This window comes from Mus caroli, unplaced genomic scaffold (genome assembly GCF_978045245.1).
Source record: "Mus caroli unplaced genomic scaffold, Mus_caroli_1 scaffold_13, whole genome shotgun sequence".
Lineage (NCBI taxonomy): Eukaryota > Metazoa > Chordata > Mammalia > Rodentia > Muridae > Mus > Mus caroli.
The window spans coordinates 26,745,759-26,812,366 of NW_028227268.1; the positions used below are offsets into that span (position 1 = coordinate 26,745,759).

At 50.5% G+C, this 66,608-nt stretch overlaps 1 protein-coding gene across 1 annotated transcript; it reads left to right on the forward strand.

Annotated features, from left to right (window-relative positions):
- The first annotated feature begins 39,281 nt into the window (after positions 1 to 39,281).
- Positions 39,282 to 58,217, forward strand: Ngfr (nerve growth factor receptor). Its single transcript, XM_021177000.3, has 6 exons — positions 39,282 to 39,475; positions 45,905 to 46,046; positions 48,668 to 49,027; positions 52,574 to 52,826; positions 54,871 to 55,031; positions 55,923 to 58,217. The coding sequence occupies exons 1-6, from the start codon at positions 39,404 to 39,406 to the stop codon at positions 56,213 to 56,215; spliced, it is 1,281 nt and encodes a 426-aa protein (XP_021032659.1). The 5' UTR covers positions 39,282 to 39,403; the 3' UTR covers positions 56,216 to 58,217.
- The last annotated feature ends 8,391 nt before the right edge of the window (positions 58,218 to 66,608 follow it).

Consider the following 66,608-nt stretch of genomic DNA (forward strand, 5'->3'; position numbering starts at 1 on the left):
AGCAACCACATGGTAGCTCACAACCATCCATAATGAGACCTGATGCCCTGTTCTGCTGTGTCTGAAGACAGCTACAGTGTACTTACATATGATAATAAATAAATCTTTGGGCCGGAGTGAGTGGGGCCAGAGTGAAGAAAGGTCCTGAGTTCAATTCCCAGCAACCACATTATGGCTCACAACCATCTATACAGCTATAGTATACTCATATACATAAAATAAATGAATAAATCTTTTTTTTTAAGAATTAGACACGAGCCAAGCTTAGCGGCTCATGCCTTTAATCTTAGCACTAAGGCAGAGGCAGATGGATCTCTGTGAGTTTGAGGTCTACATAGTAAGTTTCAGGATAGCCAGAGCTACACACTGAGGTCGTGTCTGGAGAACAAAACAAACACAAAACAAGTTATTGAGGGAAGCTAAAACTAATTGTTACAAGTGCGGTGAAACTCAGTTTCTCAGGTGAGTTCACAGGTCAGAAGTCTATGATAAATGAGAAGTGGATAGAGAGACTATTGCTTGACTTGCTTGACTGGAGTTTGCCTGCCCGCTTTGGCTCAGGACCCCTTTGACACATCAGTCCCAGGTCAGCTTCTGTGACTTCCAGCCTTACCTCTTTCTTTTCCTGGCTGGGATACTAATGGTTGTTGTATGGCATCCATGGGTGTCTCAGGCCAAGGTCCTAGGCTCAAGACCCTTAACTTTATCACGGTTCCCATATCCGATCACAGTTTCTAGGCACCAGGATGTGGGCATTTCAAGGAATCCTTATTCTGCACATCGTAACTCTGGATACTGAGAATAGAAGCATTTTGGAAAAAGGAAGTCAGTCCTCTTTGCCTGTTCACAGTTTCTTCATCTGTCCATTGTCAGGAAGAGAGAAAATTGCAAGAATCCTGAAGTCCCCCCACCCTGGGGACAGTCTGTGATTCCAAGATCTACTCCTGAAGCGGTAGGGAATGGGGTCAGACCACAGGACAATCTCCTTTTGTTGTGGGTGACACCTGCTTACTCCACTCTCGCTGTTAACCCAAACTGTCCTGGAAGTCTCGTCAGTCCTCTGCAGTCCTCTCTATAACCAGAGACTGAGGCTTCTTCATGAGAACAGGACAAAGTGTTCTGGCTACCCCAGGACCATGACAGTATGGCTCACTAGGGACAGTATGGCTCACTAGGGTTACAGGGACCCCTCAAGTCTTCATGGGGTGCCTTAGTAAAGATGAGGGATAAGCACTCAAAGAGGTGTGGCAAGTTAGCTAGGCATGGTGGATCAGGCCTTTGATTAGCTGGAGAGATTGCTCAGTGGTTAAGAGCACTGACTGCTCTCCCAAAGGTCCTGAGTTCAAATCCCAGCAACCACATGGTTGAAACTGTGAACAGGCATGAACAGTACTCAAGGGGCAGAGGCAGGCAGATCTTTTGAGTTCAAGACCAACCTGGTCTACAAAGCACGTTCCAGGACAGCCAGGCCTCACAGAGAAACCCTGTCTCAAAAACCAAAAACCAAAAGGAAAAGAAGTATAGCAGTTTGACCAGAGAGAAGATGCCTTCGTGCAGAAACGACACAGGGTGTTCCGGCGGAGGACAGAACTTGGCTAGAATTTTGGAAACAAGGCTGGAGAATCCATTGCAGGGCAGCCAGTGAAAGAAGCCGGGAGGAAGCGGAGGTTCATCCTGGAGGCCCAGCAGGGGCCACCGGAGGGGCTGAGAAGGAAAGCAGGTGTGTTTCAGGGCAGCTGGAAGACAGCAACAGACCTCAGTGTCCAGCAAGGCCTTGGGGAGAGCTTTCGGAAGATGCACCTTGCTCTTTTCATCCGTCTCTGTTCCCCCCTGCCCTCCACTGCTCTACCTCCCCATCCCCCCAGAGCCTGGTGGGGACTTCTTACAAGAGAGGCAGATGTTTCTGGATACAGCTGGATACTGAGGTCCAGGGAAGGGGCTGGCCCCTTTGGAAGACTCTCAGAGAGGAAGACAGTACAAGACATGAGAGCAAAGGCAGCGTGAAATCTAACTAACTTCATGTACTGGCTGATCCTAGGGAAGTAAGTGTTGGCCCATTGTACAGGCAAACCAATTGAGGCTCAGGGGTGGCATCATTTCTGCTTGTGAGATGGCCTGCTTCCTCACCTCCATCCCATGCTTGGTCCACTTCCCTCCCTCCTTTTCCTTAGATCCTCTGTCCTCTCCTTGCCTCTTCCAGGAAGCCCACTGAGGTCACTCATTCAAGACCCTTTGGCTCTTTAGACCAATGGCTCTCAACCTGTGGGTCATGACCCTTTCAGGGGTCGAATGACCCTTTTACAGGGGTTGCATATCGGATATCCTGCATAACAGATATTTATATTACAATTCATTAACAGCGGCAAATTGCAGTTATGAAGTAGCAACAAAATAATGTTATGGTTGGGCGTCACCATAACATGGGGAACTGTACTAAAGAGTCGCAGCGTTAAGAAGGTTGAACATCACTGCTTTAGATTGTTGGCCAAAAGTACCCTACCTGCTTGTCTCCACCTAGGAGCACATGAGAACAGAGACTGGCTGGTCCATTGGATCGCTTACCAGGCCTGAAGTTGTTGGCCCGTGGAAAAGAGCCACAGGTCCCCAGTACAGGCGCCGGGCATGGTGAGAAGACCAAAGGCAGCCGCCAGGGAGCCTCAGATGAGGTGAGAGGCTTGGCTCAACCCCAGCTCATAAAGAAGGATGTTAACAGCCTCCTAGGGAGCTGGCCAGGGACGATCAAAGGGGTGGGCCAGACAATAGTGCCTTCCAGCTCCCAGTCAGCACTGGCACCTCCAGCCCCAGGAGCAGCTCCTGCTGGAGAGTAATGGTGTGTTTTACCTCCTTCTTCCTCCTCTCCCCAACCCCCACCTCAGGACCCCTTCAGACCCCACACAGGGTCTGTCTCTCTTCCCTCCTCAGGACCCCCAGTGTCTGTTGTTTTCCTCCTGTGGGATGGGTGTGGGTTCGGGTGGCGTCACTGGGTGATGAGGAAGGAGAAAGGGTGGGAGGTCTGGCCTGGCCTCCCACAGTCTGCTCCCACCACCCTGAGTTGCCAAACCGGGACTTTGAGAGAGGCTGGAGGACTGCACTGTGGGAAGCCGTGGAGCAGAGAGGCAGGGGGCACATGGAGGGGAAAAGCTGAGGAGAGCTGGCACGGAAGGAACTGGGGCCTGGAAGTAGAGGGGTTAGAAATAAACTTGCCTCGACACGGGGTTACTGAAGGGATGCCTGTGCGCCCTGCGACGCCCGAGATGTTCAAGGTCAAGGCAGCATTTCACAGGTGGAGAAGAGCTTAAAGGTAGGGAGGGAATTACTCAGCCCACAGCACGCTTGAGTCAGAGGCAGAACTTCAGCCTGGGCTTGGGAGGGAGGGGATGTCTTAAGAACCACGACTTGACTTGTCCAGCTAAACACAGACAATGGGATGCTCTTGAATTTGCATACACATATATTTTCATTGAGCCCAAAAGTCTCCTTGCCCTTCTTCCCAAGATTCTAATGCCCTTACTTTGCATTTCTCTCTCCCCCCACCCCCACTCCCGGCTGAGCCCTGATGAAGGATGCCGAAAAGATACTGTACCCCGCCCCACTTCATTTCCTGGGAGTCTAGTCCCCCAGGCTTTTCCTCGGTCTCCTGCCTCCGGCCACGCCATTGATTTTCACAATTACTGACTCTGAAAGAGTCCCCCCCTCCTAGTGTGTCGACCCTGACCCCCTCCCCAAGTCATCCCTCATTCTCTGGGGAGACACTTCCTGGGAGAGCTCCTGTCTGCCTTGAACAGTCTTCACTTACACTCAGTGGAGGCTCCACAGTGCCAGCCCCAGTCACAAAATCCCCAAGCCATAATATGCTTGTAAGCCCCAGAGCTCCGGGAGGGAATCTCTGAAGGGCTTGTCACTCCATTTAACAGGTAAACATAAGCAAACAGGCCCATGGAACAGCAGGAACTCATCTATAGTTCCCCCCACTTCAGTCCAGAGTCTGATCCCCTGACTCTACTCAGTCACCCATGTGACAGTCCATCTGACGTCCAGATCAGACAGATGTGAGCCCAGAGGCCACAGAGATCACAGCCAACTTCCGGAAGAGCTTAGTGAGCGGCCTGTCTCTGGTGGTTTCAACTGGGGAGGCTAGTTCTCCTAAGTCCTTTGCTGAACATAAATGTGTCAGGTCACAGAAGTAGAGGTCAGCATGTCCTGGACCCTGTCCCAGGCCTCTTAGCAAAAGTGCTGGATGGGCCAGCTGCTAACTGCTGGGAAGTGTGAAAATGCTAGGCTAGCAGTCTGAGCCCAGGGCTGGACGGTGTCATCCATCCTGCCGGGGAGGGCTGGACCAGCTTCCCAGAGGAGATGCCATTTAACTGATCTTAGCTGATCATGGAAAGACAAGATGGTTTGCTAGGTGGGTGGGAGTGGGGTGGGGTGCGGTGGGGTGGGGAGGATGTCGGGGCTGACAGCAAGGCGAGGAATCCCATGAGGTCGGTAGCTCACTGGACTCTGACAGGGAGGAGCTAGATTCTAGAAACCTAGGCCTACCTTGAGGGTCTTTTAATCTTTTACTTTGAAGGTAGTAAGGGTCAACCTGCTTAAGATAGGAAGCAAAGGATGCAGGAAGTGACGAGGCCCCAGACCTGGTAGGAGACTGTAGGAGTCTTCTAAGCAAGTGAGGTTCAGAGCTCAGGCCAACACATGGCGAGACAGTGGGAGGCCAGTGAGGGCCCAGTTTATGACAAAATCACACACTCACAACGTCCCTGGTCCACAAGGGGTGGGGAGAAGAGCTGGAGATGGCCGATCCCCATGTTGCCGGCTTGGGCAGCCTTCAGCTAACTCTTTGCAGAGGAGCCAGCTGGGAGCACGGGGTAACCAACTCAGATTTCAACACCTTGTTAGAGGTCCCTTGGGACAGCTGGTTAGAATGCCGAGTCCGTGGCTGGAAGAATGAGGCTGAGTTCAGGAGGGGATGAGGGCTGCATGGCTCAGAACTCACCCACCCAAGAGCTCAACTCAGACCGTGTCTGAGTCGTGACCTCGGACAAGTCCCTCAGCCTCTGCTCATCTCATCTATGAAACGGGAGGAGTGGGGAGTCACAGGGAGATGAGGCAGTCTTTGGAAAACATTTGTCACAGAAGATCTCAGGTACTTCCTTCCCAGCCCGTGCTGGCCTGAGTCTTGGCCTTGGGCCTTGTCTGAAGCCCCACTCAGGATTCATGGTGATCTAAGGAGCCAAGCCTAGCTCTCCACCTGGAAGACTGAAACAAGTACTCCCGGGTCTGCTCTAGGCATGGCTAAGGGGACCTCTGAATCATGCTTTCTCCAGTTGAACCAGTACTCTGCCAAGGTGAGTCCACACGAAAGGTGGGAGCTTCCACATCAAGGAGTGTCCAGGGCTCATGTCCCATGCAAATCATATACAAATTATATGCAAATGAACCAGCATGCTGTTCTTGCCGCTGCAGCTCGATCTGCAAGAGGAGGGTCTTCTCAGCAGTTCAGAGCAGGAGGGGCTCTGGAGTGGAGAGTCCATCCAGAGAGAAGCTGCACCCCTCACCAGGGCCAGGACCCCACTTTGAGAGAGGGTACGAGCCAGGGAACTAATGGGCCTATGATTCATTGCCCAGCTCTTGTCTATACTAATTGGTTCTGCTGGCCTACTGATTCATGGCAAGGAGCCGGGCTCTGGGGGACCCCTGTGTCCCTCCCCCCACTCCTCCCAGCCTCCTGTCCAGGACGGCTGCTGCATGAGGCTTTTAGATCCAGGATCCATTCCAAGGGACCACTGCCCAGCATCCATCACTGCTGACAGACTGGAGCTCCAGGGTGGGGGCAGGGATGGGCAGTTCAGGGCTGCCATCTGATGCTGTGGACCTCACCTAGGTACCTAAGCCAGTGTGGGGAGGGGTGTCTAGAGGTAGCTGGAGCCTTGGCTGGGTGCTGTGAAGGTTCCCAGGGAACAAGGTAGGCATAAGTGATGATTTTAATGGCAGTTGGGTTGCAGGTGAAAATACAGGAGGGGCCTTGGGAGCGGGAGACGGTTTGGGTAAAGACTTAGATACAGCAGACGCTCACGGGCTGGGAGAGGTAAGATGATTCTGGGGACTGAGAGTTACCTCGTGGTACTCTGCCATGAATCTGTCAGATGGCAGCGCCATCTCCTATTGCTGGTAAGAGACTTAAGGTTTTGTTTGAGTCACTGTTTGCTGTGTGACCTTGCTTAAGTCGCTTGTTCAGTCTGAGCCTCCCAAGCACGGCATTTGCAGAAGACAACCAGTCCCAGGCACAAGCACTCCTGGTAGCCATCTTTCGACACTGCCTAAGTCCTCTGTGTTGTCTGTCATTCCTTACAGCCCACAATGACTAAAGATGTCCCCTGGCACCACTTCCCCCTGCCCCCCTCCCAGGTACAGGGATGGGTAGGATCTGCATTCTTTTCCAGACCTCCTCAGCACACATTGACTTTCAAGCCCCTCAAGCCCCCAGTGTCTCCCTTCACGTTGGAATTCGCATATGAGGCCATGCCCACCCCACTGGAGCCAGGTAAGTAGGTGGGCTTTCCACTCCTCTTTCAGAAATCCGCCCGCCAGGACAAAGGGCTGGCCAGGATACACCAAGGCTTGCAAGGGGCGGGGCTGAAGCTCGAGAAATACATTCTACTGGAATCCATGAATGAACGAGTATCCTGCAGCCTTGACAGAGGCTTGTGGTGGCAGTTGATGAATGGAGAGCTCGCAGCTTCTTGGCAGCGCCACCAAGGCTCGGCTGTCATTTCCACGCCTCTTTCACCCTCAGCCTTATGCAGTTTGCCCGAGTTGCTTGCCAGCTTGAATTCGAAACCAAATCCAGAATCCAGGTCTCTGCTCAGCTGCCACCAGCACTGGTAGCTGGGCACTATGGCCATTCGAGCTGATTACCCCTTCCAGCACCATTGAACTCTTACAGCCCGCTCTCCACTCAGCAGTAGGCCATTTGGAGACATAAATCAGGGCTCTTTATGCCTCTATTCAAAAGTGCTCTACAGCTTTAAATCCCATTGTTAGCCGCACATCTAACTCCCTTGCTTTCCATGAGCCACCTCCAGTCCATCTCCTGTCTCTCTGCTCCCGTTCTAAATCTCCCAGCAAACGTTTCAGGGTCTGATTCAAGGCTGTGCATCTGTAACCCTCTCTTCCCAGAATGCTTTAACCCCCTATTCTGTACCTAGGCAAATTCTTCTTGGACTTCACGTGTCACCTCATGAGATATGTCCTTCCTGTCCTCACAGACACAGCCCCAGCACCTAGCATACCAACCTGTTTTATTGTCTGCAAGCCCTTCAAACTATATGGTAATTCTCATTCATTTCGATGCTATTGTTGCTTTAAGATGAGGTCTCACGACATAGTCTGGGCTGCTCTCAGATTTTACTATGTAGCACAGGATTGCCTCAAATTTGCAGTAACCCTTTCACCTCAGGCTCTTGGGTGCCAAGATCATAGGTGTGTCCCACATGACTGACTCTGAATTCTTATTTAAACATCTGACTCCATCTTCTCATGGTCCTGTCTCCGAAGCCTCCCTGTGAACAAGCAGCTGTTTTGGAGGTATCTAAGCTTTTGCCAGCATCTAAGAATTGACATTGCCCTAATGGGCTCCATTTCTCTTTTGCAGGGAAATTCTGTCTACTCTATGCTCTTCTTGTAATTATAGGATGAGCCTCCTGGCTGTGTCAGAGCACAGGGCCTTCCACAGGCTCTGACCCAGGAAGGAGTAGCCAGAGGACCACACCAGGAGAGAGGATTTTCTTCTAGCGACTCCATAGGCACCCCTCCCTGACAGGCCAGGAAGCCCCTCTCACCCACCATCCATCCACTCAGCTGCCATCTGAGCTCTCAAGTGACCTCGGTGACCCTAAGTCCCTCATAGGATTTATTTCTCTTGCTGCTTCCCCACCACAGAGGAAGCTTGGAGGTCAGATGTTGGGGGGTAGGGGGAGGAGGCCAAGTTCATGTTCTGGATTCTCCAAGGCCAGGGTCTGCAGGAAAAGACTCTGAGCTACAACTCGCAGCGGGGGTCGGGGGAAGTGCAGAGTGAAGGACGGATTTCATGTTCTGGGAGGCAAACTCAAAACCTGGAGAGAAGGCCATCTGTGCAAAGGCACCAGGAGACTGGGTTCCCCACCCCAGAGATCCAGCTTCCTTGGTGACTTCTGCAGAGTCCCCCACATGGGGATCCTGAGGCACCCCAAACTCCCTCTACTCTCCCATTTCCTCCTCCATCCTGGATGGTGGCTTTGTCAGAAGGCCACATGTGGGGACAGCAGCTCACTTCCGTAGCCATTGTTTCCTCTCTGAGATTCAGTTTCCCCATTTGAATAATGAGCCAAGGGTCCCTGTTAGTTTTGAGCTTTTTGTTCTGTAATAACCATTTAGCTGGAAATGGCACACACACGTGGTTAGTGTGTGTGTGTCCAAGGTGGAAGCAAACTGAAGGTTGAGGCCCATGCCAGGATCTGACCCTTTATCACTGTGATTGTCCTTAGTTTGCATCAAGGTTCTCTAGAGGGACAAACCTGCAGGATATATAGACACCCCCCCACACACACACACACCATACCCACACACCACACATACTCACACAAACATATGCACATGCACACACACATGCACACACATATACCACACGCACACACACTCAACACACACATACACCACACACATGCACACTCAACATACTTCCGGTAGTCACTCAGCTCAGGAGGCCAGGCCGAACAGGCGGGTAATCTTCCATCTGCCGTGTACCCATTTTTATCAGGGCTGCATCAGAGAGCACTGCCCATTCTTCCCAGTCATTTAAAGCAATGGGAGGACTCTCCTAGTCAGGCATTCTAGTTTGTGGCAAGTTGAGATTACAACCAACAGTCACTCTTGCCTTCCCTTTCCCCAGACCTTTTAACTGAAAAAAAGAAACCCCGGGGCTGTAGAGGAGTGAGAGGATTCATTGCCTTCTTCAGCCCAACTCCCCAAGCCGGATGAAAGAGGTGTGGCCATTCTCTCTCTCCCCAGTGGTCTCAGAGGGAACCCAGTTAAGTAGAGGATGCTGTTTGCCTTATCTTCAGACCCTGTTGAAATCAGGTCTCCCAAACTTAAGGCTACCTTTTCCCAGAGTCAACCAACATTAGCAGCGTTTACCAGCCCCTGGAGACTTGGCCGTGGCCCCCCAGCTCCTAGGGTGCAGAGAGGGTGATCCAGGGGCTGGGACCACCCTGGGAGTGGGCTAAGGTTTGTGGTGGGCACTGCGAGCCTGTTCTCAGGGACACCAGAGAAGAGGTTTGAAACCCAGCAGGTTGAATTTCCAAAAACTGTACTGGGATCAGGCATATTTTCTCAGCCATCTGATTGTGGTTTTAAATGGGAAACACAAGCCGGTGAGGGCGGGGCCTGCTCTGGATGCCCCTTCCCTCCCCCAGCCCAGAGCTCACCACAGTGCTTGCTTTCTGAAAGGCAAACATGTGATTATACTTATTTCACAGGCCTGGGAGGCCTGATTGACATCGGCACCCCCCTCCCCTCCCCGCTGGGGTCACACAGGACTGGGGTTTCTATCAGTGTTTCCCCACCCCTCCCAGGAGTTGGGGGTAGTGGGGACTTGCAGAATTGGGGTAGAGAGAGATCAGAGTTTTAGAATGGGCTTTGGGTTACCAGGGCTAACTAGGGTGCCTCAGTTGTTCTATCTGTAAGACGGAGGTGACCAGACCTTTTGTGGCAAACAGCCACCAACAGTCTGTGACCAGCCTTGGTTCCCATGCCCTGTGTCCCCATTATAGAGTATTAATGCGCATAACTAATAATCCTATGTAACAGAAATGATATGTGACGTCTGAGGTCTGACGTCTGAGGTCCGGATGAGATGGCTTCTTCCTTGTTGTTCCATCCGAGGCCATGTCTTCTGGGGGAGCCCAGCTGGCATGCTGTAAGGATGTTCACGTGGCTGGCCTCTGGGCTGAGGGACTGAGACCTCCAACCCAGTGGATCTCAACTTGTGGGTCGTGACCCTTTGGGGATCATCCAATGACTTTGTCACAGGGGTTGCCTAAGACCATCCTGCATATCAGATATCTACATCACGATTCACAACAGTGCCAAAATTACAGTTATGAAATAGCAACAAAAATAATTGTCTGCTTGGGGGGGGGGGTCACCACAACATAAGAATTATATTAAAGGGTCAAAACATTAAGAAGGTTGAGAACCACTAATCTAGTCACAGCCAGGATCCAGGACCCTCTCCTACCTCACCCACAGATGACAACAGCCCAGGGCGACATGTCTCAGCAACCTTTTTTTTCAGTACTGGAACTGAACTCAGGCCCTCGTGAACACTCTACCACAGATGAGCACTCTACCCCTGTGCTGCAGCCCCGCTCCCTTAGTTGCTTACTTATTTTAGAGTCAGGATCTCATCCCGTAGCCTTGGCTACCCTGAACTCCCGTGTACAGCAGAGCTACCCGCTTCTGCTTTAATCCCAGAGCTCTGGGATGAAAGGTGTGAACCAGCATGCTCTGACTACACTTTATTTAGACACACAGTCTCACTAAGCAGTTGCCATTAGCTTCAAATTCACCATGGAGCCAAGGCTGGCCTTAGATTTCCAGTCCAATCTTAACTTCCTGATTAGCTGGGATTACAGGCCAGAGCCACTGGGCTCAGTTTCCCTGAAATCTCTTCCCTGATCTCCCACCAGCTCAGCCTGGCTAAGCTGTTCCTGGCCCCATAGAAGCAATGCCAGGGGTGGGGGTGTGGATGGTTAAAATTCTTTAGGCCTCTAAATCTGGGTGCAATTTGTTCTCCAGTAAGAGGTAACTAATAGACCCCAACAGTCCCTAATCCCTCTGGCTTGGACCACCTCAGCAGCTGTCCTCCTTAATATGGGCCTTGCCCCACCCCCACATCATTTTGTCACCCCTCCGCTCTAGAACCATCTCTCCTTCGCTTTTCTCACCTGTCAGAGCTCCTCATATTTGCCTTAACTCACTTACACCCTTGTATGCCCCTAGAGAGTCTGAGCTGCCCAGCCTGTCTCATGAAACCTGATTCTGGAAAACTTTAGCTTCTGCAGAAATTCTTCCAAAGTCTCGCAAGCACACAGTAGTCAGTAAATGTTTATAAGCATTCAGGGTCAGGGGTGCAGCTCAGTGGGCAGAGTGTGCATCCAGCACTCACAAAACCCTGGGTTTGACCCCCAGGTTTGCTGGCACATGCTTGTAAGCCCAGCTGCTAGGACATGGAGGAAGGAGGACTAGAAATTGAAGGTCACCCTCTGCTACGTAGTGAGTTCAAGACCAGTCTGGTGTACATGAGAATCTATCTCAAAATAAATAAATAAGGGCCAGAGAGAGAGAGAGAGAGAGAGAGTCAACAGCCTGAAGATACCTGCCACCAAGTCTGACAACCCAACTTTGATCCCTGGGACCCACATGGTAGAAGGAGAGAACTGATTCCTGTGTTATGTCCTCTGAACGCCATGTGTACACGCACACACACAATAAATCAGATGTAAAAACAAAACAAAACTGTTTTATTTGATTTTTTCAAGACTAGGTTTTTCTCTGTATCCCTAGCTGTCTTGGAACTCTCTCTATAGACCAGGCTGGCCTTGAACTCACAGAGATCCATCTGTCTCTGCCTCCCAAGTGTGGAGATTAAAGGCATGTACCACCAATGCCTGGCTGGAAAAAGAGTTTAATAAACAAGCAATTTGTATGTCTCCAAAGCTGTTTCTACTTTTACTAAGGTCTTGTGAGATAATGTATAGTGAAGTGGAGCCTGGAAGCCCGCCCCTTCCCACCATAGAGTACACACTGGCCTGTTTTCCACACCTCATCCTTGTAAACCTACCATGGCTGTCTAACGAGTGCTGCCCAGGACTGGATTGGGAGTCTCTCCCTCAGCTCTGTTGCCTCCAGCTCACCCCACCATTGCTCACTTTTGTTCCTTGAGCCTGGCAGATGTTCAGTGCAGCCAATCCCTTTGCCAGCCTTCAGAGGTTCAAAGTTATCCTTGGCTAGAAAAGGAGTTGGAGGCCAGCCTGGGCTACGTGAGATTCTGTCTCAAACCTAGCAAAAAACTCAGCCTGGTTTGTGACAAGGACTCAGCGAGACTGTGGCTTTGCAAAGCAGCTGACCAATGGTGACATTCTGTACAAGCAGATACAGTGTTAGCTGACAGGCACTTCTCACGGCTGCTCCCTCCTCCACCACATACATGTCCTTGCTGTTGCAGAGGTTACAGTAGCTCCCCACAAATACTCTGCGACCTTGTTTGTGCTGCCTGGCCTTACCTAGAAGGCCCTTCCCTTTCCTTTCTGCCTGACTTGCTCCTATTCATCCGTCATAGCACACTTTAAGGGTCACCTCCTCCATGAAGCTCTAAACGCCTTCTTCCAGCGGAATACCTTCTGCTTTCTGCATGGATGCCCTTCCCACCAGCTCACTCTCCTATACAACACCTGCCTCCCGTGGCAGGCTGTCTTATCCATCTCTGTATGCTTGTATATAGCAGGCACTCAATGCACTTGACTTTCCCTCCTCTATATTCTCATCCTTGACAATTAGCGGATTCTCCTCGTTATCCCCAAGCAGGTCACACTTGGAGATTCATTCCCTACTCCCTCCCCTACTAAAAAAACAAAACAAAACAAAACAAAATCTCTCCATCAATACCTGCCCTCTGCAAAAAAAAAAAAAAAAGAATCAAAATGAGGCATGACTGTGGTCTGGCACTCTGCCCCTCTCCCAGGGTCTGGGAAAGACAAGAAAGGCGTAGGGAGGGATGCAGGCAGGGGAGAGGCTCCAGCACCCTGCCCCACCCCCACCCCCCAGGAAATTGGCTTTGGCTCCACCGTGGTGATGGTGGGGGTGTCGGTGTTCCGGGGTTTTCTGGCATTTCATTTATGCCTTGAAAGTTGGCTAGGGCTGTCAGGGGATCTAGGGAAAGGCCTGGCTGGTGGCAGGGAGTGTCTCTGACATCTCCCTTCGCCCAGGGCAAGATCAAACATCAAAAACACAAGCTGGTGCCTGGGTTGATAGAGCCTGGCAAGCCTCTTCCAGATGTGTACAGCTGTTTCAGTTCCCATCCAGAGGCTTGGATTTAGAGACCTCGGTCAGCCATCCTGTGGGTCTCAGACATCCAGGTTTGGGACTAAGGGGGTTGGCATCCTTTTGTTCCCATCCACAGCCACAGCTCTCTGCTGATGGAGACCCTAACCTCTTCTCAGCCTCTCCTTTGTCCAAGGTTTCTTTTAAGACACCATCAGCAGGGAAATCCTTCTTGCTGTGCGTTCTACATCCTCCCTGATGTGAGATAGTAGTTCTCCTGAGACTATAGGAAGGTAGAAGAGAGACTCTCAGGCAGAGAGGAAAGGAAAAGAAATGCTTGGGGAATGTGGGAAGATAATGAAATACACGGTGCTCCAGTTAAACTGAGAACGAGAGCATCCACTTCCGGGCACAGGGCTGGCAGAGCTCTCCGCCTCTCAGCCGCCGGAGTCCCTCTTCCCAAATGCTATAAGCTCCTAATAAGGATGTAATATAGTTGAATGTATTACAAATTTGATTGTTTATAGAAATTTACCCAGCTGCAGACGAGGACTGGAAAGACTGACCCCGTGGGAAGACAGGAGCGCAGGAGATTGAGGGGGGTGAAGAGGGGAGGGACGCCAGGATGGGAAAGAGGAAGGAAGGTGTTTGGAAGAGGGGGTGGTGAGAAGGAGCGAGGGTAGGGACAGAATGGAAGGGGAGAGGGGAGGACTGCAGGGTGGTGGGTGGAGGAAGGAAGCTCTCGAAGGGGGTGGGACTGTACTGCCCGTAGAGTGACCAGACACAGGACGCAGGCTCTGTGGCTCTGAGGAGTTGGGACCAGAGTTCTGTTGGGATTAACTGGGATTATTACCATGAGGTGGGGGTGTGGTGTAGGGAGGGAAGAAGGCTGGCTGCGGCCATGCAAGGAAGTGTATGGCTCTCTTGCATACCTTGGATTTATAACTTTGTGGGCTGCATCCTGCATGGTGAAGTAGGAAGTATGGCTCTGTCCTCCTGTTTCCCCGGGGCACGGTGAGAGCTGGAACTGGGGCCAGCCCTCAACAGCTCTCAGTCTACGGATGAGAACTGGGCTCGGATGAGAATTGGGCTCAGGAAGGAGGACGTAGATGGTGCTGCTAGGGCCACCATCACAGGGTGGCAAGGGTGGCATAGGAACTGGTATCCTCCTCCTCCTCGCCACACCGTTGGAGGCTCCGGATTTTTATGCTTATCTCTAAGATGGCAGAACTCTCCCAGGCCTAGCTCTTTTTTTTTTTAAAGATTTATTTATTTATTTTATGTATATGAGTACACTGTAAAGATGGTTGCAGACCATCATGTGGTTGATGGGAATTGAACTTAGGACCTCTCCTTGCTCCAGCCTTGCTCACTCTGGCCCAAAGATTTATTATTATATGTAAATACACTGTAGCTGTCTTTAGACACACCAGAAGAGGGCGTGAGATCTCATTATGGATGGTTGTGAGCCACCATGTGGTTGCTGGGATTTGAACTCAGGACCTTTAGAAGAGCAGTCAGTGCTTTTACCTGCTGAGCCATCTCACCAGCCCCCAGGCCTAGCTCTTAATCCATGAGTCCTCCTCTTTCCCCAAGAGCCCTACTCCTCAAGTTGGAGAGAGAGAGAGAGAGAGAGAGAGAGAGAGAGAGAGAGAGAGAGAGAGAGAGAGAGAGAAACTGTATGAAGAAAGGCTCATTAGTCCCCAAAGTGGGAGGTGACACATTGACATCTGTCTGACACATGGAGCTTGGAGAAGGGCAGGACTCAAGGGGAATCTCTGGGGATGAGCAGAGACAGCCATACCTGCTAAGCTAACCCAAGAAATGATCTCCAGAAAGGCTCATTGAATTGATTGGAACAATGGTCTGGTTTTGCTGGTAGAGCTCTAGCAGGCTCTACAACCTTCTGGGACCCTCTTTTCAACTATAAGTTCTACATCATATTATCCTTCTTTTCGGATGTCTACACCCTTAGTCCAGCATGTGCAAACATACACACAAACACATTCATTCATTCATTCATTCATTCATTCATTCAACAAACACCAGAAATTGGCACATGCCAGCCACTAGCCTAATCAGAGACTCACCAACATGGTGCCCTGTGGTGAGCCTTTTGGGGTGTCCCTTGGCAGAAATCTGACATTGGCCAAGGACAAGGAAATGGACAGCGGAATCTGACATTGGAGCATGACAAAGAAGTAAGTTCAAACAGGGACCTGACATTGGCCAAGGACAAGGAAGTAAGAATTAGGCTTTAGGGTAGAACAAAGAAGTAGGCTCAGATATCTTGATCATCCTTAGAAACATCCTTAGATCATCAGAATGTGGACTTTGTGTTTATTGTCTTGCTTGTTCCTCATTGTCCTACTCGCCCTTAATACCTGCATGTAATTAAAATGGTATAAAAGCAGATTGGGAAAATTAAATTTGCCTTCAGTCTCAAAATTGACTGGGGTCAGGCTGCAACATTGTCTAATCGTCTCTTTCTTTGTAATCCTCACTCCTGCACTGGAGAACCTGCTGACTGACTGAGCGGGCTTGGTTTGGTGGCACCCCAACACTGAACTCCGGTAAGTGGGATACAGCAAAGGACACCTCATGCAGAGAAAAATTTGGGCCAGCAGTGAGTAAACCCCATAAAAATGGGGCAAAGAAATAGTATATTTTTTGTATATTTGCTTAAAAGTATGCTAATGGCCAGAAGGGCAAAAATAAGTAAAAAACAGATTACCCAGTTTCTGATTTTTATAGGAGAAGTCTGTCCTTGGTTTCCAAGAGGGTATGATAAATGTACAGATGTGAGAAAAAGTGGGAGAAGGGATAAAAGAGTACTATACAACACATGGTCCTGAAAAAATTCCCAGAGATACTTTTAGCCTTTGGACCCTAGTTAGAGATACTTTAGATCCTAGATATGAAAGTATTTAAAATTAGTTAAGGAGATGCAGATAGTGATAGCAAGAAGAAAGATGAAACCATTCCTTCTGCACCTCCTATTTCTGAAATTTTGGACAAGGCAGGAAAGAGTGGCGAGCCTCTTGATCCCAGAGACAAAATTGAATTGGTGAAAGAGGCTGCTAAGTACTGTAATGAAGGCTGGCCTCCTTCTCGGGATGCTCTTAAGGTTTTTTTGTTTTTTTGTTTTTTTGGTTTTTTTTTTTTTTGAGAAGGAACAGGCAAAGATAGCCCAGAGACAGAAGAAGATGAAAGAAAAAGAATTAGCTCAGCTTGTTGAAAGATTTGAGCAAGTTCTTGGAGAACCAAAGAGTAGCGAAAGTTCAGATTCTGAGGAGGATGCCAAAAATGAAGATTTTTACCTCCCTCAGTGACTTTGAAAGGAAACAGGGATGAGGGGAGTCCTTTTATTGTAAATCCTAGTGTTACTCTGTTATCACCCCTTCAGGCAGGACTGAAATGACTGCAGAACGAGGGGAAGACATACAAGGATATGCTTTGCAGTGCCCTGTGTTTGAAGTACAAGATCAAGAAGGGAACACAGTTAGATAGCATACTGCCATTCCTTTTAAACAACTAAAGGAATTAAAAACTGCCTGTGCTCAGAATGGACCTACTGCTCCATTCAGCATGTTAGATGGCCTGTCTATTGAAGCTCTTCTGCCTGCAGATTAGAGACAATTAACTCCTGCTTGCTTAGGGGGAGGAGATTATCTGCTATGAAAAACGGAATGTCTTAAAAGATGTCAGCAAGCAGCAGAGTTAGTTAAACGCTGGAGCTAACAATCTAGTTACTTACGATAATGTTAACAGGAGAAGGTCAATATCGAGATATACAAAATCAGTTACGATTTAATCCTGGTACTTATGCTCAAATTGGTGCTGCTGCTCGAAGGGCCTGGAATACCTTGCCTAATAAAGGGGATTTGTGTCAAGATATTTCAAAAATAAGGCAGAGACCTGATGAGCCTTTTCAGGAGTTTGTCCATATGCTGATTAAAACAGCTGGGAGAGTGTTTAGAGATGTTAATGCTGAAATGCTTTTAAAAAAACAATTGGCTTATGAGAATGCAAACAGCCTGCCAGGCTGCCATAAAACCATATAAAAGGACTGGAACAATTACTGACTATATTAGATTATGCTCCGACACTGGTCCCTCTTATGTGCAGGGTGTGGACATAGCTGTTGCACTAAAAGGAAAAACCATGCAACAGATTTTATCTCCAAGGACTGGAAAAGGAAAGAGAAGGGCTAGTGGGCCTCCTGGAAGTTGTTTTGGGTGTAGACAGATAGGGCATCTAGTAAAAAAATGGCCAAATAAAACAACAACAAAAAAAATTAGTGAAACAAAAACCAGAAGTCTGTCCTAGATGCAACAGAGGGACACATTGGGCTAATGAGTGCAGGTCTGAGAGAGATAAGCTAGGAAATCCTCTCCTTCAGGGAGACGAGAGGGGGCCAACCCCAGGCCCCCAATCAATGTTATGGGGCCATACAGTTCATTCCTTAACAAAGCAATCCTTTCAAGATCTCTTCCTAGCCACCCCAGGCAGCACAGGACTGAACCTCAGTTCCTCTGCCTACACAGTATTAACTCCAGAAATGGGGGTACAGGTGCTTCCTACTGGAATATATGGCCCACTATTGCCAGGAACTGTAGGATTGTTACTGGGTGGAAGCAGCGCCACTGTGGCAGGATTGATGATAGGAGTTATAGATACAGGAGTTATAGATACAGATTGTACCGGAGAAATTAAAATTATGACTTCTTCACCTACCCATATTTCTGTCATTCAACCTGGACAGAAAATCGCTCAGTTACTCCTTACACCATGGGTTCTGACAAAAAAAATAAGGTTAAAGCTAATGTTCGAAGGCCAAAAGGATTTGGTTCTTCAGATGCTCATTGGGTCCAGGTGATAAAAGCTGAAAGACCTGAACTAATCTTAAGAATAAATAGAAAAAAATGTACATGTACAGGGCTGCTAGATACAGGAGCAGATGTATCTGTAATAACCTCTGTTCATTGGCCTGGATCTTGGCCTAAAACAACTACCATTACTCAATGACAAGGGACAGGGCAGAGCCAGAGTCCTGAGCAAAGCAGTGAGCTCTTACATTGGGAAGATGAAGAAGGTCACCAAAAGATATTTTCAACCTTACATTGTTTCAAATTTGCCATTTAATTTGTGGGAGAGAGACATAATGAAGGACACGAGAGTCCTTTTACACAGTCCAAATAATAAAGTTACACAACAAATGTTTGATTGTAATTATTTACCTAATCAAGGGGTAGGAAAGCAAAATCTGAGAAAATTAGAGCCCATTATAGTTAGCCCTAAAAAAAGAAAAACAGGCCTAGGGTATTTAAAAAAAACAACAACAGATTTTATTTATGTGTATGACTACACACATTTTAAAAAAAGATTTATTTTATGTAAGTACACATCAGCTGTACAGATGGTTATGAGCCTTCATGTGGTTGTTGGAAATTGAATTTTTAGGACCTCTGCTTGCTCAGGTCAACCCTGCTTGCTCAGTCCCTGCGCACTCTGGCTTAAAGATTTATTATTATACATAAGTACACTGTAGCTGACTTCAGACACACCAGAAGAGGGCGTCAGATCTCATTACAGGTGGTGGTGAGCTGTGGAGAGCCGTGCCGTGAGCAATCGCCATTATAAGATGGCGCTGGCTTCCGCTGTGCCTAACTAGTAAACAAGCCTTGTGCGCAAGTGCCAGAGTGAACTCACGCCTAGTCACTGCCCATCTCGGGGCGTAGTAATGAGGTGATGGGCGAGCAACAAATCAGGAGCTGACACACCACATCAGGTGCTGAAATGCCACGCTGAGGGCTGTATAAGCAGCACCATTTTCTGGGGTCTGGGTCTTCCCTCCTTAAGAAGCAATAAAACTTGCCGCAGAAGAATCCGGTTGTCCGAGTGTGTTCTTGCCAGCAAGAACGATAGCTCGGGACAGTGAGCCACCATGTGATTGCTGGGATTTGAGCTCAGGACCTTCGGAAGAGCAGTCAGTGCTCTCACCTGCTGAGCCATCTCTCCAGTCCCCCGAGGGTATTTTTAATAAAGACTATTGACAAGCCTGCATTCCATGCAAATAAAATCACTTGGAAAAGTGATGTACCTGTATGGGATGATTAGTGGTCTCTTACTTCAGAAAAAAATCCTGGCCGCTCAACAGCTAGTGCAGGAACAATTGCAAGCTGGCCACATTGAACCTTCTGGTTCCCCCTGGAACTTACTGATATTTGTAATTAAGTAAAAATTAGGCAAGTAGAGATAATTGCAAGATTTATTATGAAAGGTTAATGAAGCTATGAAAGGAGCTTATGAGGCCATTACAACCTGGTCTACCAACCCCAGCTGCCATTCCAAAAAATATACACATAAAATTATCATAATTTTAAAAGATTGGTTTTTGTTTGTTTGGTTGGTTTGGTTTTCTGAGACAGGGTTTCTCTGTGTAGCCCTGGCTGTCCTGGAACTCACTCTGTAGACTAGGCTGGCCTTGAAGTCAGAAATCCGCCTGCCTCTGCATCCCAAGGCATGTGCCACCACTGCCCAGCTAAAAGATTGTTTTTATACTATGCCTTTGCATCCTGATGACTGCAAAAGGTTTACATTTAGTGTCCCTGTTTGTAATTTTAAAGAACTCATGAAGCGATATCATTGGAAAGTTTTACCTCAAGAAATGACTAATAGCCCTACTTTATGTCAAAAATTTGTTGCTGCTTCGATACAAGACCTTGTATCCTTTGATATATATTGTTCATTATGTAGATGATATTTTATTAGCTGATTCCTCTGGGGGGGGGTGTTACTACAAGCCTTTACTCTTATACAACAAGCTTTAAAATCTTGGAGATTAGTTGTTGCTCCAAAAAAGATTCAGAGGCAGTATTTTTTTCAATATTTGGGGCCTTAGTTATATCGTAGACAAATTGTGACACGGAAAATTCGAGAAAGAAAAGGTAATTTGCTTACTTCGAAATTATTCTTAAAAGCTTCTAAGAGATGTCAATTGGCTAAGACCCCATCTTAAGCTTACTACAGAAGAATTTAAATCTCGACTTGATACCCTCAAGGGAGATGCAAATCCTAATTTCCCTCGACAATTAACTAATGAGGGACGAATAGCTTTACAAAAAAAAAAAAAAACTATTAGTCAATAACAGACACACTATATATATATTGATCAATTGTTGGCTGTTTGCATCATTGCTACAACTCATGCCCTGACAACAGTCCCTTGGTAAAAGGGACCAGTAATGTAGATTCATCTTTCTTCGGCTCCAAAAAAAGTTTTAACACCTCATTATAAAGCTGTTGCTGTGTTAGTACAGAACTGTAAGATAAAATCACAGAAATAGTTTGGGAAAGAACCTGATGAAATATTTATTCCTTATTCCAAACAGCAGTTAAATTGATTATCACAAAATTTTGGTATTTGGCCTATTACATGTGCAAACTTTTTAGGCAAAATTGATAATCATTATCCAAAAGAAAAGTTGTTACAATTTGCCTCTATACATGCTTTTGTGTTCTTCGTAAATTTACGCATACAGCCCATAGAAAATGTGTTCACTGTATTTACAGATGGGCCATCTAATAAAAAGGCAATATATGTGATTAGATCACATGTTCATTCTCTTGAGTTTCCCCCTGCTTCAGCACAAATAATTGAACTACGTGTGCTGTAGCTGCCATTTTTTAAATGCTGAAAAATCAAGCTTTTGATTTGTATACTGATAGCCAATATATAGCTCATGGTTTACAACTTGAAACTGTTCCCTTTTTAGATACTGCTAATTCTCAAATTTTACAATTATTTATGCAAATACAACTCAATTTAAGAGAACTCACAGTTCCTTATTTTGTAGGTCATTTAAGAGCTCACACTAGATTGTCCTTAGTGAGGGCAATGTCACAGCAGATTTGTATACCAGAAAGGTTATAGGCCTTACACAGAAGCAATTAGCCAAACAATCTCATTCTTTGCATCATCAAAATAGTAATAGTTTGAGACAATTTGATATTTCTAAAGAATGTACATGTCAAATTGTAAAGACTTGTCCTAAATGTCTTCAGTTTCTACCTGTACCACATAATGGTGTTAATCCTCAAGGACTTATACCTATCAATTATGACAAATGGATGTTACTCATATTTCTGATTTTAAAACATTAAAATATGTACATGTGACTATTGACACCTTTTCAGGCTTTCTAGTTGCAACTGCTTTAACAACAACAACAACAACAACAAAAGCAACTAAAAATGTAATTAATCATTTTCTACATTATTTTTCTATACCGGGTGTTCCCAGTCAGATTAAAAAAGATAATGGAACTGACTATTACAGTCGAGCATTTGAGACTTTCTGTCTACAGTTTAACATTACCCAAAGTACTGGGATGTCTCATCCTCAAAGACAAAGCATTGTGAAACAGGCCCATGGAACTTTAAAACAATATCTTCATAAAATAAAAAGGGGGAGTTATACCCACCCCCTGTAAACCACAAAACTATTTAAATCACGATATTTTTATTTTAAATGTTTTAAATTTGGACTTCGTGGATGTTCAGCAGCAGCTGAACGTTTTTTGGCACCCTCACACTTCCTCTATGTATGCTCCAGTGAAGTGGAAGGATCCTATGACAGGCCAATGGCATGAACCTAACCCTGTACTCATATGGGGATGAGGTCATGTTTGTGTTTTTTTCACAGGAAGAAAATGGGGCTCTGTGGTTGCCAGCGTGATTGGTGAGACATGCTGATGCTGGGACAAAGAATGATGCTGACATGAGCTTTCAGAGTGCCCTGACAATAGTGACAGGAAAGCTGCTTGGACCTATGTTCCTGATTCACCTTTGCTTGCCTATATATCCCAAGCTGCCTTGCTTCAAGCTTTTAGACCTTGTGGGAAAGAGAATGTGGAGACTGAAAACCACCTTCAAAAACTTAATCAAAAAAGAGAAGTTATGATGACTCTTCTATTTCTTTCCTTTAATTTCCAGTTATTCTGACTCAATCATGGACTGGTCTAGAAATCAATCCAGTACTGGAAATAACAGTCCTCATTTAGAAGGCTGGTTCTGGACCTTTTTCAGAGACATGTTTGAAAGTTAGCTGCAGTTCTCTATGATGTTATGTTAGCAGTAGATACATTTGGGACAAGATGTGGACTTCAAATAAGTGTTAGTACATGTGTGAAGGCTCTCAATCTTTTATTAATTGGTTGTGTTAAAATTACTTTTGGCGGGCTGGTGAGATGGCTCAGTCGGTAAGAGCACCCGACTGCTCTTCCGAAGGTCCGGAGTTCAAATCCCAGCAACCACATGGTGGCTCACAACCATCCATAACGAGATCTGGACACTCTTTTGGTGTGTCTGAAGATAGCTACAGTGTACTTACATATAATAAATAAATCTTAAAAAAAATTACTTTTGGCCAGGCAATGGTGGTACACACCTTTAATCCCAGCACTTGGGAGGCAGAGGCAGGCAGATTTTTTATTTTGAGGCCAGCCTGGTCTATAGTATGAGTTCCAGGACAGCCAGGACTGCACAGAGAAACCCTGTCTCAGAAAAAAAATTACTTTTGTTCTACAATATTTAATGTAAGTTGTATTGATTGTACACTTTCTAATTGTGTTAGTGTGTTGAAACCTGGTATGTCTGTTGTGGTGGTCTATCAACCAGCTTTTGTTTTATTGCCTGTGAATATTACAAGACCTTGGTATTCTGAAAAGAGCTTGCAAGTACTAGAACAGGTGAGTCAGACTTTAAGTAGAAGCAAGAGGGCAGTAGGCTTGATTATTGCTGGTATAACAGCTTTAATTGCATTGATAGCTAGCACCACTGCCTCTACAATTGCTTTGACACAAGAAGTTAAGACAGCTAGTTTTGTTAATCATTTAAAAAAATGTTACTAATGTTCTGAGTATTCAAGAAGATTTAGATAGGCGTCTAGAACAACAAATGATGCTCTTTATAATACTAGTCAAATTATTGGAGAAAAGGTTCAGAGTCTATAAGTAAGATGCCATCTTAAGTGCCATGCCAAATACCAATAGATTTGTGTCACTTCTAGAATTTACAATGACAGTCACTATAGTTGGAAAAAAGTTCAAAGACACTTACAGGGTATTTGGCATAATTCCAACACCTCTCTAGATATTTTAGCTTTGCATACTGAGATTATAATTTTTTTAAAAAAATGCTGCTCCACTGAGCTTTGATGCTGCTGATATTGCTGGTAAAATTATCCATGGCCTAAAGTCAGTATTTCCATCTTGGTCAAGCTTCAAAAATGGCATATATGGCTTGATCATGCTAGCCCTTCTTGTCCTGAGAATACTTTTATTCCTGGCCATCGTGTTAAAGCTTGCCTTTAACAACATCAACATGTTGGCGGCCAAAGTAGATGGCTTGAAACTAAAAACAAACCCCTAGACAGGGGGTTTACCAGGCTGGCAAGCCAGGGACGGGTAAGATTCTGCACAGGGCCTTACCAAGACAGAGACATGTACCCAAAGGCCATGTTTGTTTATAACAAACACTAAAAGGCCGCGTTTGTTCATATAACACAAACAAGCTGCGCGTGTCTTAAAGACAGGTAAGAGAGACATTCTGGTCATAACAACCTAAGACAGGCTCGGCCTTGTGTATAAATTAAAAAGAGAGAGAGATGTGCAGAGCATTTTGGGGTGCCACTTGACCGAAATCTGACATTGACCAAGGACAAGGAAATGGACCGCTTGGCAGGAATCTGACATTAGGGCATGAAAAAGAAGTAAGTTCAAGGGCTGGTGAGATGGCTCAGTGGGTAAGAGCACCCGACTGCTCTTCCAAAGGTCCAGAGTTCAAATCCCAGCAACCACATGGTGGCTCACAACCATCCGTAATGAGATCTGGCGCCCTCTTCTTCTGGAGTGTCTGAAGACAGCTACAGTGTACTTACATATAATAAATAAATCTTAAAAAAAAAAAAAAAAAGAAGTAAGTTCAAGCAGGGACCTGACATTGACCAAGGACAAGGAAGTAAGAATCTGGCTTTAGGGTAGAACAAAAACGTAGGCTCAGATATCTTGATCATCCTTGGAAACATCGATCATCAGAGTGATCGTGGGGCTTTGCGTTTATTGCCTTGCTTGTTCCTTGACTATTGTCTTGCTTGATTCCTCATTGTACTACTTGTCCTTAATATCTGCATGTAATTAAAATGGTATAAAAGCAGATTGGGAAAATTAAATTTGCCTTCAGTCTCAAAACTGACTTGGGTCATGCTGCAATATTGTCTAATAGTCTCTTTCTTTTCAATTCTCACTCCTGTGCTGGAGAACCTGTTAACTGACTGAGCTGGCTTGGTCAGTTCTTATCCCCAGAGAGCCAGTGGTCTAAGGGCAGAAGCAGGCAGAGTCTATAAAAATGGGAGCAGCCATCAAGCCTGGCATGTAGTTGATAGTCAGGTCATCTATCAAATGAATAGTGTGAACAGAGTTCTGGGGGCAGATGGGGGTTTCAGAGGGAGTCTCGCCCAGAGGACAAGGCTAAGGAACCTGAGTTCTGTTAGGGCATAGATGTTCCTCTGCAGACCTTGGAACCCTGTGGTATGGTCAGTTAATCCTGTGGCAATTAAGAGCTATGGACTGTCAGTAGCAGAAAGGCAGAGAGAGAGAGAGAGAGAGAGAGAGAGAGAGAGAGAGAGAGAGAGAGAGAGAGAGAGAGACTGACTTTATGGTTCAATGTAACTGAAGTTTCCTGGGGCAGAGCTAAGGCCATGGTCGAGGCAAAGCTAAAGTACAGATGATAAATCCCAGTGAGCATCTCTTGGCTATCCATCATGCTATCCCTAAGGGAGGCTTACAACATCCCAGCACTGCATCCTCAGCAAGAGGAAAGCCCAGAGGACTCCAGATGGGTGGGCCTACCTCCAGATAGCAATGCTTTGGTCACATGGCTACTCCTGGGGTGGACAGAAAGATGAAGATAGTAAGTATATGGTCTCCACAAAAAAGTTAGGTTTCCCATATGGCAGTGTGGTACCAGGCAACAGATTATATAAATGACTGGTTACCCAAATTGGACCTTGAAAGGTGCATAGGAGTTCATATTATGGCACGTGCGAGCACAGACAGACAGACACACACACACACACACACACACAGAGCCTAATTTTACACTGTTTTATTGTCATTCCTGGCTCCTCATGCATGGCTGTCCTCATCTGTGTGTCTGGATCCACTTGGAAAGCCCAGAGGGCAGGAATAATGTCTGCCACCCTCCATCTGGGCACTACCCAGGCCTGTCTATTTAGACATTAATGAAGGTTCTTTGGGCTCTGTGACTGCCCTCTCCTGTAAGTTTTCCTAGCAGCATCCCAGGTCACTGCAGTCTTAGAGGCAAGTGGAGTGGAGAGGAGCTGGGAGCCTGAGGAGGAGGTAATAAGGGACCCCACCCACCACCTCTTCCATTCATCCTAGATGTCTCCCCTCCCCTTACTGGCATGAAGAAAGCCCTTTAAAGTCACTTGTCAACTGTAAACATCACTATCTAACCTTAAAAGAAGACAACCTCTCCCTCCTGGTCCTAAAACCCATGCATGAGACGTTTAGAAAGTTCGCAACCCCACTTTTCCAGCTTATTTCTATCCCTGGCTTCCTAGTGGTGTTTTGTGATGGCTTTATAGAGGGCCTCCTTCTTTTCTGCCCCCACCCTCTCCCAGAGGCCAGTTAAGCTGTTCCCAGTATAGTCCTTCTCCGTATCACTGAGCAGTTGGTACCAGGCAGGAAAAACATTCTAAAGAACAGATGCAGCCAGGAGTGGTGGCACACGCCTTTAATCCCAGCACTCGGGAGGCAGAGGCAGGCGGATTTCTGAGTTCGAGGCCAGCTTGGTCTACAAAGTGAGTGCCAGGACAGCCAGGGCTATACAGAGAAACTCTGTCTCAAAAAAAAAAAAAAAAAAAAACCAAAAAACAAAAAAACAAAAAAAAACAAAAGAAAAAAAAAAGAACAGATGCAGGGACTCCTGCACCAAGCAGAGAAGGCTGGAACCATGTCAGCACAGGTTCCAGGACTGGAGCAAGATGGACTTCCTGGAGGAAGGTGACACTTCTGTGGTGTGGTGAGGGGCAGATGGGAGGGAGGAGGAAGTCGGGAAGAGGGGCATGGCAAATGGTGAGTCTGGAGTGTGGACTCTGTGGACAGAGTCTTATTTCCTTCCACTTACTTCCTGAGCTGAGTTCTTCAGTTTCACCCAGCCCTGGCTTCATTCATTCCTATGTTCGACGGCTACCACGGCCCATTCATTCCTGTCTGGTGCCCTCAGTACAAAGTACAAAGCTGGATGCTGCAAAGCCCCCAAAGGGCTCTTCAGAGAGCACAGAGAGGGGGGCAACCATCAGCCCTTCCTCACAGATCTCAGAGGATAAAGAAGGGGACCCCAAGAATGATGGGGTGAGAGACGAAGGGTTGTTTTTGTTTAGTTAGAGAAGCTTTCCCCAAGACTGAATTGGGCTGAATTGGGTGCACACTATCAGCCCCAGTGTTTGGTGGCTTCATACGACCATTGCTGGCCTACTGGAGGAGGCAGGGGGTCTCCAAGGAAGCCAGGTATTGGACAAGGTCCTCAAGAGAAGAAGAAGGAGAGAAAAGCTGGGGGAAGTGATTTGTTTCTGAAGATGCTTGGTTGCAGTAGGAGAGGAGGATTAATGGAGATTAGATTGCCCAGGGGCTGGCTCCAGGCAGCCCCCTGCCTCAGCCCAGTCATGCTGAACCACTCACAACCAAGTCCAAGAAAGGACACGCATGGGAAACTCCCCGCCTGGATCATCTGAAGCTGGGATGAAGGAGGGACAAGACAGGCTGGAGGCTAGGGTCAGAGTTGGCTTCTCAGGCCCCGGGGTCCACGGATGTTCTCTTAGCCCCTTAGAAATCTGTCTCATGTAGGGGATACTGTGGTCTGAGAAGGGTTCGAGTGGCTATTCACTGACACCAGCCCAAGAGGGATTCCCCACTTGATGGACACCTGTCCGCAGGGACCAAACCTTGTTTTGGGAAAGCTCCTAGCTACTGACCTACCCAGGTGACCAAACTAAGGCTCTCCTGACTCCCACTGGGAGCACAATATGAGGGGTGTGACAGAGGAGACAGTGTGCTTTCCAGAGGGGCACGGCTGTGGCTCAGCCCTGCTCCTGATGAGAGTGATAGCAATCTCTCTGTGTGTGTTTCTCTGTGTGTGTGTGTTTGCGTGATGCAGGCATGTATTCATGTTCACGTGTGCGTATGTGTGTTCACATGTGGGCATATGCATGTGAAGTCCTGAAGTTGACATCAGACATCAGATGCCTGATGCTCTCCACTTTATTGACTGAGCCAGAGTCTTTCACCAGTTCCAGCTAGTCTAGCCAGCCAGCCTGGCTGGGGATCCCTTGTCTCTGTCTCTTGAGGGCAGCTGCCATCGGTTCTGCTTTTGCCAGTTTGGGGGATATGAACCCCAGTCCTCATGCTTATAGGACCAAGTGCTTTATCTACTGAGCCTTATCCCCAGATCTCCTCCTCTCCCTCCTTCTCTTCCTTCTCCTCCTCTTTATTTCAGAATGGTCCTGAACTCACTCTGTAAACCCCTAGTCTGGCCTTATATCCACAGCTAGTCTCTCAAAGGTCACCCAAAACCTATGGAGGTCCTCCAAGGGAAACAACTGGTTATAAGTCAGGATAGGCCGCCTGGTAAGGTGAGATCAGAAACACCCCTCCCCTTCTCTGAAACTCTTCCTTCCTTGATGTCCCCCCTCCCTCCCTCCCTCCCTCCACTCCGCTCCCCTCCCCCACATTTATCCTAGAGCTTGCTTAATCTACCCCCACTCCTCTATCGATCAGTCTCCCCAAGCTCTAGCCAGCACGAAGGCCTTGGACGGTACTCACAGTCTTGCTTTAAAATTTATTGCCCAGTAAACGAGGCGGCAGATGGAAGTCTCAGCCACCCCACCCCCCCACCCCCCACGTCTCCTCATCCCAGCAAAAGCCAATCTCCATGAGAATGTCGTCCATCAAACGCACCAATATGTGGTTATTTATAGGCGCCCCCCTTCCAAGAAAGCAGGCTGATTTTTCCTCCCCTCTCTTGCTTCTCTGGGCTCTTGGCTCTCAGGCGCGGGGAGGGGGACGGCTTATCGGGGGTCGATATTTTAAAAAGCTGCACAATGAGGTTCCCGTCCCTCGGATGCTAGGGTAGGGGGGCGTAGTGTCTTGATTGGAATGAATTAATTAGAAGCGAGGCACTTCGAGTCTCTGAGTTGGGTTATTTATAGTGTTCGGTTAATTTTGATAATTAACACTGGGGAGGAATAGCGAGTTCCGGGCACCACGGTGCCCGCCAACAGAGACCCACTTCCCGCTTCACCGCTACTGTGCCAGGCACTGCTCTATGTGGATCCTGGCAAAATAGGCTGCTGCCTGCTGAGGAGTCCCGGGGTTCTCTAAAAGTGGAACAACGGAATGAGGGAAGGGCAGGGAGGCCTCTCAGGAGTCCTTGTCTCAGGTGACCGGTCCACCCAATACCAGGCCACTGCAGGGACAGGGCTAGGGAAGCTTCGCCCCAGATCCAAACACAGCATTCCCTTCCCCTCCACCAAAGCAGAGAGCTGGAATGATGTAGGTGAGGGAAGCATAAGGCTTTGACTCGGTCAGAAAGGGTCTTCCAGGGGGAGAGGACTTCTCATCACCTGCAAGGAACAGGAATTTAAGAGTCTGTCCCCAGTGTGTCTGACTGACTCTATCTCTTTCTATTGCTCCTTCATCCTCGGGCTGTCCCTAAACCGATCCAATCTGTCACATGTCTAGATGGGGTTCCTGTCTCTGTATCCCCTGTTCCTTGTTAAAGCTTCAAATGGTCTCCCACCTCCGAGAAATCCACGCTCCCTCCCAGCAGAGGGTCCAGCTACCCCTCTTGGTGGCCCCTAAGTTTGGCCGGTGGAATCTTCAAATGTTATCAGTCCAAGATGGATGTGAAAAGTCCCCAAGCACGGAGGCTCGGATTCCCCCCACTCTCCCACCTCACCCTACCCACCACCCCAGCAGAGTGTGGCCCCTTCCACTGTTTTCCTGCCTGCGAGCTAGGGTCATGATGAGTGGACAGGAACACCATTGTGGGTCACCAAGACAGCGTTGATAAGGACAGGCTCCCATCCCAAGAGGGGGCAGGTGGGACCACCCGGTACAAGACCAGGAAACGGTGGGAGTTCTTGGGAGTTCTTCATCCTGCACAGCGCAGGGGCGATCAGAACATAGGAACAACTTCAAACGCTATCATTCTGTCTTCTACTCTCAGAGGGAAACTCCACTCCAGGCCCTGCCAAGGACTGAAGCCAGACCGGAAACAGGATCTGTGTGACCAAGGGCCACAGGCTTCACTGTTCCTGAAGCCTGTGCCAGCTCCCTGCCCCCGCCTTCCCTCCTCCCCTGCAGATGGTCTCAGGTATCCCCACAAATCCCTTCCCACCTCTCCCTCTCCCCCCTTCTCTTGGGGCTGCAGAGAATGGGGAAGAAGACAATGGGGGAGGTCTCATCCCCCTACTGGATTCTGCCAGCTTCCTGCCACCCAGCCCATTAACAAAACCCCTGTGGCTGCACACCAAACCCTTGCCCATAGCCTCACCCACCTGGCTAGCAGGGACCCCTCCCAAGCACCTGCCTTTTCCACACAAGCATCCCAGTTCTCCTGAGGGTCGCTGCCTCCCGCTGCTTCTCCAGACACTGTGTGCTTTCAGGCCGCCTGTACAGTGGCTTACTGGGCCACCCCTGTGCTTGTGGGGAGTTAATTAGTCATCCGCTTTCTTTACTGAATTTTCTGTCAGACTCCAGTGTCTGGTCCCCTTCCCCACACTGGCAACCCCTTGGTACTGCAGGTCTATAAATGTCTGCTGATCCCCACACCAGCTTACACTGGTTCCAGAGTGTGTTACGCCAGTGTCTCCTGTCCAGTGACCTCCAGGCTGGCCTCTCTTTGCAGAGCCTGTGGACATGTGACAGCTGTGGGCTAGTACCCTGACCCTCATGGCACTAAAGGCCAACCTCAGACACCTGAGTGTTTTGCCTTCACTTTTCAGCCCAGTGGCCTTTGGGGAGCCGCTCCTTCGCCTCCAGCTTCCTCAGAACCGAGTGCACATTTTTAATTAAAGTGGAAAAAGAGCTGAAAATCTGTTCGCATTTAATCATCCTGACGACCTTTTTTGCTTAAGAGTTTCCAGCTGAGTAGGGGAGCTCCCGGGGATGGGCTGTGAAGGCATTTCTGAGCTCAGCCTGGGTCTTCAGGGGGAGGGCTAGGGATGAATAAACGTACCCAGCCAGGTGGCTGGCTGGGCGAAAAGTGTCAACTCAGCACTTCCTCGTCTGGTGGCTCCTCCAGGGGCCCTTCCCTCCTCCTCTACCTTCCTCCTCCTTCTCTCCCCTCCCCCCAAGGCACCCAGCAGACTGGACAAGAGTCTGGCTTCATAGCGCAGGAGCAAGGACAGTGTGGGGACTATCTTCGTGTCACAAGTAGAAAAGCAGGCCTGGAGAGGTCAGAGTCCTTCTGGTTGCACAGGGGACTGGGCAAGGCTTCCTGGAAGACTGTTGAAACCTCCCTAGCACTCCCTTCTCTGTAACTATCCCAACAAAAGATTTGGAACCTGTCACCAGGCCTCAACTTCCCCAGTTAACTTCTGGGTTAACTTTTCACTTCCCTGAAATCTGTCTACCAGCTTCCAGTGTTCAAATGCACTCCATGTTCCCATCCTGGCTATACAGTGACACAGTGCTGCTTGATTGGGGGAAACCAAAGCCACAGTTGTGGTCCTGCCCCATAGAGGGGACAACAGGAGCAACAGGAAGTTCCTCTCCACTCTCTGAGCCACCTATACACTCCCAAGGACCTAGAGACTGTGTCTCTCCCAAGAATAGGAGATTGGAGAATCTGCCTTCTCCCTCTCCTCTCAGGAAGGAGGTCAGTTGCTACATGCAGCCACAGGCTCTGTAGGAAGATTGGGTGCCCCTGGTCTTCTGTCCTCCAAAGCCCCCCCTCCCTGCATTCTGGCTTGGGACGTGTGCATTTGAACAGAGCCCACCTCCTGATGGATGGGGCTGGGAAGCAATCCTCCTGCAGCAACTGGCAGGCAGCTTGCTTTTCTGGCCATCAGAGGGAGTCTCCTCTCTGTGAGGGACAGGCATAGGGAACATGACTTTGTCCAGACTCCACATCGGTGCCCTTTGCCCTCCCCTGCTGGAAACCAACCGAGACGATTGCACTTGACCCCACTTCCCAGACATTGGGGTGGGGGCGGGGCGGGGGAGGAGAGCAAAGCCGAGTGAAGATAAGCTGGGGTCTGGGACGGCCCCTCCTCCACTAATTCCCGTGGGAATTTCCCCAAAGCCAGAGGCCTGTCACAGCCCTGGCTCTTATCTACAGCAGGAAAGACCCTGGACCCAGTCCCCAGTGTTGAAATGTCATCTTACCCCTCATCCGGTTTCCAGCTAGAAGCCACCATCAATAGCAGCATCAAACACGAGACTAATTGACATCTTTCCGGCCCTCCCTGACTTTCAAAGCACGCTTATCCACACTCTTTTCTTGACTGCTCATTCTGTAAGGCTCTTTCTCATCTTGTGCCTACGTTAGGGAGAAGGACACTGAGGCTCAGAGCAAGAGAGAGAGGGGCCGGTCACCACCCATCAAGTCGATCAACAGGCACTTGGGCCTCAGATGGTTGGTTTTCTTTTATTCCATGCTGACTTCATGAGGTTCGAGCCATGGAACAGGTTAACCTCGTTTTTCCTTTAAAACGTTTTGCGTGCCCTTGAACATAGGCTAGGGAGAGAGGACTGAATCTAACTGGACGTGGTGGTATACACCTGTAACCTGAGTCAAAGTGAGAGAAATCAGCCCAGGATCATCCTGGCTGCACGGGATGCCCGAGTCTAACCCTGTTTCAAATAAACGAGCAAAACAAAAAGAATTAAGTGCCGGCTGGAGATATAGTTCCGTTGGTAGAGTGTTTACCCAGCATGCCCAAAGACCTGGGTTCATCCCCAGTTCCCATAAACTGGCCATGATGCTGCAGATCTTAGCATTCAGGAGGTCGGAGGGAGGGTCAGAACTTGAAGTTCATGCTCAGTTACAAACAAAGTTCAGGACCGGCCAGAGATTCCTCTGACGGTATCGCAAAAGACAGACAAAGGGCTAGAGAGATGGCTCCGTGCGTGGTTAAGAGCATTTACTGGTTTTGCAGAAGGCTTGGGTCCAGTTTCTAGCATCTATATGGATGGCAGTTCACAACAGTCTTTAACTCCAGTTCCATGGAACTCCATACCCCCTTCTGGTCCCCTTAGGCACCAGACATGGTACACATGCATATATGCAAACAAACCATTACATATATAAAAATATCTCTAAAATAAATATATATATATGAAAACAAACAGTGATACAAAACCTCAGCTTTTAAACCCCAAGATCCCTGGGAACTAAAAGGACGGTCCCTGTGGAAAGTTGAAAGGAACTTCCTAGTAGAAGGTGCTCAGAAAGGAGAGAGGCTGGGCCACTGCCTGGCAGCCCCTGAAGTCATGGAGGAGTTGGCTGTTCTGAGCCTCCAATGCCTGGCATCTGGCCCACATGCCTGTACTGTAGATCCCAGCACTCATCTCTCACCACCGTTCACCAAATCACAAAAATCTCAGGAAAACGTGTCTCTAGGACCTGTGCCTGAACAAACCAGTCAAGTCTGGAGACTCCTGGACAGATAGATGGGCATGGCCTAGACCTACACTGGAAAAGACCTCAAACCAGAAGCCTTTGCCCAATGCCGCCAACCCCATTGAGAGCAAGCAGTGCTCCCGGGGCGTACCCTGTGTCAGGCTCACAAGCTGGGAAAGGCTGGTTGGTGAATGAGGGTTACATGAGGCTGCTACAGAGCAGAGCACAGTGGAGGCAGGGAGGCAGCAGTAGCCGCCATACTTGAGCAGGCAGTGAAAGCGGAGGATGGGGAGGGTACTGTGAAAAGCACCCATTTTGATGCTTGAGTTAATCTAACTGGACTCCAAAGTTGCTAAATCTACTCACTCCCCTCACTGATTCAGCTCCAGAACAAAAGCTCAAGAAACCCAAAGCAATGTCTGGGCTTCACCATCCATCCATCCATCCATCCATCCATCCATCCATCCATCCATCCATCTGTCCATCCATCCATTGTCCCCCTATGGAACAGGCTCCACCTTTATCTCTCATGAGGTGGCAGTTTAGGGGCAGCCAGGACATCCTGCTGCAAAGCTACCAGGCCAGCTCCTGAAGGGCTGAGTGTCACTTACCTTGCCTGGCTGCCTTCCCCGGGGCAGATGGGATACAGCTGGAAAGGCCTAGCACTTCCTCTTCCCTCTCCTCTGGTCTGCCCCCTGCCACCCTGCCTCTGGTTAGACATGGAGCTGGAGAGACAGAAATAACTCTCTTGAGGTGAGAAAGGTGGGAGCTGGCAGAGTGCACCCCTCCTCTCTGGCATGGTGTGCCTCTCTGAGCAGCCCACTTAGCCTCTAAGCCTGGATTGTGCCTTGTACACCAAGGGGGAGCAGCCAGGGACTGGGACCAAGCCCCTCTTGGGTGGAGGTTCTTCCTCTCCAGCCCCATAGCAGCTGTCTAGAGGAAGAAGGCTGAGGAGGAGCTGGGGTGGAATGGGGTGGGGGTGGGGTGGGGAGTACCTTGGATCAGGGCGTTAGTGGAAAGAGGTGTGAGTGCTTGGTGCTTTGTGCGGAGCAGAACCACTGGAAATGGGTGCCACTACTTGCTTCTGAACCAAGTGTCTGAGCCTCTTCAAGTCCCAGACACCTCACCTACAAAGTGGTTACAGCACCAACTTCCTGGGACTGCAATGGGAATGTGGGAGACAGTCATGTGCATCTCCTGGCCTGTGGGAGACAGTTGTGTGCCTCTCCCAGCCTATAGAAAGGCTTTGGAAGTGGGTTTCTCATTGTCTGCAAGGAAGGGGTTTGCAGCTTCAGGCTGGTTCACAGTTGCAGCCAGGAATATGGGCACATGGATCCGTCAGCCTTGTAGGTGCTGAGTCCTTTGAAGGCCCTGGGAGAGGTCCAGGTGGGAGGACAAATGGAATGGGAAGAGGAGAGGACATTAGGGGACACCTTGCTGGGGGGGGGAGGTGATGAGGTGAATGAGGGAGGGCTTGCCCCTCCTATGTGGACTCCTGATAATGCACCTTCCCAACCCCCCTCCCTGTCCCAGCTCCATGCTGAACTAAGCATATATTATCCATCCTTTTACCTTGAAGTTGCTGTAGTCTAGGAAGCCTCGAGTGTATGTGTGTGTGTATGTGTGTGTGTGTGTGTGTGTGTGTGTCAGAGAGAGAGAGAGAGAGAGAGAGATCATCTCTAAGTGCAGCATTATCACAGGAGACAGTTCTAACATCCCTTCAGGAAAACTGTTGCCACCTTGGTGCTGCCAAGCTGGCCATCTTTTCAGTCTTCCCCCTCGTCCCGTCTCTCAGTGGTTAGGGAAAAGAGGGCTGAAAAGAAGGTGTCTTGTGGAGTCTGGGATAGGACCACTTAGAGTTGAAGACTGCTTGGTTTGGGGCCAGGAGTCCCAGTCAGAAAGGAGTTTGGCTCGGGCAGCTAGCGGTTCTAAGGGATGAGCAGAGGTGGGTCCGATGGCCGTGATTGCATTAGGGCTTTTATGATGGTGGCCATAGTGAGTGTGTGTGGTCATGGTCATGTAGTACTGGACTTGGTAAATCATCTGTGAGAGATGATGGTGACGATGGCTTATCAGTTACTTTTCTAATTGTTGTGACAAAATACTCGATAAAGCAAATTAAGAAGGAAGGTTTAGGAGGCTGGAGAGATGGCTCAGCGGTTAAGAGCACTGACTGCTCTCCCACAGGTCCTGAGTTCAATTCCCAGCAACCACATGGCGACTCACAATCATCTGTAATGGGATCTGATGCCCTCTTCTGGTGTCTGAAGACAGCTACAGTGTACCCATATAAATAAAATCAATACACCTTAGAATAAAAGAAGGAAGATTTATTTTACCCCCCTATTCAAACACATACTTAATCTGGAAGGCACATGTGTTAGTTACTTTTCTATTGCTGTGATTAGACACCATGACCAGGGCAACAAGGTTTATTCAGGGCTTACAGTTTCAGAGGGATAGGAGTCTATCACCATCTCCATGGGGAGAGTGGCAACAGGCAGGCAGGCAGGCAGGCAGGCAGGCAGGCAGGCAGGCAGGCAGGCAGGCAGGCAGGCAACAGGCAGGCAGGCAGGCAGGCAGGCAGGCAGGCAGGCAGGCAGGCAGGCAGGCAGGCAGGCAGGCAGCAGGCAGGCAGGCAGGCAGGCAGGCAGGCAGGCAGGCAGGCAGCAGGCAGGCAGGCAGGCAGGCAGCAGGCAGGCAGGCAGGCAGGCAGGCAGGCAGGCAGGCAGCAGGCAGGCAGGCAGGCAGGCAGGCAGGCAGGCAGGCAGGCTGGCAGGCAGCAGGCAGGCAGGCAGGCAGGCAGGCAACAGGCAGGCAGGCAGGCAGGCAGGCAACAGGCAGGCAGGCAGGCAGGCAGGCAGGCAGGCAGGCAGGCAGGCAACAGGCAGGCAGGCAGGCAGGCAGCAGGCAGGCAGGCAGGCAGGCAGGCAGGCAGGCAGGCAGGCAACAGGCAGGCAGGCAGGCAGGCAGGCAGGCAGGCAGGCAGGCAGGCAGGCAACAGGCAGGCAGGCAGGCAGGCAGGCAGGCAGGCAGGCAGGCAGGCAGGCAGGCAGGCAACAGGCAGGCAGGCAGGCAGGCAGGCAACAGGCAGGCAGGCAGGCAGGCAGGCAGGCAGGCAGGCAGGCAGGCAGGCAGGCAACAGGCAGGCAGGCAGGCTTGGTGCTGATAGTAGATAGCTCACCTTTCTGACCCTCAAGCTGGAGGCTGAGAGGTCACACCTCCAGGGATGGTACGGGGGCTTTGGAAGCCCTTAGACCACCCCCTGGTAACACACCTCCTCCATCAAGGCCACACCCTCTTAGTCCTTCCCAGACATCTACCAACTGAGGTCCAAGTGTCAAAATGCCAGAGACTTATGGATGACATCTCATTCAGACGGCCACAGCATGGGAGCAAGGACATGGGGGACCTGGACACATTGCATTAGCAGCCAGGAAGCAGAGAGGGATAAACGCAGGTGCTTGCTGCCCTTTCCTTTGAATTCTATACTTCGCCCCAGCTCATGTGAGGCCACTGCCTGTACGGTGGCTTTCTTCCTGCCCGTTGAAACCTTCTGGAAAAACCCTCATAGAAACACCCAGAGTTCTGCTTCTCCGTTGATTCTAAATCCAGCCAAGCTGACAATAAGAGCTATACTTGTGGTCAGGGTAATGATGATTTGGGGGGTGGGGTGGGGTGGGGAGAGAACGGCCCCACTGATTCACTGAGATAGCTGTTGTGGTGTGAATTGGGGTGGTGATGGAGATGGAGGTGGTCAGAGTGGTGTGCACTGGTTTGGAGGTAGTGGTTGGTGGTCATGGTGATACAGGTAACTCAACAAAGAACTATCCTGATCATAGCTGTGCTACCTATCGTGTGGTCAAGCCAAGGTGTCACATTATAAAATAACCCTCATATGAAATAACTAATACTCTATCTAGACCAGTGATTCTCAATCTTAATGCTGTGTGACTTAATGTTGTGGTGACCCCCCAACCATAAAATCATTTTCGTTGCTACTTAATAGCTGTAATTTGCTACCGTTATGAATCACAACGTGAATATCTGATATTTCTGATGGTCTTAGGTGACCCCTGTGAAAGGGTTGTTTGACTCCCCCAAAGGGCCACGATGCGCAGGCTGAGAACTGCTGACGGAGACTGTTATCTTGAGAGTTGCTTTGTCCACTGCTGAATTCCCAGTACCTAGAAGTGTGTGTGGGCCATAGCAGGGACTCCTAAATTCACACTGAGTGACCAAGAGAAGGCTGGGTCTCCGGTGTGATGAATACTGCATTCCTCTATTTGATCTTATTACCTTCCTTTAAAGCCCCATCCTGTAAATGAGAAATCAAAGGCCAAGAGAGATGGTTGCAGCCTTCCTAAGGTAAGAAGGAAGAGGCAACAGGGCTGGGGGCAAGCATTCGCACTCAGGCCTGACTTCCCACAATGCAACACTCCTCCTTCCGCACCCTATGCAGCCACACTCCCTGCCAGCACTCAGCAGTACATCTCGGGCTTGTGCTTCAGCTTAATCATAGAAATACTGCTAAGAATAGTAACAATTGCTGTTTGTAATTGTTGGAGTAAGGCTTAAATGATCAAGACCATGGAAATTATTAATAACCCAGGCCCAGCCATGGTGGTGTGGGTCATATTAAATTGTGTTGAGATGGATAACCTTGGCAATAATAGTAACTGGGATCATAAATTAATAACGGGAGTATTTAAATTAAGGCCACACGATCCGTAGCCTGGTAGTAAGCAGCTCAATGCTTCTGGAAGTACTAATGCTTCCCCTTCCTGCCTCCCATGAATTCAGCAGAGAGTAAGGCAGATCTGTAAAAGCTTTGGGGGAGGGGACATCTTAGAAGTAATCTCTGTCCAGGAGGAAGGACTCCCCAGGGATGTCTGAGGTCCTGCTTGCTGCCTAGACTCTTACATCCAGCCATGGTGGCTCATGAACATGAATTCTCAAAGCCACAGTGATGTCTACCCGTCCTTCCTGGGGACTGTCTGCTGGCCTTTATTGGCTACATAGGAGAGGTGTTTTTTCTTTCTGCAGTGAGTGGATGAGTTAAGTTTAAGTGACCTAGGAAATCACCTACTCATGAGCAGGCCTGCTTTATAAATGCTCTTGGTCTGTCCCTTGTTTCTATTATTTTGGGACTGTATTTTTTGAAGAGGAACTGGAGTCCAGACATAGCTAACATCTGGTGCTGGGATAGACTGTCCCCCACACAGTTCTGTACCAGGGCCTTCGATGTCTGGGAACCAGAGGAGGGCGGGGCGATGCTTCTTCTGAAAGACTGACTGCACATTCCCTGGTATACAGGTGGTTTGATGAGCCACGTTTCTAGAGCATGGCCAGTGTGGTCCTCAGAAGGTCTACACAGCTCATGGATGAGTCTGTGGATGTTGAATCCATTCAACAGCTCTCCCCTTGAATCCCCTCCATGACTGAACACTTGGGCGGTCAGAGAAGACACTACTGTCCCTGCCTGTAGGAAGCTCACAAGCTCATGTAATCATGTTTGTGTGTTGTTTGTATACTCTGTGTGTGTCTGTGTGTGTGTGTGTGCACTTGAGGGCAAAATACAGATGTGGGCTTGTGTGACTACCACTGTGCAGTGTACACATGTGAGTGTGTAGGAGTGTATATGTGAATGTCATCCTGTGTGCATTGATGTATGTCTGGTCTGTGTTAGGAGCCCTTGTAGGATGAGTGGGTTTATATGAATGCCTGAGGGATGGTATAGGCAGATGTCAGTACGTCAACACACACACGTACAGGTGAGCTTGTGATGTGTTTGTGTATTCCTGGGTTTTATGTGCACACCTGTGACTTATTCAAGCTCATGAAAGGCTGGAGGTAGAGTTCTGTGATACGATGCGTGCTTGGCATGTGTGTGTGTGTGTGTGTGTGTGTGTGTGTGTGTGTGTGTAGGGGAGGGGGAGACAGGAACAGAGAGACAGAGAGACAGTGTCAGACAGATATCCCAAATTATGATATTGGGATAGATTTCACCTTGAAGGCCCCAAGGAACATATCCCTCCACAAGTTGGAACAGAGAGAGAATGGAATAAGGTGTGTATCCAACCATAAAAGGAGGGCAGCCTCATTTTCGGAATAAGGGCTAGATAGGCAATTAGGCTAAAGATGTTTAAGAGAGTTAACCCCAAGACAGGCCTCATCAGTAGGAGAGCAATGCCCCCCCCGCCCCCCCCCCCCCCGTTGGATCCGAAGCATCTGAGACTGACGCTCAGCATAACCGGAGGTGCCCTGGGTACTTGGGGCAGCCCACTGAGAAGCCACAGCGGGGCACACGGGTGCGGCTCCTCTCACGCCTCACTTGACTGCTCCGGACTCCCCACCCCAGGCAGCCGGGCGGGCGCGGTTCCGGAGGGGTTGGGGGGGGGGGGGAGTTGGGCGGGCTGGGCGGGGAGAAGGCGGGGCTGCTGCATTGCCTTCACCCAGCTGCTCCCGCCCGCTAGCAGCCAGAGCGAGTGGAGCCTCCGCCAGCTCCGGCGGGCAGCGGGCGCTGGAGCGCAGCGCAGCTCAGCTCAGCGCGCAGCACCATCGGTCCGCAGAGCGGACTGAGCTAGAAGCGGAGCGCTGTCGCCGGAGGCGGGCAATGAGGAGGGCAGGTGCTGCCTGCAGCGCCATGGACCGGCTGCGCCTGCTGCTGCTGCTGCTGCTTCTAGGGGTAAGTGATTAGTAGGAGGGACCTCCGTTAACCTTTTCAAAGAGCTGAACCCCAAGGGGATGTGGGTGCCACCACCCAGGGAACAGAATAAGACGTTAAGGTCCCAGATGCTGGCAACGGGTGGCGGAGGAGCTGCGGGACCGTGACCCACAGGGGCGCTCCTAGCTTCTAGGACTTTCAGAGCGCAGAGGCGACCCAGTCCCAGGATAGAGATGCAGACAGGACTGTTGCAACGACACCGGTTCTTGGTTCTGCTGCTGGTGGTGGTTCTTGGGCACTACGATGGGTGCGGTGTAGGAGACTGGGAGCAGTCTCGAGTGGGGTGGAGGGAGGTTTGGGAATCTCGGGCGCCTGGGTTCTTTTGACGACAGCGTGTGAATTCTGGGATCCCGAAGGGAGTTTTCTCTTTAGCATCTTAGTCCCTGGGGAGTTGTAGGACAGAATCGGGGCGAGAGAAGGAAGGGAAAGAGATCGGCACTAAAGATGTGAGGGGCTAGAGACGGAACAATGCGGGAGGCAGCTGGAGGGACTGGAGGCAGAGGGGACCCAGTATGGACAATGGGGACCGGCCAGACAATGGGGGGGAGGGGCGTCGAAAGGAGCGATTCGGGAGTGGCAGAGAGGTTGAAGAGAGAGAAGTGGGCTTTATGGAGGGCAGAAAAGAGACAACCACAAAAGAGATAGAGAAATGGAAAGAAGGTGCATACCCTAAAGTGCTCGGGGCCCCGCCTGTCTGTCTACTCAAGGACGATGCGATGAGGACAGCCCAGTCACAGACGTTTCCCGCGTGGGTTCTAGCGCTCTTTCTAGCGGCCTCGCCCAGTCCGGGAATTGCGTCTGGGCATCCCAGGCAGGAAAGAGAGCGCTCACTTCACTATGGCAAATCCGCTTCCAGGGTAGTTCCTTGACAAACCTTTCACGCGGTTTGAAGCAACGCAGTGGACCCGGAGAGACAGAGCCGGGGCATCCCCCTACCCTATTAGACGCGGGCCAGCTCTCGAGATGCGGAGCGCTGGGACTCTCAAGGCTGTGATGGTTCCGGCAGCGCACAGCTAGGGGATGCAAAAACCCCAGGCGACCCGCAGGGGGCACTGCGGACGAGGGATTGCTGTTGGGAGCTGCGTGCGCGCCTAGGGCTGCGCACTTAGTCCCTTCTAAGTTAAGCCGCCACCAGCCCTGAGCCCTCCGCGCTCCTTCCGGTCCAGAACTTAACAGGATCACCATCCCGCCCACACCTGGCCAGACTTTCGGTAAAAGTCAATGAACGCTTCTCAAATGAGACAGGGGCCACTTGGATGCCTGGGATCCTTGTCGGATTGCTGTTCGGAGACACTAACTCCGGCTAAGGTCGTTAGGTCCTTCTATGAACCTGAGTACTCTTGAGTGTTTCTGACCAGATCTTAAGGAAGGTTGGCAATGAAAGTGACGTCCTCTCCTCACTCTTCCCTCCACCCTTTCCACATCCGAGCACTGTACCCCCCCCCCATCTCCATCTTACTGACAAGGAGGCAGGGACTTCGAAGTTTAAGCAAGTTGGTCACGATCTCATAAGCCAGAGTCGTGTGGCTGGATGGCCACCTCGTTCCAGCTCTGAACTCCCTGGGCGCGCGCAGGTGGGGAGGGGGCGGCAGCTGGTCCGCTTCGTTTCACAGCAGGGATATGGGTGACACCATCCCAAAAGATAGGCAGGAGGTGGGATATGGAGGCAAGCGAATGGAAAAACCTTCTCAAGCTCAAACATGGTTCCCTAGAGCTGTCAGTCTTTGTGGCGTCCTCCGGGAACTTGGGAGTGACTGCAAGAGTGTTTGCTAACTAACGCTTCTAATTAGAGGTGCTTCTTGGTCCTTGTTAAGGTTGGCTAGGGAAGAGGGCCTGAGACGCTGCGTGGTTCTGATCCTGGAGGGGTGAGGGCGTGGCCACTGAACCTTGACAGAACCTTTGGACTTGAGCCCCTATGGCTCTGTCTTCCATCTCTGCTTTCCCCAGGCTACTCGGTTAGAGCCGGTTCTGTGTTCCGCCGCGGACCGAGCCTCTTCCTGCGCCGCTGCGAGAGTGCTGAAACCAGAGCGCAACCAGAGTCTGCTGGCCGGCCGCGCCGGTAATGGAGGCACTTTGTCATTCAGACGTCTGTAACCGGAGCCGCCCGGCTGGCTAATGCTCCTAATAGGGATGCAGCAGCATAGGCGGCAAATGGGCAGCGTGAGCGTCAGGGCTCCACCCTACCTGGTCAGCCCAGTCTGCCTGTAGCACCTGGCTCCTCCCTAGAGGGATGAGTAAGAAGGGAGGACACACTAAAATCTGTGAAGTGCCTACTGTGTGACCTGCCCTGTCTAAAGTACTTTGACGTTATATACACCATAGGTCCCAGCAACGTAAATTTAGTGATTCCCATCTTACAGTCGAGGAAGCTTATCCCCCAGGAAATTGAGGCAGGGCACCAGGCTCCCCAACTTAGAAAGCAGAGGGGGCATGTTGGAAGCCGGGGGTCATTGACTTAGTTTTTCCTTCTCATGCTCGGTTCCTTTCAGCTTCCCACCAATTTAAGAGATCACGCGAGGGGGTGTGGTCCCGAACTGCCTCTGGCTGGGTAAATTAACTGCTGCCTTGTGGCTCTGAACCTAGCCACTCCCCTGTTCTACAAGTGCAGAGTCCTACCCTATCTTCAAGTCCGCATAAGGCAGCTTCCTTAAGGAAGCTCATACTCATGACTCAGTGGCTTTCCAAAGGGTGAGGAGTGGGGCAGTAATCAATGCCTAGTCCTGGCTGAAGCTCTCCAGATATTGGAAAACCCCTACCCCATATGGTTGTGACCAGGCTCTATTCTCTGAGGAGCCTTCTCTGAAGCTGTTATGAATGGTCAGGACTGAGACCATGGAAGCATCCATATGGTTGCAAACCCTGGTGTGTGTGTGTGTGTGTTTTCTGTTTTATCCAAATGAAAAAAAAAAAAAAAGCCAATTCATCCAAGCACTGACAGCCAGTCCCGCAATGACATAAATAGATCGTAAACATTTTGAAAAATGGAGAAGTCATGCTATCAACTTTGAAATGAATAAATGCAGTAGATATAACTACAGGCAAATGGATCTGTCACTTTGATAAATTGATCAATTTGGATCGGAGTTTGGAGCAATTAGCCTGAACTCTAGTCACACGCTCCTGCTTGGCTGCCGCCTTCCTTTCTGCCTAGTCTTCCCTGGGCAGCAGCTCATACTTCCTAAGACAAGCTACTTCCTCATCAACTACCACTGATTGAATTCCTGCTACACTCTACCCAGACGGATCTGCACATGATTCCATTCAGTTCTCACGGCAACCCAGTGTAGGAGCCATGCTAAGTATTTTAGATGGGAGAACTGAGATTCGGGAAGAATAAGATGCTCAGCATCACAGACTGCTTAGTGGCAAATCTAGGATTTTATGACAGAGGGAACATAAACCAAGTACCGATGTGAATACTAATTATGTGGCCTCAACTCTAAAGAAGTGAGGAAGCCTAAGGAGAGGGGAGGAGAGGGAAGGATTGAAGAGAAGGGAGGAGTAGGGAGGAGACAAGAGGAGAGGGGAGGAGTGGGCAAGGAAAGGGGGAGAAGAGAGGAGGAGTGGGGAGGAGAGGAAGGAATGAGGAGAGGGAGGAGTGAGAAGGAAAGGGGAGGAGCAGGGAGGAGAGAGGAGGAATGGGGAGGAGTGGGGAGGGAAAGGAAGGAGTGGGAAAGAATGATAGGGGAGGAGAGGGGAGGAGTGGAGAAGAGAGGGGAGGAGCAGGGAGGAGAGAGGAGGAGTGGAGAGGAGTGGGGAGGAGTGGGAGTGAACAGGTTCTTGGCAGAGGTGCTTGCCCAAAGCTCTGACAAGGATCATACAGCCCCTGGCGGTCCCTCAAAGCACACCCTCCCAACTCTCTGCTGACCTTGGTTAAGAGGAGTGGCAGTGCACACCCCAGATCCACAAAGGGAACAACACACAGTGGAGGGCAGAAAAGAAAGGTTATAAAGTACACCGAGGCCATCCTCACGCACGCACTCATTTGCAGCAGCAGGCTGAGGCAGGCGCTGCCATGCCTACCTACTGGGCGAGAAATTAAAACCCGGCCTGTCACTCTGGCCCTCAGGGATGCGGGACTGAGTAGTGATTATGCCAAGTGTTTGACTCGGGGCACTTCTTCCTTCCATGTAAGCTTCTACTCAGTCATGCCTCCATCTGTCTGACTGTCTGTCTGTCTGTCTGTCTCTCTCTCCCTCATCTCTACTTCTCTTTGTGTAGTCCTGGCTGGCCTTGAACTCAGATCCTCCTTGCTTGACCTCCCTTATGCTGGGATCACAGGCATGTGTGCACCTGGCTCCCAGCCAGATTTTTACCCGGTCCGGTGGCATCATTTTTTAAAGATTCCATTAGAGCTGACACTTTATGGTTCTGGGAGAGGGACTCTTCCGGTCATACTGCGATAGGAGCAAGAAGTGACAACTGATACCCTGACAGGAAGAGAAGGGACAGGAAAACTATCAAAAACCTGACAAAATGACAAAAATGTGTTCATCTGGGATGGAGGACATGAGAACACTGCGGCACTGCAGCCCTGGGTCATCGCTGGTGCTAACAGTCGGTGCCCCTGTGATGGAGAAGCTGCAGAGGTGGAGGAGGACAATGCCCACCCTGCAGTTCCCACCCCCACCCCTGCCACCTCCCCTCTCAGTGGAGGAGAAATGCACTGGGGGACAATAGTATACTTTTGCCCCTGAGGACACATAGCCATCCAGAGTGGGTCTTCCAGGTAACTGAAGGCACATGGCAGTTTCCTGTTCTTAAATTAACAAATATGTACACTTGCTCCCTACTATGTGCCAGAGAGGGCATGAGATACCAGGACAACCTCAGTCCATAGCTCTGCCTGTCTACTCTGGGAGGGGTAGGGGTGATAGGAACACTCTCTTGAGGAAGTAATATTTAAGCCGAGCTCTATGTGATGAAAGGAAATCAGAACAGACCCTTCTGAAATCTCAGCTTCTGGGAGAAGCCTGCCTCAAGTACCTCAGGGCTCCTGGTCTGCAGATGTTGCCATTGCCAGCCAGCACTCCCACTGCCAGGACCTGGGAAGAGATGGTGGCAGCTTCCGGTGCTGCCCGGACTCTCTCTGCTGCCTGTATGGAGACCACTCTGCCCCTAGGGCATCACCCAGTGTTTTCTCCTGCCTCTGTTTACTTTTCTGTCAAACTCTGGTGAAACCACAGTGGTGTGTGTGTGTGTGTGTGTGTGTTTGTGTGTGTGTGTGTGTGTGTATGTTGTGTCTTGGCAAAGATCGGTCCAGCATGGAAGCAGGAGAGGAATGCCCAATCTTGTAAAGCTCTCTGGTCTCACGACCAAAGCCCAAATTGCTCAGCATCAAATGGGGGGGGGGGGGGTTGGCGGTGTGTGTGTGCGCAAGGTCTGGAGCCTGCAGAGAAGGCTTTGGAGTTTTATTAGACATTAAGATTGTTCTTTAAGGAACAGAAACAAAGTGAGCCTCCAACAGCCCCTCCCTCGGGGGAATCTGGTGCTAAGTCGTTCCATCCATGAGCAAAGATGCTTTAGTGGCAGGAATCTGACTCCCCTTCCCACCCCCCCATCCAGCTCTGTTCCCAGGGGCCACATGGGAGGAGAGGGGAGGGGATGGAGTTAGGCTAGGACGGGGAAGTCAACTCTGGAAGAACAGAGTGGCTGGCTGGTGAGAGCTGGCCACTAATAACAGGCGTCCCTTTCTCTCTGTCTTGGCTCCAGACTTGCCCATCAGTCTTTGCCCTGGCACCAAACTGTCCCTGTGTTTATCTGCAGAGGAGTGAAAACTCCCAAAGGAAACCCAGGGCAGGCCAGACACCTCCAGTACAGAGTCAATATTTGAACCCAAGGCCTCTCTGCCTTCTGTTCTTGGACATAGACAACTCAATTGTGATATTTAATATGTGGATTGAGACCTGGAGAAGGGTCCTGTTCCCCTTTTTAGGAAAGGGCCCTGCCTCTGGGTAACTGCAGCCCTGCAGGTGTGAAGTTAGCAAATGGAGTTTGGGCCAGATTTCAACTCCACTGGCCCCCTTGGCTAGGAGCCCTGTGCAAGCTGCAACCTGCCCAGCCATTCTGGATATAGGTCTCACCCTCCTCCTGTGGTGTATCCTCAGGACTCCAGGAGAGGCTGTAACCCTAAGGTGAACTCTGCAGAAGGTTAGCCACTGAGGCTGTGACCTCACACCCCAGCAGCAGTCAAGGGCCCCACTCCCCCCACGCTCCCCACTGCCCCCCAGCCTTCCTTCCTGCCAGCTTTGATCCTCCTAATGCCTCCCGGGTGAGCTCATCCCAGCCCAGGTGGTTCTAATAGAAAGTATTAAGAGGGAGACGTTTGATCCCTTGGAAGACACCCCCTTTGCTCCTGCCAGGCTGACCTTGTGATCTCCTTCCACCTAGGTGTCCTTCGGAGGTGCCAAGGAGACATGTCCCACAGGCATGTACACCCACAGTGGAGAGTGCTGCAAAGCCTGCAACCTGGGCGAAGGTGTGGCCCAGCCTTGCGGAGCCAACCAGACCGTGTGTGAACCCTGCCTGGACAGTGAGTCTCTTAGGGTGGCAAAAGGGGAAGGTTTAGCATGCACAGAGCAGAGCTTGAAAGGGTTTTGCCTCCTGGCAGATCCCCTGCCAACCTCTGTACGGGTACCAGAAATGGGTGGGATACAAAGCAAGAGGAGCAGGGAGGGGCTGAATGGATAAGGGAGTGTGCCGAGGGAGGAAGGGATCCGGTGGGGGATCCCCAGAGGGGTCCCCCTTCCCAGCCCCCTCAAGCAGAGAGGCTGGTAGAAGAGTATAACTAGGCAGGGAGAAGGAACTGATGCTCAGCCCAGCTAAAAATACCTTCGGTGCTGCAAGATCAATGGTTGCAACCTACCCTCTGTGGCTTTGGGGGGAGGGGAAGAAGGATCAAATCCTGGCTGCCCTGGAAACTGACCTTGGGGGATCCTGGGAGGGTGTGGCTGCCTCTCCTCCAGGCCACTGTGCTGTAGCTTTCTGATGTCAAGAGGGATAGGGGCTGTGGCACAAGGATGTCCTTACTATGGGATGGCATGGGGTGGGAACTGCAGAGTGGAGCTGCCTGGCATTTCCTTCAGAAATAGAGAGGCTCATCTTCCAGCACTGGTGGAGGGAGAGGCCAGATGACAGCTCTGTTCTCATCCCCGTGTGAGTTCTGTGCCCTGTGGGACCAGGAGTCTCAGTCTCTTCTGCTAGATACCTCATTGTTCCGCGGCTGCCTCAGGCCCCAAGGCAGAAGAACTCTTTCCCTGTCTGCTGCCAGGAAGATGCTACATCTTCCAGGCATTGTAGTCCCCTTAGGAGGGGAACTCTGAGCCTACCAGCCAGTCCTCTCTTACCTCTGTATGCTCTCTCCCGAGTCTGTCCAGCCTTCAGGTAACCCGACTCCTTAGTGTTTCAAACACTTGCATTTCTATCTCTGTGCTTGTGACTTCTGTAGCCCTGTCCCCAGCAGTGGGACACCTGGGCTGGATGGAAAGGCTCTGCCCTCTTGGAAGGTGGTACCTTACCTACCTCAGATTCACAGAGTCTCTGTCCTAAGGCACTGAACATCAGCCAGGAGTACTGCCCCCTACTGCCTGGGTGTCAGTGTCCTAGGCCACACCCCTCTCTCTCCTGTGTACCCTTCTTCAACAGCTGGTGGGTTGGGGACTCAGGGAAAGCCATGCCAGGAATTAGGAAACACGCCAGGAGCCAGGGGCAACTCTGAGAGGGGCGAGGGGCGGGGCAGCCTCCCTGCATCTCTCCTTCCCCCTTTCCTCCTCCTTGGGTTTCCTCTGCCACACTCCCCTCCAGCTGTGTTAACAGGCTGCTTTTACAAGCCTACTTTATGGGCTGGGGACCCCAGCGGACTTTCCCTCCATCCTCAAAAAAACAAACCCGTTTCCACTAGGAAGCCTGTTAAGCTCCTGCCTTCATGCTCTGCCAACAAAAGACCATAGTTTTCACACCATCCACAACCTGCTCCCAGGAGTCATCTGGCTCAGCTCTGTGTTTTCCCAGGAGCCAACTTGCTCTTTCCATCCTGTCCCCACCCTCACCCCCACACAGCACCCTCTCATTTGGAGAGATTGTCCTGCCAAGTGCTTTCTGCCATCCGACTGTGTCTCAACCACCAACGATCTTTACTACTGTTCATCACGGGGTCTATCACATTCTTTATCACAACCCTGTGGGTGTGGGTGTCTTATTTAGTTTTTGTTGTTGTTGTTTGTTTGATTGTTTGGGGTGGTGGTACACCCTTTAATCCCAGCACTTGGGAGGCAGGCGTCACGAGCTAGTGAGTCATGGAAGTGAGTTGGAAGTCAGATCTGCCTGATACCAAGGAAAGGGAAGCAAGGTACCTCTGTAAGAACTAGCTGGAAATGGACCTGTTACCCAGGCCCCTCCCCTTCTGTTTTCTCTCCTGTCCCCACTGCGACCCCTTTCATTCTGTCCTTTGCTTCACCTAACACACAGTCTCCAGGATATGACCCTTTAGAGGGTATGCTTGAGAACTGGCCCTTTATACTGAAAGGGCCAGGGAACTGTGCCTGCAAGTGTCTCCCATCTTTCTTGCTGTACCTGCACTGTCTTCCTTGGAGCACTGGTCTGCTCTTTAGAGCCATGCATGCCCTTGAACAGGCAGCATGGTAAGGTGCAGGCAGTATGGTATAGCAGTGTGCCATTCTGTTGTCCCTCCATTCCAGGCCTACATGAGCTGCCCTCTCCCACCCCCTGGGAAGAGGGCCAAAAAGACAACTCAGGCACAGGCTCACCTCTGGCCAGTGTGTGAGGCTGGATGGAACCATTCATATTATATTTTAGTTGTGCTGGGAACTAGGGTACAGGTCTGGGAACTCTCTGAGAACAAGGAATTTACCTAAACAGCTGGGACCTCAGGATGCCCCACTGCCGACTCTTCTGAGACCTGGAGAATGGGTCTCCTTCCCAGTCAGGTGCCAAACCAGCTTTCTCAGGCTGAGGGTGAGGGACTCCAGCAAAGAGAGTGTCAATAAGAAGGTGACGCTGAGACAGAGGCAGCAGTCCTAGCTGGGGATGGGGACAGAGGGATTCCAGTCCTGTATTCACATGCCTGTGCTCAAACACCGTCCTTGTGACTAAGTTCTGCCCCTAATGCTTCCCTATGTGTGTCGTTGTCCGCAGGTGTTACGTTCTCTGACGTGGTGAGCGCCACCGAGCCCTGCAAGCCATGCACCGAGTGCCTGGGCCTGCAGAGTATGTCCGCTCCCTGTGTGGAGGCAGACGATGCCGTGTGCCGATGCTCCTATGGCTACTACCAGGATGAGGAGACTGGGCGCTGCGAGGCTTGCAGCGTGTGCGGGGTGGGCTCAGGACTCGTGTACTCCTGCCAGGACAAACAGAACACAGTGTGTGAAGAGTGCCCAGAGGGCACATACTCAGATGAAGCCAACCACGTGGACCCGTGCCTACCCTGCACGGTGTGTGAGGACACTGAGCGCCAGTTACGCGAGTGCACGCCCTGGGCTGACGCCGAATGCGAGGGTGAGCATGGTTCCAGGCTGGGTGGGGTGGGTGTGAAGAGCTAGATTCATGAGGAAGGGCGACCTCTGGAGGTCATAAGGGCCTAGGCTGGCCTTCATCCGGTAAGCACCTACTTTGAGGCTTAGTAACACATTCTTGATAAGAGCACCGAGGTGGTGATTCTAGATTCAACCTCACAGCAAAATCTTTTCCACTAATTCCTTCTTGGGACTGACATTGGGAAGACCCGGCTTACTGTTCACTAGAAGAAGTCATTCTAACTCCTCTCTCAGCGATTATATGGGTGACAAACAGCATCTGGAAGGCGCCATAGATGCCAGAGTCTGAATCAGGCTTCCTTCCAGCTTAGAGCAGGCTTTCTGCTCTGGAGTAAGGCTGGGGACTCACAGGAGTGAGGTGCCTTCAGCTACGAGGCCAGATGTGGGTGGTGATAATGGCTATAGCATCCCAAATCAAATTAGCCCCGAGTGACACCAGGGGATCACTCCCGTCTCTGGACCTAAGTGTTTTCTGATGGCCGTAGGGTCACAATAAGGTTGTTGGGGTGAGTGACACATTCCCCTCGAGGTGTCTGGAGATGAGATAGAAGCATTGTGGCCATTTAATGAGATGGAGTTGGTTGAAAAAAAAAGGCCAGATAATGAAGGAAGTGGTTCTAGGGGACAAAAGAGGCATGGCAAGTGGGGGAGAGGTACGATAATGTGGGGCGTGCTTGGAGGGCTCTCCTCTACTGAGGGCTGTAGACAAGAGAAAGCTGTGGGCCTGCCTTATCCAGATAACTCACCTGAAAGAGATAGAGAGATCCTGGTACAGGAGGAGGCAGCTGAGAGCCAGGGTACAGCCACCACGGTCACTAGTAGTGTTCTTCTCCAAGGGCTCAGGAAAGCTGGTATTGGTTTGTTTGTTTGTTTGTTTGTTTGTTTGTTTGTTTGTTTTCATTCTGCTCATCAGCGGGTGGCCTGCCATGGATCTATTTGTCTTTGAATTCGAACCTCAGGTTGCCCTCACATTGAGCAGGCAAGAGCATCCCCTTCAGGGATGTCCCTAATTTTCCCGGAGAGGGAATGGCCTTTGACAGGACCAATGAGAGGAGCATGGTAACCCAGCCTGTGGTTACCTGGAGGGAGAAGACAGCCGCAGCTTTGGAGATTCCCGATCCTGATGGAGGCAACACAGTTTCTGCCTTCCATCGGCCTCTTGTGGAATAGAAGCTACAGATGCCCTGTCCTGGGGCCGGGGAGGGGTCCTGACAACCAGCCAGGGCCTCCTCCATACCCAGACTTGAGCTTGCTCTAGTAGTAGAGCAGAGGAGGCTGGCAAGCTACACAGAGGTTCTAAACATGCTTGCAGTTCTTTGATGAATAGGTGGAGAGGGATGGGGCAGAGGCCCCAGGGTGGCTGTGGTAGAGATTTCCACGGGTCAAGACAGGCAAATGGCCTCAGAGGCTAGGCTGAGCGGGGAGAGAGCTTCAGCAGTTAGGCAGCAGGAAGCAGGAAGCACAGTTCTGTGGGCAAGTCTGGATCAGCCAGTGGTGCGCAAGGTCAGGGGTGTGATTAGAGGAGAGGGAGGACCTGGCTGGAAAAGGGGCAGGCTCTGTCTTGCAGGGAATCATTTCTTCCCAGATGCAATCCTTCTTTCTCAGTCATCTTGGCAGAAAGCACCCCCTGACCCCCCAGTAACATTTATCCTTATATTGTTCTTTCTGTTCCAACGTCTGAAGGGTTAAATGTTGGCCCTGAGGCCAAACATCCCTTTCAGGAAATGGAATTTGATTCTTGGGTTGGCAGCCCACTCTTGTCCAATGTTAAATACTCGCCCGCATATACATTTCAGGTGTCAACATGGTGACTCACCCAGCCTTGGGGCAGACGCCCGGTCTCCTTACCGCATTGAAGATTAGGAGGGGTCACCTGCTCCCTCTTCTTCCTGATAGCTCCCATTCCGGAAATGGCTGTCAGGACCTGCCAAGTGTTTAGCGGGTTGGAACGTCAGAGGACAGGGCTACATCTGGATCTCGTCTCCAACCCTATCAGAGAGGCTGGGGCGGGGGTGAGGGGAGGTGTTCTGGACACTCGACACTGCCTTTAGCCCTTCTCTGAGGCTCCTTCATTTCTGTATCGCTCACCCACGCACATCAACCTCAGGGGCAGGACTGTCAATCTAAACTGAGGCACATCTGCAACCTCTGGATTCAGGCTACACCTTCAACCTTCCCTGTTACCCTAGCGGATCATAAGAAGGTCCTCTAGCGTCTAATGCCCAGACAGGGCTGTCTCTCCCACTTCCCACCCTCTCCTTCCAGTCCTGCCCAGTACTGGGATGGGGGTGGGGTGGAACTGGGCAGCAGATGGCAACCTTCCCCACACTGCCAGTCAAATGGATTCCAGACTCACATCTGGGGACCTTACCCCTCAGAAGGTGCTGAAAATGGGGTCTTTGAAGCATCTCTGTCCCGAGCCAGGGAGACCCAGAGGACTAGTGGGCAGCTTTAACTCCAGCTTGGGTGGGCACACTCTAGACTGGGCGGGGCAGAGCTGGGTAGCAAAGTGTCCTCCCCTTAACCTTACAAGCATACCCTGTCTGCTTTCCCTCCCTGCTTTCCCTGCGTGGGAAGTGAGAATGGATAGGACAGGCTGCTTTGCCCAGACAAGTATCCCCCAGGCCACCATCCAGAGCCTACAACCCCTAGCCCTGCCTCTGGCTGGGTGGCAGAATGGAAAATCCCACCCACTAGTGCCAAGAGGGGCTGGAGCCTCTGCCAGGAAGGCTGGCAATGTCCAAATGGCATGAGCGGGCCTAGATGGGTGGCCAAGCACAGAATTGCTCCTTCTGAGGCAGGGTCTAGTTCATAGGCCCTCCCTCTGCCAGCTGTCTGCTTCCTGCTAACAAGGGTGCCAGCTGTCTAACCCACTCTTCTCTAGGTGCCAGGGCTAGGCTGTTTTGGGGGTGGGGATGTCAGGCGTCACAAGAAACATGCTGGCCACTGTTCAAGGACTGGCTGGGGTGAAGTAAGCCAGTTATGCATCTAGTGCCAGCCTAGACCTGGAGCATCTGAGACAGGAAGGGACTGAGTACCACCTGCCGGGCAGTATCTCTGATCAGGCCTCTGATCAGCTCTAAGTGCCCTATCCTTCCTGAAGGCTGTGGTCACTAGGCCAGAGCAATTCCATTCCTCAAAGCAATTAAGTCATTGCTCCATCTTAAAGAGACTCTACACCACGCAAGCTTCTTGGTGTTCATGCGTGGCTGCTGACAGACACTAGAATCCTGGTTCCACAGTCTAAGCCAAAAAGTTGTTTAGAGACCATTTCTTTTCAGAAAGCCCATTCTCTAGATGGGGAAATCGAGGCCCCGTACTGATATAAGTTTCCTGTTATACAGCTCTTGCTCTTCTTTTCTAAACTGCATGTGCACAGTCCCAGCTTCCACGCCCATGCGTAACAGCCTGGCCCCTGTGTGCCTGGAGGCTCATGATGAAGCCCTAGAAAGCTGGAACTAAGGGGAAGGCCTGGGTAGGTCCTAACTCCTGTGGCCCTGTTCCTCAGAGATCCCTGGCCGATGGATCACAAGGTCTACGCCCCCGGAGGGCTCTGACGTCACAGCGCCCAGCACCCAGGAGCCAGAGGCACCTCCAGAGCGAGACCTCATAGCCAGCACGGTGGCCGATACGGTGACCACTGTGATGGGCAGCTCCCAGCCTGTAGTGACCCGAGGCACCGCTGACAACCTCATTCCTGTCTATTGCTCCATCTTGGCTGCTGTGGTTGTGGGCCTCGTGGCCTATATTGCTTTCAAGAGGTAAGAGGGGGCACACTGAGGATGACATAGGAGATGTTTGCTCCGACCTTGACCTGGAAACATACACACCCTTAATTCAACCCTAACCTCATCCTCCATCATTATCTCATGCTCTCTTGGGTGTGGTAGTGTGTGTATGTGTCCACATAGTGTGTATGTGTGTGTGTGCTCATATAGTGTGTGTGTATGTATGTGTGTATGTGTATGGTGTGTATGTGTGTATATGTGTGGTATGTAAGAGTGTATATGTGGTGTGTGTATGTGTGGTATATGTGTGGTGTGCATGTGTATAGTGTGTGAGTGTGTGTGTGAGTGTGTGGGTGTATGTGTGTATGTGGAGGGGTGTGTGTGTGTGGTGAGTATATGTGTGGTATATGTGTGTGTGTGGGGTGTGTGAGTGTGTGTGGTGTGTCCATGTGGTTTATGTGGTGTGTGTGTGGTGTGTGAGTGTGTGTGGTGTGTTTGTATATAGTGTGTGAGTATATGTGTGTATATATATACATATACATATATATACACACACATATATATATGGGGGGGTGAGTGTGTGTGGTATGTGTGGGAGTGTCTGTGTGTGCATGTGGTATGTGTGTGTGCGCGTGCGTGTGTATGTGTACGGTGTGTGTGGGAGTGTGTGTGTGTGTGATATGTATGTGTGAGAGTGTATGTGTGTTATTACATGGTTTTCTTTTCTGTCCTGGTTCCAGCTCTTCCCTAGTCCCAGGCTGCTCCTCCTGTTCTTAGTCCCTGCCACCTCCTCTGGCTACTTGCATCCCTGCCCTGAGCCCCACTCCCCCCACGGTTCCTGGTTCTGCATGTGTCTCTTCTCTTCCTAAGTCTGCCTTGCTTTCCTGTCACTCCCAAACTCCCTTGTTACCCTTGGGCTCCTGTGGGACCCACATCAAGGAATTCAAGACAGAAGAACTCGCAGAAGGCATTTTCAGCTTTGAGTGTGCGTCCCATTCCGTTTTTCTTTTCTTTTTTTCTTTCTTTTCTTTTCCTTTGGTATTTTGTTTTTAAATCATCAAAGTGATCCATGCTTTTTAAAAGCAAATGCAAACAAGACTGAATTTGTTTGCGGTGCTGAGGAATGGAACCCAAATCTTTGAACATGCCAAGCCTGCTTCCTACCGCTGAGCAATAGCTCCAATCCCAAGACTTCTAAACAGCTTCCAACGCAAAAAGCAAAAGCCTCGATTTATCTCCTCAAATCCTGCACATCTTGTGGGAAATCTCTTTGGGATAACACTTCCTAAGCTGTTTAGAGTGTGTATATATACACACACATACATATACACACATTATATGCATACATACATATACATACACATATACCCACACATGAATGTTTTATAATTACATGTAGACATGAAGAACTTTTCTAACGATTCGGTGGGAACACACCATTCACCATCTACAATGTACTTTTCCCTCTTACTCCCTCTCAGGACAGCTTCCCTCAGAACAAAGATTATCTGATCATTTACAGCCTCTCATTCAACAGCACCAGACATGGACTGTAATGTGCTTAGCCAGTCCGCTCTTGATGGACACTTATCTTCAGAGTTTTTGTTGTTGCTGCTGCTTATGTTTGCCAAGGAAATGTGTGTGTGTGTGTGTGTGTGTGTGTGTGTGTGTGTGTGTGTGTGTAAGTGAGTGTGTGATTGCTGCTCACATATGGGAGTATTTTAGTAGGGAGAAATGGAATTTCTAGGAAGTCATTTATTTGTGTAGTTGGTTCTGTGAACATTTACTGAATGTTTACCAAGTTCCTCCACCCTTGCAGGGCTTTCAGAGTGTGTGTATGTGTGTGTGTGTGTGTGTGTTTATGCACCCGCATGAGTGTACCTACGCACCCACCTGCAGAAATGAGCATCTTATCGCCTCTCAGCCTTTTGGATAAGATCATATACAAAAATAAGCTCCTTAGACACTTTGGGGACATTGCCACACTCCCGGCCTCAGTCGGCAGCACAGCTACTTTGGCTGCACTGATAAAATCCTCACCCCAAGCCCTGGCCTATCCCCTGTCCCTGGGCTGCAGATGGAACAGCTGCAAGCAAAATAAACAAGGAGCCAACAGCCGGCCGGTGAACCAGACACCCCCACCAGAGGGAGAGAAACTGCACAGCGACAGCGGCATCTCTGTGGACAGTCAGAGCCTGCATGACCAGCAGACCCACACACAGACTGCCTCAGGCCAGGGTGAGTGAGAAGCCAAAAGACTGAGGGTGTAGCTATGATTAGACTCCAGGAGGGACCAGTAGGTACCAGGGTAGGAGAGGCTGAGTCCGGTCAGGGACATAGGACATAGGACATAGGAAAGGGGAAGGTTTTTGTTTTTTATTTTTGTTGTTGTTTTTTCTCCTGGGATGACTTGGGAAATGCAGGCTTTTATAAGTTGGAGCATCCAGACTCATCAGGTTAATTGTCCCACCCCCCCGGGGGGGTTAATTACTGCCCAAAGTGGCTGCAATTAGCCTCCTGCCCTGGACTTCTAGGAAACAAGTGCTTAAGTGTGTACCTTAATTAGCGGCCCAGAGCCAGGCTCTAGGACACTTGCTGCAGTTGTCTGGAGCTGGAGTGCTCTGTCCCCTCCCCACTTCGCCTTGATGATTGCTGGGGGGAAGGGGACTGCGTGGAAAGGATGGTGCCAGCACCGAGGGTGTAGGAAGGACAGTGAGTCAGCAGGACCTAGGTCCCTCCCACCCAGGCCCCATCTAGGACCTCATCTTGGCTATCTCTCTGCCTCTAACTCTAGACTTGGAGGAAAGTGCCTTGGCCCTTCTGGGGTCTTGGCCCAAGCTGCTAGGTGCACGGAAGGAACAAGGGCTCAGGGTTAGAGAATACGGAAATGAGGGCTCAGGGTTAGGGAACACGGAAGGAGAGAGGGCTCACTCAGGGTTAGGGAACATGGAAGGAGAGAGGGCTCACTCAGGGTTAGGGAACATGGAAGTGAGGGCTCAGGGTTAGGGAACATGGAAGGAATGTGGGCTCACTCAGGGTTAGAGAACACGGAAGTGAGGGCTCAGGGTTAGGGAACACGGAAGGAGAGAGGGCTCAGGGTTAGGAACTGACATCCCTTGTTCTCTGCAGCCCTCAAGGGTGATGGCAACCTCTACAGTAGCCTGCCCCTGACCAAGCGTGAGGAGGTCGAGAAGCTGCTCAATGGTGACACCTGGCGACATCTGGCAGGCGAGCTGGGCTACCAGCCGGAGCATATAGACTCCTTTACCCATGAGGCCTGCCCAGTCCGAGCCCTGCTGGCCAGCTGGGGTGCCCAGGACAGCGCGACGCTCGATGCCCTTTTAGCTGCCCTGCGACGTATCCAGAGAGCTGACATTGTGGAGAGCCTGTGCAGCGAGTCCACTGCCACGTCCCCAGTGTGAGCTCACCGACTGGGAGCCCCTGTCCTGTCCCACATTCCGACCACTGATGTTCTAGCCCCACAGAGCCGCCCCCCTCTCCCTTGGGGTGGCCCAACAGTGAGAACCGAGCATCTCTGTGTAGGGCCTCTGTGTCCCGCTACCCAAACCACAGCCCCGTTGCTGCTCCTGAGGGGACCTTTGCTTCTGACTACACTCCCTCTCCGGCGAGAGATAGGACCACCCCAAGCCTGTCTTGCCCTGTGACCATCTCAGGCCTTTCCTTTCTTTCTACACATTAACTGTGTCAGATCTAGGGGTCTGACACTAGAGAAGGTAACAGGGGCACCCCTAAGACTCAGGAGGTACTAATGAACCAGAGCCATGGACTCCACACTGTGAACTGGAGAAAAGGGGGGGGGCATTGTGGTAGGCCAGACCTTCCTCAACCCCTCCCTTCTCCCTTCTGGCCAAAGATGAAGAGGATTACAGGCCTATCTGAACTGAAAGCAGGTTTGGAGCCCAGTCCACACTCCTTTTCTTATACACAGGATGGTAAAGCCCAGAGAGAGGCAGGGACTAACCTAGGCCACCCAACATCAGGGAGATCAAATGTAGGCTGACACACTCCTTTCTGAATGAGGGCGTCAAGTGTGCTTGTTGGCAGGGATGGAGTGACTTTCAGGGAAACATCTGGAAACCGCGTCTGCCCCACCCTCTACCACTTCCAGGCCCCTACCCAACCCTTGTGCAGATGAACTGTCTGTTCAAAACCTGTTCCATTGGCCTGTCCTGATGGAGTCGGGCTAATGTCCTGGAGAGTGGGGTGCTGCCTTCCTCTGTCTGTCAGGCTTAGCCACAGGTAGTTTGTGGAGGGATGAATCTGTTAGCACCCTCATTCGTGTCATAAGCCTGAAGCCAACAATGGCCCTTGGAGTCAACCCTAGGGGTCAGGGACCAAGGACCCACCCCATAATCCAACACCACACACACACACACACACACACACACACACGCACAAGCACACACACACACACACACAAAGAGAGACAGAGAGAGAGAGAGAGAGAGAGAGAGAGAGAAAGATCATGTTTTTCCCCCCATGGCTCTCTTTGGGCTGAGACCAGATCCTGCTCGGAGTCGCTGGCTGCCAGAGAAAGATGGAAGGGAACGGAGATGAGCTTCGTGGGGCTGTCTTCCTCACCTCCCAGCTCTGGCAGGCCAAGAACTGCTGCATCTGAGCTGGCGTGCATCCGTCCATCCCCGTTCGTCAGTCTCCAATGGCCTGTGTGTGGAGGAATGCTCACACGGCTCCCTCTCCTTCCCTTCTTGAAGCCCAACTTTGGCTGCACCCAGAAAACAGTGAAGAAAAGCAGGCTGCTGTGAGAACACGAGAAAATGCAGATGCTGTCCCCCAGTCTGAGGCAACTTTCTCCTCAGTCTCATGGCCCCTGCAAAGGACCAATTTCCTGGGCACGGCCAAGAAGGGGCACAAGGGCTCATTGGTTGGCGCTTTCACCTGGCTCCTTGGCCTGTTCTGTTTTGCTTGCTGTTGGAATGAGTGGGCTCCCCCTCTATTTAGCATGAAGGAGCCCCAAGAAGGGTATGCACAGACTGACTGCCATCCCTCCCCACCCAGGGTCCACCCAGCCCTATAAGGAAACCAGGAGCCTTGTGCTCGGGTGGTATTTTTATGGACCTCGATCTGCAATTAGTAGAAGGACCCCACCTGCTGGCCCTCCCCAGACACCTGGGAAGTGGGACATTCTTTGTGTATTTATTTTCCTCCCCCAGAAGCTGAGTGGGGGGGAGGAGCTGCAGGCCCAGTTTAGCATGTGTTTGGTTCTGGGGGTCTCTCTAGCCTTATTTTGGGCCAAGATGGAACCTCTGGCCCTCCAGCTGGTGACTATGAGATCCAGACCTCTTCATGTTCCCTGATACTTTCCCTTTGCATCCTGTGTAATCATTTCTTGGGCCCTCCCAAAACCTACACATAAAACATACGTGATGACCATTAAATAGCAAAAAAGAAAAAAAAAGAAAAATGATGCCAAGAGACTTTTTTTTTTTTCTGGAAATAATCACGTTTTGTTAGTTGGGATTAAATGCGGAAATCAGCGGCCCTTCCCCCGAAACCCTTAACCTTTATAATTTCCAACTTAGTTCCTGTCCATTTTTCTAGAAGTTTTGACCAGAACCTAGTAACTTCTCGTATGCAGTCAAGAAGGGGGAAGGGGGGAGGAAGAACGGGGTGAGGAGGCCTTTGCTCCCAGATCTCAGAGAGGGAAAGTGAAAAACTGCCATGCAGGAAGCTGGCCAGCTGTGAACTGGACCAGATGTCAGAGTAAAACTGACCACAGGGGAGCCAGAGGCTTGCTAGGAGGGCCGGGTCGTGACCCCACAGCTCCCAGCCACCCACATGGCCTGTAAGACACAGAAGCATACTCATACGCAAGCTCACACACACAGGATCAGGGTCCAGATGGCCCAGCAGGAGACTGACTGGCCTGGCCAGCAGGCAGGGAGGCCCCTCCCTTGAGACTCTGTGAAGATCCTAACCAGAGATTTTGGCTTTCTGGCCAGGGAGCCTCTAGGACCCCCGGCTCTAAGCTGTGCCCCTTCCGAGGCTGGTGAGGCAAGTAGTCAGAACTGGTCCTCTTACTTTCTGGTCCATTATCCAGGTCCTCTCGTGGGAGTGGTTTGTGGTTGCTCTGGAAGGCAAGAGAAGGATTTGTTCTTCTAGGAAGAACAGCAAATAAACCTCCCGTCTTCCAGGCCAAGGGAGCGGGGCCAGTGGGGCCCAGCCAAGAGTCAGACACCAGGGAGACAGGAGCCTTCTTGTCTCTCACCCCCCACGGATGGGGTGGACAAGGAAGATGACATGGTGGAGGAGAGGAGAAACTCCAAGGAGATAGGAGGAATAGTCTCAGCACTAGGAAAGTGATGGCAGAGACAATCCCTGTCTGGAGGAGAAAATTGGCCCAGTCTTGGGGGGCCCATCTTCCTATTACGGACCTGCTCTCTATATTAGGAATAGAAGTCCTACTGTGAAGACAGAAGTGTATCTGCTATCTTCAGGGACTTTGCATTCTGATGAAATAAGTACCACCTTCACTCTCAACGTGGAAAATCCAGATTATGTCTGGTGGGAATAAGCCCAGTCATCTTTCAGGGGCTGCATTCTTCAGAGAGCTGCAGCAGGCAGCCCTAGCTGGTATATAAAGCGGGGGGGGGGGGGGGATATCCTAGTCAAGCCCAACCAGTCCCAGAAAGGTCAGGGAAGGGACATGGAAGCTGGCCCTTAGGGGTGCGTGAGGTAGCAGGCCCAGAAGGAGAGAGAACAGAGCCCAGCCTGGAGAAAGACTGGAGCCCAGAGTCCAGAAAAGGAAGGGGAAGAGCAAGGGGAGGGAGGCAGGGAGAGGCAGACAAGGGTCTGGGCTCCTGTGGAGTCTGCTCAAGTGGTCTGGACTATATTCTCAGGACTCTGAGGGCCGTGGAGGAGTTGAAACTCTCCCCGTCCCTTCCCTACACTGTGGGAAAAGGCTTGGTGGAGCTCTGCCCTTTTCCGCCCCTCCTGTCTCCACCTCAGGAGTTAAATGTCTACACTCAGCTTCCTCATGCCTACTGTGGTCCTGTGGGGCTGTGTGAGGCCCCTCCCAAGTCCCCCCAGACCCACTGCCTAGATCCAGCAATTGACCTGACTCTCTGTGCACCTCCAAAACTGCCTCAGAAGTCTGAAAACATTGGGATTTCCTTTAACCACAGGGCCTCTGTGTGTGCTGTTCTATCTAGGATATTCTTGACCAAGTTACCTCAGTCTAGTGAGTCCTCAGGGAAGCCTGACTGGTTGCCTGGGTCCAAATTAGCGACCCCTCCCCCATGCATGTGTGTGTGTGCGTGTGTATGTGTGTGTGTGTATGTGTGTGTATGTGTGTGTATGTGTGTGTGTATGTGTGTGTGTATGTGTGTGTGTGTGGGGGGGCTTGGTTGGTTGGTTGGTTTGTTTAATCTGTTTTGTTTCTGACAGGGTTTCCCATAGCCCAGGCTAGTCTGAACCACCATATATAACCAAGAATAGCCTCAAACTTGTGATCCTCCTGCCTCTAACCCCAAGTGTTGGAACTGCAGGAGTGTGCCACCATATCCAACTCCAAACCAAGCTTTTTGATTCCTGCTTCAGAGCCCCACTTTTTCTTTACACTGCTTAAGCCCTCTCTGCACCTAGGCACCCGTCTGAGTGATTATTCAATTACTGTAAATTCCAGGAACCCAGAGGCAGGCTCTGGTCTTGCTCACTGCCTCAAGCTCAGCACCTTACCTAGTATAGACTGACACACTGCTCATTTACACAGACTAAGCGTTGAGTCCCTCTGTATATGTATATATATATATATATATAAAACCTATGGTTCATATTTAAAATTGCTAATGAAATACTTGGAATAGTTTTTGTCCCACTAAGTATCTCAAGCCTATATTGTTGTTGTTGATTTTCTCTTTTGATTTTTTATAAGACAGGGTTTCTCTATGTAGTTCTGGCTGTCCTGGAGCTTGCTATGTAAACCAGGCTGGCCCTGGTTTAGCCACAGAGAGCTTCCTGACTCTGCCTCCCGAGTGCTGGGATCAGGGTGTGCTCTACCACACATGGCACCTATGTGTCTTTCTTCTTCTTCTTCTCCTTCTTCTCCTTCTCCTTCTCCTTTTTCTTCTTCTTCTTCTCCCTCTCCCTCTCCTCCTTCTCCTTCTCCTCCCCTCCCCCTCCACTCCCCTCTCCCCTCCCCTCCCCCTCCTTCTCCTCCTCCTTCTCCTTCTTCTTCATCTCATTTTAGACCAATCACATGTCAAACGCCAATGATCACAAATGGCCAGTGGCGACTGCACAGGGCTCAGCAGTAGGGATCTGGACCTTCAAAGCAGGGACTCACTCTAAGTCCTGGGGGAGGGGGGGTTGTCAGAAGACAAATGAAAACCATTTAGCTTCTGTCTGGGTCCTCTGCATCTTTGGGCCTAGGCTGTAGTCTTCACTTCCTGCATGCCTTCCGACACTCCCAAGCTGTCTCTCTTCTAAACTCAGACCCAGACTCTGTCTGCTTCATTCTGTCTCACTTCTTCATCTTTAAAGGCCCAGCTGCCCTACCCCTTTCCCTCAGGCTCCCCTGCCCTCAGTCAGCCAACGGATAGCATGAAACAGGACTTGAAACACGTCTAAGGCCTCTGCATCCAGCAGAGAGAACCATGGGGGACCCTGGGCCTGTGGTAGAACTCCAAGTGGAAGAAGGGGCTGGGCCAGAGCTGGGGTCAACAGAAGACATTTTCCGTTCTCCTGCAACTGAGGGTCTGCTGACCATATGGCTAGAAAAGCCAGCTCCTCTGATAATACAAAGCAGACCTGCTCCAGCTTTGTGGCAGCTGGTGGGCAGAGGGCTGGACTGCTGGGCTCTGTGTGACAGAAGAGCAGAGGCTTCCTTCAGCCTTCTATCCATTGTTGGTTTCCTGCTCCATCTTCCCACTGAGCCTCCCTAGCCACCCCAGACACCTGCCTGCTACCCTGCCTGACCCGTGCCTAGGCTCCGGCCCTCAGCCCAGCTCCTCCAACGTGAGCAGGTAGCCTCAGCACACACCCCGACTCAGGCCCTTGTCAGAAGCGCCAAAGGCAGGGTGAGAACTCCCAGACCCAGGAAGTAACCCCCATTTCCCAGCATGCTCCACCTAGGCATCAACCTTTTCCAGCCCTACAAGGCACCCAGGAGATGAAGCCAGGAACATTTCCCAAAGGCACCATCACAGAAGAACACACTGGAACATTCTAGTCTTCATCCCTCATCCCTTCCAGGGCACTCAACGGTGCCCCGTTCAGACCACATCCGGTCTGGGGTTACTCGCTTAGGGAAAAAATACCTAGGAATGTCCTCTCCTACCCCAGAGCTAGTGACTCAGACTAGAAAGGTCCTTCATAGTCAACCAGCAGGAAGGGATCTGACACCCCACCTCAGACACCTTTGCCCTGGGGTGCAATGTCCACCCCAGAGACCTAGCCCTACCCCAGGGCGATGGCTTCCATCAGCAGTCCAGATGGTTCTCATTCTACTCTCCCAGACCTTGGATGCCAGCACTGTATACGGCATGTGCACCCAGGGGCACAGGGCAACTCAGGTGTCATTCATCACTGCTGGAGCAGAGGTCCACACCACGACCTCTCCAGGTTCCCCAGGCAGAGCCCAGAAGCCAGCCTCAAGTTCCCCTCTCCTCCACATAATAGCCAGGAATGTTTGTGTCGCAACAGGAAGCAAGCCCAACCAACCCAGCGAGGCTATTTACACCATCATCAGAAATGAAAAGGCCAGGATAGGACATCCCCAGGTTCCAGTTTCTCCATCTTGACCTCCTGTTCACCTTCCTTGGGTAGCCTTCCTCTCTGTGCTGTCTGAGATAGAGAGTGCTTTGTTCCTAACATCCAACCAAGTCCCCAGGGGTTGTTGGTTCTGATTGGTCCAACCCTGTGACCCATGAAGGTGACCACAGATGGAATAAGGTGAAGATTGGGTGCTACATCCCTGGGGCAGGAATGTCATCTCACCCGAAGCAAGGGACTGACAGTAGTGTGTGTGTGGCAGGGTGGGGAGAGAAAGTAAGACAGCTGAAAGGGTCTCCTGAAACATCAAATGCAGCCTCACCCAGCCTTACACCTGCCCCTCCCTCTTCCTCACCAGGTAGCCCTAGTGTGAATTTCTAGAAAGAATTGTCAAGGGCTGCAGGGATGGTTCGAGATCTAAGAGCGCTTGCTACTATTGCAGAGGACCCAAGTTCAGTTCCTAGCCTCAATATCCGGTAGCTTACAACTACGTGTAACTTTAGCTCAAGGGAATCTGGTGCCCTCTACTGGCCTTCTTGAGGACCTGCGCGCACACACACACAGCAGGGGAGGGGTGGGGTGGGAGACAGAAAAATATAAATTTAATAAAAGAGAGAGAATCACTGGGGGGGGGAGGAATGTAGGTACTGTGGTACTGTAGCATCTAACAGGCATCAGAGCTCTGAGAAACCCTGAGGATCCTATCAAAATAGGACCCAAATTGAGCCCCAGAGTCTGAATAGGGTGTAGATTGTGGTGGGAAAGAGCTGGGGAGAGAATATGAAGACCGGAGACAGCTGAAGCAAAGGCAGGGGGAAGGAGTGGGAGGCTGACTTCCATTCCCAGAAATACTTCTGAGAACAAGGGAGGAACAGGGCCAGGTTAGTGGTGACTTGGTGACAGTCTGAGGAATTTGGACCGAATGAGGAGCTACTGAGGTCGTCTGGGACAGAGGAAAGAGACTGGTTAATATCTACAGGAGACCTTAGTGGGAAGGGAGGTAGAAAAACAATCCAGGCAGCATTACAAGAAGAGTTAAGAGCCAGCGAGATGGCTCAGCAGGGAAGGCGTCTGCCATCATGCTGGATGACTGTGCTTGATCCCTGAGACCTACATCATGGGGGGGAACTGATTCTTATATGTTGTCTTCTGATTTACACTGGTATATCATGGCACATGCATGTATGCATGTATGCATGTGTACACACATACAAATGCATAAATAAAAGAATGTAATACACATTTAACCAGGCACAGTGTGCACACTTTTAATCCCAGTGCTTAGGAAGCAGAGGCAGACAGATCTCTGAGAGTTCGAGACCAGCCTGATCTACATCATGAGTTTCAGATCAGCTAGAGCTATATCGTAAGACTCTGTCTCAAACAAACACAGAAAACAAAACAAAACAAAACAATAACAACAATAAAAAATCAACCAAACAAAATTGAAGAGGGAAAAGGAGGAATGTGGCCATGGATATAATCAGCGGCAGGGTTCCTGCCTAGCATGCATAAGGCCCAGTATTCAATTTCTAGTGCTGACAGGGGGCAATGGCTAAGATGAAATAAAGCAAAACCAAGGCATAGCACAGTGGCAATTCCTATAAGTCAGCTCAAGCTAGCGCAAGAGGATCCAACGCCAGCCTCGGCTACAAGTGAGACCCCCATCTCAAAAGAAACAAAGAGGAAAGCAGCTAGCCTTAGCATCAGGGCAACAAGACACTCAGCAAGGCAGAGGGGAGTCATCAGGGTGAGACTAGGTCCCATCCTGGGCCACTGCTTAGCTGACAGAGCTGCTCAGACACAGGGCAGTTGGGAGGCAGAACAGGCTTTCGGAGGAGCCTGAGGACCCCACCCTGGGGTGATGATCGGGATGAATTTGTGAAATGCCAGGCTCAGGGAATTTCCAGCTTTCCAGGGGGGATGCCTTTGAGTCATTTGACAGCTACTGAGTGAGATCCAGTGGGAAGAAGTCCATTATGAAGAAGGCATTAGGTCCTCTGCTCTCGGCTAGCACCAGGGAAATCAGGACCATTAAACGTGAAGGCTTTTCTCTTCAACCTGTTTTCCATCTGGAGTGATGTAGTTGGAAATCTAGTGATCTTTTACTATCTGTAGAGCCAGGCTTCACCCAAATCACCCATTCTTATGGAAGAGGTCACAAGTACTCTGCAAAAGGCATGTGCTTTGCAAAGGAGTTTCAATGCAGTCATGCCTTGAGCTTTGCTGTGATCATTGTCACAAGGAAACGTGTCCCCAAAGCTGTACTGTACTTAAATATGTAAAAATAAATAAATAAACTGCTTGGGTCAGACTCTGGATGTTTGGACCCACTCCAGCTAACTAAGTTATATTGAATTGAATTTCTTTCTTGCTCCGCGTGGATCACTCCTCTGCTGGCTGTAGAATTTGCAGGGACCCCCCACACCATTAGACAGTCCTGCTTAGGTGACCAGCGTGAAGGGGTGAGGCAGACGGTCCAGAGGGCTTGGCCAGTGAGTTAAGAGGTCTGGATCTGAGTTGAGGAAAACTAAGAGAGCAACAAGGTTCTAGCAGGAGGCAGCAGGGATCTCCAGGGCAGGGACCCTAAAGGGGCAAGGTACTGGGTTGACCTTGTCAAGGATGCAAGAGACAGGTGGCTGTGGTCAGAGGAGAGTGTGACAGATAAGACAGGAGGCACCCCCGAGCAAGCCACCCAGAAGCTGTGCTGAGAAGCAAAGGAGAAAGATAGTCCTTCCCAGGAACAACAGGAAGTTTTCTTTGTGTGAAGAACAAGGGAAAGTGGGGTCCCCATGGTCTGGAGCCTTAAGCTCTATGTCTGGGCAACCTTGAACTCCACTCTCCATCCCCCAACTGTGGACGCCTCAGCAATACCACAGCTTCAAAGGTCCCTACACACAGCTGGTAGAAGAGGCTGGCTGAAGCCCCCAATATTGAAGCCTCAATATCCAGCCAGCATGAGTCAGTGTCTTCCTCTCTAGGAGTTCTGGGACTAGTCAAAATGGAGACAGGAGTTGCCTGTCTCAGTGAGAGTGGATTCTGTCTCAGGAGCCACAGCCTAGATTTCCTGTCAAAACGCTGCTTCCTTGAGACTTGGAGAAGCAGGTACCAGGCTCTATGAGCCAGTGAAATGCTCATAACAGTGTGTGTGTGTGTGTGTGTGTGTGTGTGTGTGTGTGTGTGTGTGTGTGTGTGTGACTGGCTAGAAACCAGTGCAGGAGACCCAAATCACAGTAGGTTCACAGACAAAAAAACCCACCTCAGCAGTTTAGGGCACCCAGCTCCTTCATAGGGCAGCACATGGGCTGGGCACGTGCCCAGAGAGTGCCACATGCCTGTCAGGCTGGGACCTGTCACATGCCTCTCCAGAGAGGCTGCCAGAAGCCCCGAAGCTGGGTAAACCCAGAGCAGTGACTCAGGTGAGGGTAGGGGCGTGGAAGGAGGCTCCCATCCCATCCAGGCCAGATTGTAGTACTCCACCTGTCCAGGTGCCTGGTTAGCAAGAACAGAGGAGGGAGGGAGCAGTGGGGAGATCTGTTTGGCATACTGGTACCAAGGCTGTCCCAGGCAGACCCAACAAGGAATCAGTGCCCCCAGCCAGGCAGTCTTCCATGAACAGAGACATAGGGGCAGCCACACTGCAGGCTTGGTGGGTGTGATCAGCTCTCTATGAATGGTATCAGCAGGGCCTGTTTCCTATACTCTGGACCAGTTCAGAGTCTGATCCAAGTTAGGTCTAGAAACTGCAGGAGACCCCAGGGAACTGTAAGCTCACACCAATTAATGATGACAATTAATGATCAGGTGACCCTGGTCCTGCACATGAAAGTCTACAAAGCATGGTCACAACTATTGTCCTTCCATATCACCAGCTTGCTGGGCCTTCGTGAGAAGCTTGGTTTTACAGACAAGATCATGGAAAGCCAGGGGGTTGCCCAAGGCCGTGTGAGAGCCCACAGAGCCTTCCTGAGATGGACCCATCCAGGTGGGCCATGCTACCAGTGGGCTGAAATGGGAGGTAGAGGGCCTGGGTGTGATGGAGATAAAGGCCCCCCCAGGGTGAGG

Excerpts from the sequence above, each read along its gene's own strand:
- Ngfr (XM_021177000.3), top strand. The coding sequence starts at position 39,404 with ATGAGGAGGGCAGGTGCTGCCTGCAGCGCCATGGACCGGCTGCGCCTG. Across the intron at positions 39,476-45,904 it reads TGCTGCTGCTGCTTCTAGGG|GTGTCCTTCGGAGGTGCCAA; the intron begins GTAAGTGATTAG and ends CCTTCCACCTAG. Across the intron at positions 46,047-48,667 it reads GTGTGAACCCTGCCTGGACA|GTGTTACGTTCTCTGACGTG; the intron begins GTGAGTCTCTTA and ends CGTTGTCCGCAG.